The 72,089-nt window shown below is 34.0% G+C and overlaps 3 protein-coding genes across 3 annotated transcripts in view; 1 reads left to right on the top strand and 2 right to left on the bottom strand.

Annotated features, from left to right (window-relative positions):
• Positions 1-3,593, bottom strand: part of LOC123527144 (dermatopontin-like) — a 3,728-nt gene extending 135 nt beyond the window's left edge. Inside the window, exons 1-4 of the mRNA XM_045306431.2 lie at positions 3,486-3,593; positions 2,709-2,934; positions 2,117-2,248; positions 543-666 (exon numbers count right to left, since the gene is read on the bottom strand). Of these exons, the coding sequence (XP_045162366.2) occupies positions 543-666; positions 2,117-2,248; positions 2,709-2,934; positions 3,486-3,500 (497 nt within the window). The 5' untranslated portion in view covers positions 3,501-3,593. The remainder of the gene's footprint in view (positions 1-542; positions 667-2,116; positions 2,249-2,708; positions 2,935-3,485) is intronic.
• A 6,570-nt stretch (positions 3,594-10,163) lies between these two features.
• Positions 10,164-12,331, bottom strand: LOC123527146 (hemagglutinin/amebocyte aggregation factor-like; the record flags this gene model as incomplete). The annotated part of the gene is made up of 4 exons (XM_045306432.2): positions 10,164-10,323; positions 11,142-11,265; positions 11,536-11,667; positions 12,172-12,331. Coding segments are annotated over 4 exons (483 nt in total), but the record flags the coding sequence as incomplete, so codon positions are not given.
• Positions 12,332-30,801: 18,470 nt separating this feature from the next.
• Positions 30,802-40,949, top strand: LOC123527143 (uncharacterized). Its single transcript, XM_045306430.2, has 3 exons — positions 30,802-31,254; positions 32,977-33,976; positions 40,253-40,949. Exons 1-3 carry the CDS (start codon positions 31,185-31,187, stop codon positions 40,476-40,478), a joined length of 1,296 nt encoding a protein of 431 aa, XP_045162365.2. The 5' UTR covers positions 30,802-31,184; the 3' UTR covers positions 40,479-40,949.
• Positions 40,950-72,089: the final 31,140 nt, after the last annotated feature.

The following is a 72,089-nucleotide window of genomic DNA, read 5'->3' as shown; positions in this document are numbered from 1 at the left end:
AAACCATCAACTGATCTATTTTAAAATGCAATATTCTCTCTGGTTCTAAACCTTTTATGATACCATCAACTAATCTATTTTAAAATGCAATATTGTCTCTGGTTCTATAATCACCAATTTGAAAATCCTTTAACAACAAGCATTTGTTACAAGTACATTTTCAAAATAAAATCTTAATAACTTACGATTATATTTCGAGAATTAATACGTGTACGCCTATGGGCAAGTAAATGACATAACTTAAATGTACATGTACGTAAAGAACATATAAAATATTCTAATATTTCAAAATGCGTTTGTCTGCATTTATATGTGTGCACAATTTTATAAAACATTTTCAAATTATAATTTGCCAGTAAATAGTTTACACATTGTTTCAGAGAGTAGTTCAATTAAATTGATCGAACATGTTAAGCAAAAGGATTTGAACAAATATCAGGAATTCCATCACATACGTGAAAATGTACAATTTAAAAAATCTTTACATTACTTGTAAAAACACATAAACCAATGGGAAGTGTATATTTATATCATAATCTTACTCATAGCTGTTATCATGGATGGAAAATACGCCCCTCATCACATATCCTGCAGGCAGAGAATAATCCTGATGGTGATCCCAGTCATTCGTCCAGTCGGTTAACTTACAGTCAAATAAATGAATACCTTCAAAATACAATAAAATGTGACATATTAAATATCGCTTCTGCCTGTATGATACGTGTAAACGTAGGGAAGTAACAATTATATCGCATTGCTATGACGTAAAGACAGAACTATTTCTTGTTCAAACTTAATACAGGATACAGGTTAACACATGTTTTATAACGGATCGTAAATACACCACTCATCACCTACTCAGCAGATGGGGAATAATTCTGATAAAAATCCCAGTCAGATAAATGAATTCCTTCAAGATACAATGTGACGTGTAAAATATTGCTGCTGCTTAATATTATGGGCTCGTTGCATGTGTTTGAGCACATAGAAATCACAATATTGCTACTGTTCTAGAACAGATCGAACTGTTACTGTTGTAAAATTAATCTTCGGTTTCTCAAACCGAAAAACATAAGCCATAGTTTACCTTAAGGTATTTACTTCAAATGTAGAATATCCTCATCATATGTATTTAACTTTACTATAGTCAGTTGAAACTCGATACCTCGATATCGCTTATCTCCAACTTTCAGCTATCTCGAAGACATTTTTTAAGTCCCCGTCCCGACAACACGTGCACAAAATATCATTTCAAGTCAAATTTCGGTTATCTCGAAGTAAAACACTTGATCCCTTGGAATTCAAGATACCAAGTTTATATAAGTTTATTGTTTATGTAGAGCTACATAATTTTTTAATGTCTTGCAACGAATGTTAAATAAACTTCCGGTTTTAGCGGCTGTGCACATTTATACTGTGTTTAGCTATTATACACATGTACATGTATACAGTGTGTACTATCTTGAGTCTAATGCATAGTATTGTTGATAAACATACACTTTTATTTTGTGTTTACATAATATATATGTTGTAACTGTTAATGTTTCCAGATACGAAATTTGGATCTAATATACCTTAAAATCTGTCTGGCTTGTTGAAAGGACCACATCTATTAACAGACCCTTTGCATTATGAGACCACTATTGCAGGTCCTTTATGTGTTGTACAAGAAACAATTATGCTGTAACATTTGTATTAAAACACCACTTGGCTTTCCCTTCGGTAGTCTCTTTATACAAGTTATAATGTATGTTGAAATTGTATACTGAGAAACAAATACAGTGTCAAGTATGTCTGCCAATGACTATTAATGCATAAATGACCGTTTTAAGATTTTAGGAACACGGACCACGTGTGAGTGGTTTATACCACTGTCCTTTCTGCTTTTCCTGCAAACAAGTGGAAACAATGAAATGTATTGATCAAAACTTTGTCCTGTCTCCGGATCCTTTTCTGCTAATATGACTTTAAAGTTATTTTGTTGGAAACGTTACTATACCTAGTGTACTTGCAATTGACAGCAGTTTGGCGCGAATGGTTCGAAATACTCTAAAAGGAGCTTTTATAACGGTCTAATCTGTGTTTACTGAAATAAAGTGAAATAGAGTAGACGTACCTGCTAATTCACAACAGTGGAAACCCCATCTCCTATCCTCGGCGTTGTTGTCATGGAAACTCTTCATTCCGTTGATATACCCATTGTTAGCACATTCGAATGCCAGAAGGCTGTCAAAGTCATTCTGCCAGTCTAGAATCAGTTTGATAACAAGATTTAGTTTACAGGACCGTGTAGTAAATTGTTAATATATGAAACATACACATTTTATACAGATAAATAAAAAATATCAAAATATAATTACTGTCGGTACTGAAAAAAAAAATGAAATGACCAAACTTTAAAAGAATAAAAGGACTAAACTTTAAAAGAGTTAAAGGATCAAGCTTTAAAAGAGTGAAAGGATCAAGCTTTAAAAGAATATCCACGTTTACTCATGGTATTAATATATTCCTTTAATATGCTCATTTAACAGCATTTAAATCTGTTTACACACTGATTATTTATTGACAAAGTTTCTAGTCAAAACATACCAAATAGAGAAGAATATCAATAAATCACCTTATCCTTCAATTACTTAAAAATAAAGCGATAAAACATAAAATTCTGAAGACATGCCCCATTAAGAAGTAATTCAAGAGTATTTGCTTACCTGTCCAGGCGCATGTAACGGAGAGGTTTTCTACCCCTTTATCAACGTCCGTGCAGTTCATATCAAATGTTCTATCTTCTGCTGCGTTGTCATGGTCACTCTTCACTCGACTCACGTGTTGATACTCATTCGGACATTTGAAATTTAAAGGACGGTCTAGTTGATTCAAACTTCCTTTTATGACGGGAATAAATATCCCGAACAATGGAAGTATCTTTAATACGACCTAAAATGTGAGACTGGGTGTCAAATAACTTTGTGCACTCGCAAATAAAGAATACTCTCTCGTAATAGTTTATTTTTACCTTTAGTTTTAGCTTCTGGCGGCAAGTGATTTTGCCTTTGTGACTTGTGCAGACCAAGATCAATCTGAACGTCCATGCAGGCCTGCACTGTTCGTTATTGTCAGTAAATTTTCAAAGAAACAACCCTTTAAATAATAAGTGGCACTGCCTAAACTGACTGACGGACCAGGCCATTTTAGAAATTTAGCAGGGTAAAGGTTAACATAGTTTTTCTATAATTTGACATGAATTAAGTTGATGCATGTAGATACTTGTGACAGGAATACAAGAAATAAGTTTGTCTTTACAGTAATAAATAGTTGTTTTACGAATGAATTGATTGTGAAACCTTATTTAGATGTTGAATTTACTTTATAGATAAAGGCTGGGATATTTTAAAGTTCTAAATTATTTTTAAAAGAAATAGAAGAAGAACGGAATATTTTCATTTTCCTTACAAATAGAAAATATTGTAATACAGAACAATACTTACCAATCGCAACATCATCTTATTCTCAACAATATCATATTTAATTGTTGTACGAGGTTAGGAAGTAGGATATGCGTTTGAGACATTTGCAAACAGCTGCTCTTTCACACGAACGATAAATCAGCAAGATATTTATCTGCGATCCATGTCAATTTATGTCATTGGAAATCTTTCTAATAGTTTGACACCGCTTAGCTTTTAAAACGTTACTTTATGAAGTAAGGCTTACTTACTGTCCAGCTAATTTTGGAACTAGAGAGTTGATGGTTTGTACGCAATGAATTGGTGGTGTTTTCGCCACTAACTGATCGAAGATTATGCCTGACTGCGTTTCTATATATGTAGGACTGGTGCTTTCCTCGTTTGCCTTACTTTATCTGTATATTCTTTATTACAGCGTTTGAGTTCATGCACATATGATTTTGAACATGGCTGTTTCTTTTGAACTTTTGTTCATTTTTTGGTATAAACTAATATTTATAGCATAGATCTAGGATTAACAAAACTTAAGCGTTTTTATTAATACAACAAAATAGAAAGTTTACATAGGAATCCACATTTAGCTATTAACGGACTTGATAGTTTTGTTAATTCTATATGTAACATGAAACAATTATTCTTCCTACTAATCTAGAAGAATATTTTTTGTTTAAATACATTACCTTTGGCCATTTACAAGATTATTTGACAAGTATGGCCAAGACAATCAACATACACTATTACATAAGTTTCAACACATAAAATTCAATTATTTTTATTTATAATTAAGGATAATATCACGAATAATACAAGAATAAACAAATAAAGAAGCAGTTACTTGATCAAGAGAATGTCGCTTCATTCTAAATGCCTCCTTAACATAGTGCGCACTTCACTATATAAGCATAAGTTTTTTGCTACTTGTTGACAATATACTTGCAAATATTATGAATGCCCTTTACATTTATAAATATGTGGATTTTAAAACATGAATATTGATTGCTGGCACTAAATTTATTACATTTTTATATATTTTAGCATTTTAAAATAATATTAAAACATTTCATATATTTGACATAGTATGTGTTGTACAACAATTTGCATAACCCATTAATTTGGACAGGTAACGTATTTATCCAAGTAGAGAACCTACATTTCCCATACCACGTTTCATACCAATGAGCCGTGCCATGAGAAAACCAACATAGTGGGTTTGCGACCAGCATGGATCCAGACCAGCCTGCGCATCGGCGCAGTCTGGTCAGGATCCATGCTGTTTCGCTAACGGTTTCTTTCATTGCAGTAGGCTTTAAAAACGAACAGCATGGATCCTGACCAGACTGCGCGGATGCGCAGGCTGGTCTGGATCCATGCTGGTCGCAAACCCACTATGTTGGTTTTCTCATGGCACGGCTCCCATATAGGATTTAAAGACACGGTTAGTACATGATAGAATCGGAAACAAAGAACTTATTTTTGTTATGTTTTAGGCTCATCATAGGACTCGACCGAATATCCATACTGTTTATGCATGTAGAAACCCTGTCAAATAATAAAACCATTACAGCAGTGAGAAGACAAAATCACACATATATTTATTCATAAGTTTTGGAGTAATACTTAAGCATATCTGCCTGCAAACAAGTTCAATGGAATTTCGAATTTTTTTAATCCATTTGGAGTGAGAAAATTATTCTTGTATCCTTTACTATAATTGTTGAACCCTCAGCCAAAGTTTAAAGTAATACATGATGAGATAGCGATGCATCATGCGGGTCGGGGACGATGTGCTGCTTCTCGGGATAAAGTCCTTGTCCTACTTTTAGGGTATGTACCACAAAAAACGAATGATTTGTGCATTACGTTTTAATAATGCTATTGGAATCGCAAATGCAAAGAATGTACTGCACTGACAACCCTATCTTTGCCTACATGCAATATCAATACTATAAAATATACATACAAATGTATATGGAATGGTGTAAAGCACCACCAAGGGCACGTGAATATTAAGCACAGCACATTCTGTTAGATACAGTAATGATACCGCCAGCTGTGCATATTAGCATAGTTTAATTACTGAGCCCGCCCGCTTAGCTCAGTAGGTAAGAGCGTTGGTCTACGGATCGCGGGGTCGTGAGTTCGATCCTCGGGCGGGACGTATGTTCTCCGTGACTATTTGTTTAACGACATTGTGTCTGAAATCGTTAGTCCTCCACCTCTGATTCATGTGGGGAAGTTGGCAGTTACTTGCGGAGAACAGGTTTGTACTGGTACAGAATCCAGGAAAAGTGGTTAGGTTAACTGACCGCCGTTACATGACTGAAATACTGTTGAAAAATGGCGTTAAACCCAAAACAAACAAACAAACAAATCATCTCTAGACCTTTTTATAGACAATGTCTCATCATTAAAATTGTTCATTAACTGAATTATTTATAACATTTAAGAGGTGTACAAAAAGCTTGATTCATATAACGTACATATCGTCCATTGCACAACAACAATAGACCATTCTCCTATCTCAGGTGGCATTTGCATGATTACTGCCTTTGCCACGGATGAAACTGTAGTCTTTATATTAAAAAGCAAGCAATGTATCTAGATCATTTTGCCGTCTGAAAGAAATATTAATTATACAATTTTATTTCCGTTGTCTATTCAACATGTTTTTATATTTTGAGCACTATAACCTAATGATTCTACTCTACTATTTAAACATATAAATATGGTTAAAACCAGTATCTTGTATACACTCGAACAATTGTTTCATTATTCGTTTAATTGGCCGTAGTGCCGTACAGCTATGTACCGGCAGGTAGATAGACTAGCCAATGTTCCTGGATTCTGTATCCGTACTAACTGGTTCTCCACAAGTAGCTGCCGACAACCCCTAATGCATCGAAGATGGAAGACGAATGAGGTCTGATAAAATGTCTTTTACCCTGTAATGCATAAAAAGCTTACCGAAAACAGTATACCAAATATTATGTCGGGCTTGGAAAAAAACCTTTCTGGAAAATTACACAAACGTATGTATTGATCTACGTGCCTATACACATGCTTGACATCTATGTATGCTTACGTCACTGTTTAGTAGCCTGGTTGTAAAACTATTAACAACACGCCTCTCACATTGTTGACATGGCAGTATTGTTCTAAAATAACATCTTATGTGTTTTATCTTACTTAAATGCAGCAACAACAACAAAAACAACAACAGTTCTTTTCAATAAACTACTATTTAACATGCTAAATTCGTTCTTATGTATCAATATTTAACTCTTTAACATTTCTTTTACATAAATTTTCAACGTCAATTGCCCATGTTCTAAACTAACTTTAATCAAGCTCGCGAGTATCAAAAAAATCTTATGACCGAAAGGAATGTAAGAATGATACTAGCATTCATGCCAAAAAAAACTCTAGTATAGAAAAGAAATACTTCGTGAGCTTACTCATGTTTTTGATTGACAAGTTGCTGACACGGCGTGATCTACATACTGCGTGTTTTTACTTTTCATGTCATTAAATAATCTAGTCAAATGTCAAAAACAGTTATCAATTTTGAAACACACATGGCTGAATGTCCATTATGGAAGAATGTAACCTGTCAGTTTTGTACATAACTATTTTCTAGACCGAAAAAACTAAGTGTAAAAGGAATGCAAAATATTGTTTTAGTATATGACTTATCCTTGACCGCAGAAAAATAGACAATATGAAAAGAATGCCTAAAACCTACTTGGTTAAATGGATACTTTTGATCCATTATAACACACTTGCAATAAGGATAAGTAATATTATTTCACAATAAACACAATAAATACTAGGAATTCATACATACTGGCACTGAAGTTGTATATTTGTAAAACTTGTATTTGAAACGACTGAAAGAAGATTTCCTGAACCGAAAGTAATAGAACTTTTTCGATATTGAATATAAAACCACAAGCTTTACTTTTGAAAGTATTGCAATAACATTAACCGCGAGCAAGAAAAATCATCAAACATACATGCCTGATAAAGGCAGGTGTCTTCTCGACATTTGGGACAACGTGGATAAAAGACGTCGATAGCGCTCGGTTTTCTATTCTATGCTGTCGCTCGGGTTTTGGAAAAACTTCTCTTATGCAGTCATTTATGATCGATATAAGCATCATCAGAACTATCAAAGTTTTCCCATGTCCTATAAAAGCTCCAGCAACTTGCCCTTTGTTGATTTTGTGCTAATGTTTTGAATGAAATGTGATTTACTTGTGTGTATATCTATTCATGATGTTAAATATAATATTCATAGCTGACTGTACATTCCACTCATACCATATATGACTCATACTTCTCTATGATGTGTGTATGTACCGCCACATTGTAATTAGCGATGAACATGTATATGTTTTGGCCGAATAAACTTTGACTTGACTTGTTGATTTGTGCAGAATTTAGCCGAAGAACCATTTGTTTGTTACAGATTTGCTTCCCCAATTGAATAGAAATATTATTTGGCTGAAATCAATCTTTATGTTTATCAACTGACTTTTGGAAGAAAAAAAAATCAAAGGACTTAGTAACAGTAGGTGTTAACGTATCTCGTCTTTTTGGGGGACTTTTCCTGAATTCCACTGAATAATTATAGCTAGTTCTATTGCATTATAACCAAAATACTTTGACGAATATTTGGTTTTCAGAAATGTTATATCCAAGTTCATTTACCACATTTTGTAAAATTATTGTCACTAATTAGTCACCCATTTTCGCGGGAAAAAGTAGGACTTTTTCGAAACAAAGTACGTGAGTTTTGTAATGCTGAAACAGTACCATGCACAGCATTATTTTATTATCATATATTATCTTTGTTTCCACTGAGTCATCGAATCTTTTCATTCTAAGCTGTAACAGACACAGTTAAGTAGACCGACATTATCTACACATTTTTCTGCTGAAGCCTCGAATCTTTCCATTCTTTAGCTATTATAGACAAAGTCAATTCGACCAACTTCTTCTATACCTGCAAGGACCCCAACATTTAAAGTGTAATATCAAGAATGTGATATGGCGTTAATTAATTCTCCCGTCGTCAAACATGTTATAATTCTGACCTAAAGACTAAACCCGTGTATCATACATAACCTCCGCCCTGAGTTCAATGAATATCTCTTTATAAACATTTAGTTAATGGATTGCAACTTTAGAGTCTGTTTCGTTATATGCCACAATATAAAGCTATTTCAATAGTACCGTTTGTGTTGAATTTTGTACTTTTAATTTCATTATCAAAGCGTTGGAAATTGTTCACATTGCGATCAGTTTTATCAAATATAATTTCTTCTTGCATATCTATTAGATGCATGTCCATTTACCATACGACAGTATCGCAACTTTTTCCACAGTCACCACGAACCTTAAATAGTTTCATACACAAAATGTTGACAGTTATTCAAGATAAATTTTAATGTAAGAAGACAAAGTACTAATTTAAGTACACGAGGTATTGGTATTTACTAAAAAATATCTAAAATCATGCATTCTTCATCGAATAGCATATCCTCTAAAACATTGCAATGGACACTCCCAACATGATTTTAAACTTGTATCCTCAAGAGCATGGGGACATGAACGATCAAGCCATCTCGAGCAAGGGTGTTACTCCATGACCCAAAACCTGTCATATATCTATCATTTACATGTAGATAATGGTGAGTTACGAAGACACTATGATACTGTTAATATTTATGTTAATTTTACGTTCAACTTGATACTACAAAATTTTTAACATGATAACAAACAGTGTCTGTTCGAAAAATAATATTTGTTACTTACTATACTACCGAACAATCTAAAATAAGGAACTGGCGAAGAGTTTAACTATATTTATTCTTTTCCACCATAGGTTCCTGTCATTCAAGTAAGTGACAAAAAACCGGTGAAATCTACATTATTAACACGTTAAGTATAAACGTCGTATGTTTGAAAGAACATTTTTTATCTCTTGTCAAATTGAAATGGTGGTGAAAGGTACATTGCGGACAAGCACTTAACATGCCAATGAAGTATATAAAAACATGAGAAGCTATTCACTATGAAAGTCATCCCTTAAGAAGTTGTGAAAGAATGTAAGTTTTCAGCACAAAGTACAACCATAATTTTATGTGAACCTTTACCCTGCTAAATTTCTAAAATCGACTGTTCTATCATTCAATATTGGTGGTACCATTTGTTAATCAAAGGGGTGTTCATAATCAAAGGGGAGTTCACTGAAAATTTACTGACTGAATAGCGAACAGTGCAGGCTGCAAAGGCAGAAGTATTTGCCGCCAGCAGGCTAAAGGTTAAAGTTTACTCTGATAACAGGTCTGGTGATTAAGGAAGTTTGTATAAACAATACAATGAACAGTTTCAAAACTAGGGTAAAACTATCAATTTCCACTAATATTCAAAAATCTCGAATGATCTTTCCCTTACAAAAATGATTTTACTAGCCGAATGATGCACTGGCTCTTTGTTTGTAATACACTAGTTTTGAAATAAACTAACTTTCCTAAAGTACAGGTCCTTTTTTCGCAAATAACATTTAAATGTAAATGTAATCCATGATACGTTGACATACTAATCTCGTTATTAGTTTCTGTTAGATACAAATCACCACTAATCAAAATCTGCTTCAATCAGTTTTGCTGATCGGTCGCAAAAAGAAAGGCAGTGAACAAATAACAAAATTTTGTTCTGCACATACTTTATTTAATGATATAAAACAGTAGCAAAATAAATTAGCATAATAAATCAGTCAACAACGATCTACCCAAAAAGCGATCCTATGTTACCCCATGCTACTTGGCATATTTCGTATTTGTACCTACGGTCTCTGAAATAAAAAAAAAATGATGTAGGATAGAAGAATAGAAGAAACAATTTTATTGCCCCGATAGTCAACATAAAACAGTAAGTGAAGACGCCTGATTTAACGGTTCCCTGGCGTCAAGGCAAATGCCTCCCTGACATATTGACGGAGGACTGTTGTTTAAAATCATTTGCACCCCCACCCATCTCTAATTCAAGTGGAGAAGTTACCACTAGCGGAAAACAAGTTATTACATATAATGTAACAAAGAATACAGGTTATGTAATTTTAAACTTACCGCCGTGTCACACCGAAATATACAAAGAAATAAGACAACGTTTAATCATTTTGTACACGAAAGGCAAACAATTTTTCATTAACATCTAAATAGATGTATACATTGATATCATTATTTATTTTATTTATATGAATGGATAAGTTTTATGGTAACAAAGGTATCTTCAGCCTTTTTAATACAGGGACAGCGCAGATCTACGGATCGCAGGGTTGTGAGTTCGATCCCCGGGCGGGGCGTATGTTCTCCGTGACGATTTGATAAAAGACATTGTGTCTGATGTCATTGGACCTCCACCTCTGATTCAAGTGAGGAAGTTGTCAGTTACATGCGGAGAACAAGTTTGTACAGGTTCAGAATCCATGAATACTGCCCGCCGTTACATATCTGAAATACGTTTAAAAAACGGCGTTAAACCCAAACCAAACAAACAAACAAATAGTTTGATGTCTGTTTCACAGATGTTTTAACAAAATCAGATATCTAACTTGAAAACAATCACTGCCTTTAAGGACGCAGTAATAGAAACTGTAATAGTATATCTTACTCCGCATTATTGTCATGTATAGATACAACGCCTTTCATGACTCGTTGTGAAGGCAGTCTATAATCCTGAACACCATCCAAGATATTTGTCCAGTCGGTTATTTTACAGTTAAACAAATGAACCTCTGTCAGAAAAAACGACCATCAGTCGATAATAAGTTAGTTACTGTTAACGAGGTTTCCACATGATAAGATAAAAATATTTATATTCACAAAAACATCGGTGTATTGTAAGATTAACAGAATAAACAAAGACACAAACTATTTAGATTATTTTTCAATGCATTTTAATTGTATAAAAACACTACTTAAATTGTTTATTTTTCAAAGAATTTTCGTTTTAAATACACAAAGCACTACTCAGATTACTCTAGTTATAGATATAAAATACTTACCTTTTATTTCACAGCAATGAAACGCCCATTTTCTGTCCTCAGCAATGTTGTCGTGATAGCTCTTCATACCGTTAATATATCCATTGTTGTCACATTCAAAAGCAAGTAGCCCGTCAAAGTCGTTTTGCCAATCTGCAAACATATCAGAAAACCCTTTACATTGAAGCATTGCGTACATCATGCCTTTACTACAAGTAATTGCATGCTAAATGAGGACGGACATCCGCATTCATATTACTATTGAACTGAATTAGATTTTAATTAATCTTGCATAGAGAGCTGGGCAAAACATCTCGCTGATGTATCACAAAGTGGACAAAACCCTTCCCGTACATTTAACCGAACTATCAAAATTTACCAAAGGATTTATAAAACTGTTATATTTCAGCATCAGCAATTACTTTTTATTATTTTATTATTTCAATTGATAAGTTTCGTTATTGTCATTGAGAATATTTTGAAATAAACAGTAAAGAAATTTCATGGGAGGATTTTCTGGCTACCTTTTCAGAAGTAAGATGATGGGGGTTTTCTGACAGAGGCTTTGTACTATATTCTATTGAAGGCTTTCATTTCTAAATTGTATTACAGAAACTGCTTTAATATATTAATAAAATATACAATGTACATACTCACCTGTCCAAATACAGGACGTGTTGAGGTTTTCCACGTTCACATCAACATTTGAGCATTCAAGATCGAAAGTTCTGTCTTCTGCTGCATTGCTGTGTACGCTTTGTACTCGACTTATGAACTGATATTCGTGCGGACATTTAAATTTCAAAGCCCCGTCTAATTAATTTAAACTTCCGCACACAGAAAGTAAATACAACATGAATAAATGAAGCACCTGCAATATGTAATGGGAATGCAAATTTTTGTTGTTTTTTTTTCTTGGTGTGTGAAAAGTTCATCTACCTAAAATAAATTTTCAACTGTAATATGACATTCTTCTTACTAGAGAAGATTTCATGCGCGGATCCAGAGGGGTGTGTGTCCGGGGGTCCGGACCTTAACTGGAAAATCCTAAAAAAAAGGAAAGAAGAGAAGAAGGAAAGAAAATGTTTTTTTTCCGAAAAGACAACATTAGGACCGCATTCAAAGTGTATGTGGCTGCTGCTACATACGACCCCGACGTAATTCATGTCTATGATAATTATCTCAAAGAAACAAAAACATACCTTTAAGAAAACGTAATTGTATTATTTTTCCCAAACAAAAACTTATTGACAACCCGTACTTGTAAACGGCTAACATTCACACAAAAAAAAACACATCAAAATATATACATGTTGGTCATAATAAGGGTTCGGTTGGACCCGCCGCCCCCCCCCCCCCTCCCCCCCCCCCACCCCCTGAGAAAATTGGCTGGATCCACGCATGGATTTAATGTATATGATTGATTTAAATAGGAATAACGTAAGTAATGCATCACGATGCTGCATGCGTCGGTCCAAAAACGTCCAAAAACGCAAAAACGTATCGATGTAATTTCCATTTCTAAAGAGATTCCATTTCCAGAATAAAATCTGTGAAAAGATCCGGTAGAAGCATAGACCGCAACATAAGAGCAGACTCAGTTTAACTGAGTCTGTTCTAACTGAGTCTGTTCATGAGAGATAATGCCCCTCACGTCCCCTAGCACCAGCTGAAGCGGAATGTTGTCAAAAATGTAAACATTTGTATACCCAAAGAACAAGAAAATAGAACAACACTTAGTCCAAGTACGGAGAGACATTTTACAGCCGCCAAACGGCGCCTGAAGACTGATGTTGTGATAATTAAATCTGTGAGAAAATCCTTTGAAAGCATAGAACTCAGCCAAGTAACATAATAGCAGACTGGGTTGAATGTAGTTTAATTAAATGTGCAACACCCACCACCTCACCGAAGCTCTTCTTCCAATCCAGCAATTGAAATGGACATAATGATTTCAAAACGACAGGTTTTCCAAATGACACAATAGGCCAACAGCTAACTGATCATCAATCAAACAGTTCATTAATAAACTTAACCTCTCTAATTTGTTTCCATTTTAGGTTTCGTGTTAACCAGTAAAACATTTAATGATGTGCAGCGTGTTTAATCTGATATCTGCCTATTTTTTGATAAATCTTCCACATATATCATTAAGAAGATACATGGTTTCAAGTTTCACTTATCGTATATCCTTTATACACAAATAAAACTCGGTATAAACGAAATACATAATTGTGCGCAAAAGTAAATTCAAATAAGTTAAACATGAAAGTGTCCTATGATTAGATATAATCTGCAAGGGTATTGTAAACATACGAAAATGGATGACAATTATAAATATAAAATATTATTTACACTTACATATAGTAAAATCATTTTGTAGTTAGTATTTAACGAAGTCCTAGTAAAGTTTAAAAACTAGCATAAATTGTTAATAAGACACATAAAGGTCAGTCTGATTATGAATGTCTGATAAAAGATTTCTACAATTGTTAACATAATTATGATCAGTGGAATGTTTGAAGCTAGTACAAATACCTCTAGAGCGTGTGCCTTGATAAGGCCAGGTCTAGCGTCTTACAGAGGGGTGGCTTGACAAGAGCCTTATTGAGGAGAAGTTTAAAAAGCAGGTCTGATAAAATGTGCGCCTAAACAAAATTAGCTTCAGTGTCAGGTAGAGGAGCGGCTTGACAGTGCCAGGTCTAGTGCAACATAGAGAGTGCGATATGATTAAGTCAGGTCTAAAATCAAACTGATAAAGGAGCGGCTTGACAAAACATGATCTAGTCCTGATTGGTTAAAAGTATCATCTTCCAGTTTACATTGTTGATGTCTCATACACTATATCAGGGTCTTGACCTGGCTTTGTCAAGGCGCGCACTCTATTAGGCACTAAACCTTTCTTTTGCATTCTCAAATAAGGTATTTTCAAAAGGAAATGTGTGAAGTATAGGCAAATATAATATATATATCTTAAAACAGCAACAACAAAACATAGTTTTCCCGTAGAAAAGTACAATTACCGTCATTCCTTTTTCGAGTGTCATTCCTAAAGTATTATTAGTGTTTACATTTTTATAATAGTAAAGCTTTTTACTCACTCGTGATACAATTTACACAAGGTAACAGTGTGCAACTAATGTAAAAGGCTGTTTATTGCCTGAACGTTGAAATTACTCCCAAAGTGTGTGTCTTGAACTGAAGGCTGGATTTGAATCAACAGAAAATATATAGATTGTCCGAAACACTTTAGTTTGACGTGATTAGTATGTTTTCAGTCTACATAAACGCTGAATTAAATCAGTAATGTTTAAGAATATGGTATATCACAGTAGTACATAATAAACATATTAATTAACGTTCTACTGCGATATCTGTATATTTATAAGTACGAAATGATTACAAATATTTTTTTTTTTTAAAAGTGAAAGAAACAAGAATTTTCCTGTAATCATGCATTTTTATTTCATTTAAGATTTTTTTTTTCAAATTAATGTTCATAATGAAATGAAATGAATCTAAGCCTTTGTCGAAGAAATCACGTGTTTATATCAGCATATGTATGGTTATGTCGACATGTTAATTTAAGCACTAATGTATGTTAAACAAGAATTAAATATTCAAAATTTAAAGATAAATGCAATCTCAAATAAAATATCAGGAACAAACGGAAGTGTCAAAAATATATTTCCATTCGATGAGGATTTCTTCTATTATCTTGTTCTATTTTCCCTCTCTCCATTTTCCTCTTTGTCAATCTGGTAACATTTATTCCACTTGCACCTTTTGTCCGTGCATCTTGACATGTTCTGAAACATTTTTGAGACACTTAATGATAACTATGAATCATATTACATGTAGAAATTAACACAGTGGACCTGTAATGACACGTGGCAATTACCAGGTGATTGGGCAAAATACGGACTCAAATGTAGCTTCAAGTGAACATGGTTGTCCGTAAAATCCTGAGAATGACAAATTAGCACACGGATAACATGCATTTGCCGGCTGTTAAACGGCTTCACTAACTTAGAATTGTAATTTGCAGTAGTTTATTCGGATGTCAGAGACTCCTCAAAACATATTTGTACAAATATATTATCTTGGAAGCTTGGAAGCATTTCTTAATGTCTTAAATGAGAAACAGTTATCTATCAAACTTACCTCATCGTAACAGTAGCAAACATTACATCCGTCAAAATAGTATTCCCATGCTGACACAGCGTTACCTTGGCAATCAACACAAGGTCCTTGAAAATGAAATCCAAAATGTAATATTACACAAATGAATACATACATTGCATAAAAATTGAACATGAAACTAGATGTCGTTGTAAAATATTCTTTTAGTGGTAGCAGTCTCATTATACTGGAGTTGAGTTACTCCTACTTTTTGTAAGATATTTTGTTGTTAGATTGCATTCTGTTTCGATTCTTTGTAGAACGAAAAGAAATATAAAGAATTTTCTACTTACGTGGACTATACAGGATACCTGAAACACATAAACGCATAATTAGTCTACTTGAAATAAAAAATGCAAAATCTATACATGATACCAAAGAAGTTAACTTAAAGAATGAAAATGTATTGAAGTGATGTAAGAAACATTTCGTAACTAAAAACTAAGAAGAAGAAATAGAACACTTACGATCTTCTGCAAATGTAGAAGCATACATCGCAAAACCTACAAATGAAGCAGCAAGGAGAGATACGAAACCGTTCCTCATGGTGTTCTAAGGGTTCTGGCCGAGCGAAATTTAAATTTGTACTGAATTGTAGCCTTCTGCTAGATGTCATTATATTTGACTTGACAGGGGACTTCTAATAGTATACAATTAAAAAGATATAAATGCCTAATTGATTATCAATTTATTGCTCATTATTAGACGTGATGTGAATGAGTGACATTACTCCTGCTGATTAATGTGTCTGTACCTAACCAATGCACAAAACTTCACAGCTTAAAGCTGTGTTTCTTTTTCTAGTGAAGTCAACACCTAGTCAGAAGGGCTGCTGCGGCACTGACTTATTACGGCTTAAGTAATGATATTCTTGCATGCGGTATGCATACCAGACATATAAAGATGAATCATAGATAGAAATAGCTTTAGATATACTACAGTAGTAGTAGTAGTAGTAGTAGTAGTTTTATTTGACACAAGTGTATATAACAATTGCAATTTAAAACAAATGACATATAACATTGTCGAACTTCATCAGACTAGAAATATGGCATGACATAGTTAACTTGTATGAAATAAAAGCCATGTAATGCTCACCAATACCAGGGATAAACCAAAATTAGAGGAAAGGATTCCTCTCATTTCCATTTTTGTCCCTGATACTGGAGGTATGACACAGAAAGTCATGTTATAATTAAATATTCAGTATGAGTATTGCACAAATTTACATAATTCAGAGATGCATTTGAGATTACATATATTACAATCAAAGTTGTCACATTATTGAAACATGAAATAGTGCATTACAGAATTCGTCATCAAAACTTTAAAAACTCATTGATATCATTATAGTGGAGGTATTGGTAATGTAAAAGTGAATGAATTGATATTATTATTAAAATGAAATCAGTACTGCAGTAGAGTAAAAAAAATGATACATTACTTTGAGAAAAATATCTTTAATCTAAGATTCTCATAATCAAACATACTGAAGGATTCAAATACTAATTGAGAGTGACTAAAATGAAATTAACTGGCCATTAAGTGAGCTTTGATGGCATGCTTTAACGTGTTGGAAGATTCAATACCCCTAAGATGTTGAGGGAGACTGTTCCACAGAACAGTACCATTAAAAGCAAAATATTTTCTATTAAGGCTTCCTATCTTTGGTAAAGAAAATCGCCCTGTATCACTAAAAGTATAGCTAGCATCTATTGAATCGGAAGAAGGAACTGCAGACAATCCGGATCTGGTACAACGGTCATGGACATGAGTAAGGGGTACAAAATACTCCTAAAAGTATTCTGGTGCTATGTCTGACTTTATTTTATGCACATGACAGAGAGTTATCTGATCTACTCTCTTTGAGACAGGTAACCAAAAATCTGAAAAATAGATCTCTCGGAAGCACCGAAGGCAAACAATGAAAATTGCATACTCGGTTTGATTCTGAGTCTGTTCAGGAGCAGTAATAGAAAATGCAACACTGCCCACGTTCACTAGCACCGGCTTAAGCAGTGTTAATCTTCAAATCTAAATGAGTTGAAATCAATTATCCCGAAGGACAAGAGAATATACATTGTAACAACACAGAGATGAAGTCGGGGCGACTTTTTACGGCCGCCACACAGCACTTAACACACGTTGTTGTGAAGTAAGTAAAATCTGAAAAGTAGATCCCTCGGAAGCACCGAGAACAAGACAAACAGTGTAAATTCGGTTTTATTGAGTATGTTCATGAGCAGTAATGGAAAAAGCATTTGCCTACAGCCCTAGCAAGAGACTTGAATTGATCTAAACCAACATGAGACCTACTATCCATATTCATGACAAAGCGGTCAAACTTTGGTACCAAAATTAATATAAATAGTCAAAGTGACATTGTACTAAGACCACGTCGCCGTTGCATGACTGAAATACTGTAAAGAAACGGCGTTAAACCCAAAACAAAACAAAAAAAGTATTAAGACCACGACTAAATTTTTGTCTAGTATGAAGATAAAATAACTGACTATTTCAACATGACATTTGACTTTGTAACCACTGACCATGCACTTTCATTACCGGAAAGATCCAAAGTAGCATTAAAATACTTAACTGAACTGGTGGCCTAAATACTTGTACCATTACACGAAATATTTTAACCTAACACAGTTCTACAAAATGTTTCAATGCTATCCCACCGGTATCCAGCAAGTTGCTTTAAATCCTGCAGTATTTACTAAGATTGTATCACGCTACATATTTAGGTCACATAGTAACCCTAACGGTTAAAGAAGGCACCAGCATTAATTAAGGCACAGACAGGCTTATAGCCTGAACCACAAACTTTGTGTGCAGAAAGCTACTAGAATTGAATGGTTTCCTATATATGACGACCCTTGCAAGACTTGTACTTTCGGAGATAAGCAGCATGTAGTTTGAAGCAAGCAATTTGAACGACTACACCACAGGGCAACCTTTTATCATTATAGCAATTGACACAACAAAGCAGCAAGAGAACGTTGTTGTCTCACAAGATGAAACAGAAATCAATCACAAATCATACGCCAAAGACAGTGATTCATCATACGAGCATGCTAACTTGACTTTAATTGTAAAGGCATATTTCCATGTATCCACAATTTTGTCCCTACCGGAATACAAATTGCGAAAGGTCAATCACATGGAAGTTAAAACGTAATAAATAAACCAATTAGCTAAATATAGCCAATGTACGTGAGGAGTAATACATATTTATTTTGACATGGTATTTAGAAATTATAAAATTGTATCTATGTATAAGATTGTTTTTGTTGCACCTGTAAAAAATTCTCAATTTATTACATACGGTATATACTATGATACAAATGTTGCCGGGGTCATGTAAAAGGAAATATAGCCTCAGGAGTTCTATTGTACTTTATTACATCATGGTGGTACGTACGGTAAAATATTACCGTAAGAGCCTGTAACAATAATAAAAATATAGACACAATACTCATATAAAATTCTAAATGCATACAATCGATTATCATTACAGGAAATCGAAATGAATACAATTGATACGAGAATAAGATATAACAATAAGTACCAGAATCCTGTATCAAAATAGACACTTTATTATTGACTAAATAAGTTATAAAACCTATAGAAATAAAGATTTTATTTACTCGTCTGTCCGTTCACTTAGAATTTAGTATGGCGGGAATGAGATATTTCGTGGGGTTAGCAAGGTCATGTGGGGTCAGGCACTTGAAATGTAATGAACTCTCACTCACAATTCCTTTCTTTCATACCGCGCTCCAACCCTGATAATAATAACTAAGTTAGGCAAATACAACAATTAGGCAGACAAATATATCAATAACAAGGACAACACAATATTTACTGGAACGGATATAGGATGGTGCGTTGCACTGCATGTATCTAAAAGAATATAATGTTTGATCTACTATTAAAAACAAAGTGCTATTGTAACATAACCAGGGCTACACAAAATAAGGGTTATCTTCTAACTTTAAGTAGCAGAGAGCGATTTGTTGTGAAATATCAGTATTGATTCAGTGAAACAAAGAAGGCGTTAAACTGTTTCTTTTTGTTCAGTGGACAAATCTCACTTTTTCAGAAAACGACAATTCAACTCGACATCGTCAAAACTGGATTTGAGTCGAAGACAAAAATGTAAACAAACTGCAGTTGCAACGAAAAAAGATATATATGACATGGCAAAACACTATAAAATCATTTAACTGGCATGAAGAAGAGAACGTTACTCTTGCATGACAAAAAGATAAATGGACATTTTAGTCACTGAGAAAAACACCCTGAAAACCTGACATTTGTAAATGGAAGAAATTAGCTTAGCACAAACAACCTTAAGCAATCAAAATAAAGGAAATGATACTTATATGACAAATTAAATTGTTTTATCCTACCTTCATGCAAAATAAAGGCAAAAATCAAGGGGTCAGATAAATTTTGCTTTATTTGGTCAGTGACTAAATAAAGCTTGGCGGACTACTTTTTGGATTTTTTTTTTAAAACGACGCCATCTTGTTTTTGAGCATAACTGCTAAAAGACATAGATTTTCTATTTATGCAATTATTTTCATAAACGCGCTTTTATTAGGTATGTGAGACCATCACAAATGTATAGTGTATGCATACCGTACTTGCAATTACTACAAAAAGTTTTTATAACGGAAACGCTCGGAGAAACGGAAAGTGACTCATGTATAGCGTTTGTTCAGAATTTTAGCTTTCTTCTCGTCAATCTAGGAATATATTGCATCTGTAATGGAGTGTTATTGAATAAAATCATCGAGGAAACGGTTTGCCTATTCGTTTTGTCAAGCGGCGATATGGCGTGTATATAAGTCTCGTCAATCGTTTGCTTGGTGAGGATGGGCAATCCGACATTCAACTGAACTTCGGACAAAACCTCACTTGGCAGCAAATTAAAATTATTCTTTAATGTTCAGCAGAACAGAGAAGTCAGACACAAAGCAGAACAAGGTTAGCCTTTGTTTTTCGGCTCTAATTTTATAATATTTTTATTTTAAAGACCTGTTTGTGTAATGGTTGGGCGTATTAATTTCTGTGCAAGACAGACTCGGATCTAGTTGGTGGTAAATTTTGAATTTTAATTAAAGAATGATTTTAGATCAGAAGGTAGGATAAATAGAACATTAGGTTACTGTCTTATAAATTTAAATTTATTAAGTTCGTCTACGAAAAAATAAAAGTCTCGGCAAAGCCTCGACTTTTATATTTTCTCCGACTCACTTAATAAATTTAAATTTATAAGACAGTAACCTAATATTCTCTATATATACATGTAGGCCCTATTTATTTGACATAGCAATTGCAATGAAAACAAAAATAGAGAACAAGGTTTTTATGGATTCTATAACTATTTTTTTTCATATTTGTTATGAAGTCATGAAAACAATGTTTTGGTTAAGTCACACACTGTTACGTCATACGTCAGAATATAATTTCAGGAACAGACAGGCAGGAGGATAGAACCACCGATACTCTGTAAACCGCTTACACCTAAAGCGAAAATATGAAGACGAAAGGAATTTATTTGAAACAGATATTAGACGCAGTCAATGCGATGAAAATGAAGGACAGTAGACCTGACATAGAACCGCGTTTTACAGATATAGTGTTGAAGAGTGTTCTACAGATATAGAGTTGAAGAGCGTTCTACAGGTATAGAGTTGAAAGCGTTCAACAGATACAGAGTTGAAGGCGTTCTACAGATACAGAGTTGAGGAGGGTTCTACAGATACAGAGTTGAAGGCGTTCTACAGATATAGAGCTGAGGAGCGTTAGCGTTCTACAGATATAGAGTTGAAGGCGTTCTACAGATATAGAGCTGAAGAGCGTTAGCGTTCTACAGATATAGAGTTGAAGGCGTTCTACAGACATAGAGCTGAAGAGCGTTAGCGTTCTACAGATATAGAGTTGAAGGCCATTCTACAGGTATAGAGTTGAAGGCGTTCTACAGATACAGAGTTGAAGAGCGTTAGCGTTCTACAGATATAGAGCTGTAGAGCGTTAGCGTTCTACAGATATAGAGTTGAAGACCATTCTACAGATATAGAGTTGAAGAGCGTTAGCGTTCTACAGATATAGAGCTGAAGAGCGTTAGCGTTCTACAGATATAGAGTTGAAGACCATTCTACAGATATAGAGTTGAAGGCGTTCTACAGATACAGAGTTGAAGGCGTTCTATAGATATAGAGTTGATAACCGTTCTACAGATGTAGAGTTGAAAAGCGTTCTACAGATATAGAGTTGAAGAGCGTTCTACAGATAAAGAGCTGAATTTTGTACAATTTGAAGGCGTTCGACAGATATAGAGTTGAAGAGGGTTCTACAGATATAGAGTTGAAGAGGGTTCTACAGATATAGAGTTTAAGGCGTTCTACAAATAAAGAGTTGAAGAGCGTTAGCGTTCTACAGATACAGAGTTGAAGGCGTTCTACAGGTATAGAGCTGAAGAGCGTTAGCGTTCTACAGATATAGAGTTGAAGACCATTCTACAGATATAGAGCTGATAACCGTTCTACAGATATAGAGTTGAAAAGCGTTCTAGAGATATAGAGTTGAAGAGCGTTCTACAGATATAGAGCTGAATTTTGTACAATTTGAAGGCGTTCGACAGATATAGAGTTGAAGAGGGTTCTACAGATATAGAGTTGAAGAGGGTTCTACAGATATAGAGTTGAAGGCGTTCTACAGATAAAGAGTTGAAGAGCGTTAGCGTTCTACAGATACAGAGTTGAAGGCGTTCTACAGGTATAGAGCTGAAGAGCGTTAGCGTTCTACAGATATAGAGTTGAAGACCATTCTACAGGTATAGAGTTGATGACCGCTCTAGATATAGAGTTGAAAAGCGTTGTAGAGATATAGAGTTGAAAAGCGTTCTACAGATATAGAGCTGAATTTTGTACAATTTGAAGGCGTTCGACAGATATAGAGTTGAAGGCGTTCTACAGATATAGAGCTGAAGAGCGTTAGCGTTCTACAGATATAGAGTTGAAGACCATTCTACAGATATAGAGTTGAAAAGCGTTCTAGAGATATAGAGTTGAAGACCATTCTACAGATATAGTGTTGAAGACCGTTCTATAGATATAGAGTTGAAGAGCGTTAGCGTTCTACAGGTATAGAGTTGATGACCGTTCTACAGATATAGAGTTGAAAAGCGTTCTAGAGATATAGAGTTGACGAGCGTTCTACAGATATAGAGCTGAATTTTGTACAATTGAATCAAAGAGATGCAACGTGATTATCATCTCAAAAGCCATATCACCAGTAATTTTATATGAAAAAGTTAATTGATACTTTCTCACACTATCGATTAATTAGGTCACAACCAAAAGGTTATTGGACCATCACATAAAACTATTATAACAAATTGTGTGTGCAATACACTTATTATTATGCTATGCTTTACTTTTGTTTTGAGGAATAACGGAAATACCGTATCTGCGACGCCTGTTTTATAAAACCCTGACCAAAAGACACGTTTGAACTTGAATTTAGAGATAAGACATTTTATGTGAGCTAAAAAAGAGACTTTAACAACAAGTCACAGATCGTATATTAATAATCGTATTGCTGCCTTCTTCTTTTGATCTTCTCTTGTATGTACAAAGTTTTATGCCTTTACGTGTATAAACATTCAAACCTAAACATGGGTAATTACTGTAACATTGTGTCGGCTGTGGATACCAAGGAATACTCTCCCTTGTATAACATAACTTATTCATACGATGTGAAATTCATTAAAGGAAATGCGGACATGGCGTGCATAGAAATCAACATTCATTAATTAAACTTTAATCAGAGGTTGACGAACAATTAACTTTTTAGCATACCACCAAAAGTGATGTTGGCCAGTTTCATTAATTTTTTGTTGGAATTGAAATTTTACTAATGTGATATTCTAGTCTGATATGACTTTAGGAGTTTTCATGGCTTAGTTTTTTTATCTGTCCTCATTTTACCGTTGATAGGAATAAGTATTTAAGCCAGAATTATTTCAGAAATCCTAATGCCTGCCATAAAGTTTTCACAATTGATGAACAGTGAAGATGGAAATACTTTGTTAAAGCTAGCAAAGGAAAGTCGTGTCACTTTGTACTTAAACAGAAAATCTTTTTTACTTCTCAGTCTCCATCATATGAGAATTTTGCTCATTTTCTGTGTTCATATTTTACTGTCGAGTGCTGTGCGTTTGCTGGGGTTCTGTTTTCCCTGGTGCTCTTGTGCCTCTCTGGACGGCTGTACGAAGGAATTTAGCTTTAGTCATGGGGGGGGGGGGGGGGGGGGGGGGGGACCCTCGCGGATGCTCAGTGATTTAATTGCTGTATACTTGCAACATCACTTTGTACTTTGTTGTCTTATAATGTATTGTCTTATTTGTAATTGTTAATGTCTTATGTCCTTAAAGGGCCATGACTTAAAAAAAACCCAACTCAAATTCCTTGTCTTCCATTTGCTTTTTGACCGCAGGAGAACCTCGTGGCATTGTTTCTTGGTTCGACGCCAATGCAAATAGATTTTGAGATACATGCAATAAAACGTTTTTACTATTTTAAATCATTGGCCATAACTATGGTCTGACCAGCAGAAATCCCGAACAAACCCTAGTTGCACAACTTCACATGCTGAATGATATTCCGATAATATTCTATGTCGTTAAGTCAAATACTTTTTCAAAGTTTGTCTAACACAAACTTTAACGTTCTTTTATACATATTTTACTTAGTCAAGGGCGATTACTCTGGTCTGGCTGAGTGAAATCTCGAGCAAAACAACAGAGACGTGTCAGAGACATGGGAACGCTTGTCGATAGGCTTCATTCGGGTAGACCGCGTGTAACGTCAGTACGGCAGGATAATTACATACGTCAACGCCATTTGCGTGACATATTTGTGACGGCTAAATCTACGTTACGTTTAGTGACAGCTAACCGTGGATGACCTATAAGTCAACATACAACGAGCACTCGGCATGGAGAACGGGAAAGTATCTGCCGCAGGCGCTACCGTGGTCTAGTTCTTGCTACGTCACCGTCACCAACGTCTAATTAGGACAAGAAACCATCAAGGTCAGCGTTGGTTGAACGTAGTGTCTAGGATGAGTCACGTTTCAATCTATGAAACGCCGTCAGACGTATCCGTGTCTTACAATTGCGTTCTGCAGCACAATGTCTTGGCAGTCATCAACCATAGGTTTAAATCCCAACTCGTCGTGTGCCAAGGTAATCTCGCAGCCAGGCGTTACATCGACCAGATATTACGTCCTGTGGTTGTCCCTATATTCCGTCAACGTCAAGGCTTGGTCTTTCAGCATGGCAACGTGCGATCTCAAATTGCACGTGTCATCAGGTTTTTTTTTCAGACGAGCAACATTGATGTTTTGCTTTGGTCAGCGTACTCAACGGACTTTAATCCGATTGAACATGCCTGGGATTACCTTGGACGGCGGTTACGTCAACGAAATCCGCAGCCTGCCAACGTCAGTGATTCACCAAGAGTGGGCAAGAATCCCACGGTATCTGCTACGTACCTTGTGCGGGTCAATGGGACAACGTCTTGCTGCTGTGGCTGCCAGTAGAGATGGCCACACGCGCTACTGATTGTGTCAGTGAAATTCCTCTCACAAGTCTATTGAAATGAAAGATATGAAGCATAATACGATCATGAAATGCTGTCTAATTAACCATAAAAATTTCATTTAAATAATCACATTTGCAAATGAAATTGTTCTTTTCTAATTTTGAATCACTGTTATCAAAATATTGTAAAATGTGTTTTAATGAGACCTTTTTTTCTCGTCAGTGCAGTTATTTTATTCTGTTTACTAATAAATATGAAAACCACCTGCTTAACTCAAAATAGAGAGAGCGCAGTTCTACGGATCGCGGGGTCGTGAGTTCAATCCTTCGTCGATACGTTTGTTCTCAGAAACAGTTTGATAAGAGAGATTGTATCAGGAGTCATTTCATTTTACACCTCTAATTGATGTGGGAATGTTGGCAATGACTTACCAGAACAGGTACTGATACAGAATCCAGGAACATTGATTAGGTTAACTGCTTACAGTTATATAAGTTATAATACTGTTGAAAACGGCCCTAAACCCGCGTCAGCCAACAAACAAACAAACAAACAATAAAAAATGAACAAAACATAAAGCAAAATGTGAAACAAAATGTGAAATGTCATGTTTATATGTTTTATTCAGGTTATGTAATAGCTTTTTATTTTTAGCAGATAGAATCTGCTTTTACCCATTTCTTGAGTCTACTCCCGCCTATAGTTTACTAAATCAACTACAACGATATATATGTCGTACTTCGTATTGTTATGACAAACTGATTCAATTGCGCATTGTGCAGTTGTGTGTCATTCATTGCTTGTAATTTCCTTAAGCGTAAGTCGACAGTGTCTATGTTTTTTCTCATTACGTTTCATTCGCAAAGCATGAGAGACAACAATGTTTGGGGGTGAAACTTAGTCACGAAATTGTTCAACAGACACGTTATTTTATGTTGATGTTGAACACCAGTTAATGTTTGCATCGCAATTAATTACATTTGTATTTAGATAATAGTTCATGCGGTAGACGTTTAGGCACTTATTAGGCATTGAGAAGAACCCCAGCTAATTCGTTCTGTAACGTACTGTGACATTTAATTCAAGTTTAAAATATCAACATGCAGTGTGATACTTCGCTTTAGTATATACTTACGAACTTTCTGTCTGATATACAACATGTTTTCCGCTAACAAATACAAAACTTCATCCTGATACTGAAGAGTATTCAATGATGGGACTAGATGCGTCAGTTTGACGTCAAATATGACGTTAGAAGTAAAGTAATCATGGCGTCTCAGTGAATGCGTCAAACATTCACCCTTTCAAACCAATCTTCAGTCTTTTTCAGACTCAGTGTTGTTGTATTTTCTGGTCCTTTCGTGTCATGGAGTACGTTCATTTTTACAATAATAGAATTCCGCTCAAGCCGGTGCTAGGGGGCGTGCATATTTCATTATCTCTCATGAACAGACTCAATCAAACCGAGTCTGCTATTATGTTACTTGGTTGCGTTCTATGCTTCCAAGGGATATTTTCACAGATTTTATTATTTACCTGGCACAATTCTCTCGAACCGAATACAATATTGCAGACCAATGAACTGTTAAAATAACCATACTTTGTCTTCGAACTGTTCAATGTTGACTTTTGTAAATGTACTCACAAACATATCTGCACAACTGATGCAAATATTAGTGTTGATAAGATACATAAATACATTCTATTCAAGGTTAGATAAATCTTTTTCGGTACTAGTGACCTATGACGTTTATTGCATATCTTTGTTTCTTAGATGAGTGTCCTTCAATATTCAAAGTTTGAAGAAATTTTATTATTGGGGAAAATTTCGCCTATTTCATATACAGAGCGTACGCCTTTAAAGTGTTTATAAAAATATAATACCGACACAATTTTCTCACTTTTTGAATTAATCATTAATTATTAATACGTACAATATCAATACGTGCCTGAGGCAGAAGTTGTCTTTCTTTGTAATCTCAGTAACAGTAGCTTCTTTTGTATTAACAGTCATTTGCTCATGTAATTGAAATTTACTCAAAGTATCATTTAGTAAACTTGTTTGTTGAATGACTCCATCAGCCTTTGGAGTTTTTAGATTTGAAAATTTAAAATGTATGTATACATTTATAGTCCAATTAGAAATGAGAATGTTTATTTTTGAATCAATGGAAACATATATATATATTTTCTGTAAAAAAATGTAAAATACTTTAAGTACCTTTTCTGTCGACAAAAATTAAATATACGAAAAACATGTTTAATTGCCCTCGGGGAAAAAAGACCAAACCAGCTTCAGCTGCATGATTTTCTTTTTCAAGTTCAAAATTTGAAAATGCACTTCTTTTTAACCCAGTCAGTATAAGAACTACTTGTATTGTAGCATTAGTATATATATATTACGGCTAGAAGGCAAATGTTAGAATACATTTGAAAGGCGAACTCAGTTTTTCAATGCTTTCTTCACGATACTAACGCTACTCTACATGTTTATCTTGTATCAAGAGTGGTGGGAGTGGAGTGGACGTGGCTCCAAACATATCTACGTGCACTTTATGGTATTTGATTTTTATTCCGCAAAAATCTTCTTTAAAAATAGTACGTAAATGTTTTAGTCTGATACAGCTTGGAATGCCGGTTATGAATTAGGGCGTAAAATTGCATAAAACAATAGAATAAAACCGCTAATTCTCTATCAAGTCACTGTAAAAGATGACATTGTTATAATCTGTTTACGTTATTAGTGTAAATATGTCACGAAATATTGTTGACTGTGTCTTCTATATAATTGTAAGACTATCACGTGTCAATTGTATTTCTATATGAACATGTTTTACGTTTATACAATAACATAGTATTTATTTATACAATTGGACAGTGCTAAAGAATTTGACATCTGTTAAATAATGTCGCCTGAATAAAATTAGTTTCTTTTCAATTAGATCTTAGTCGGACAATCGTCGAATTTCCACAAATAACTGCATCCGATGATAGGTCCCGATGACTGTAGGTAGGTCTTACCATGCTTTTTTGTTTCCATTACGTGTGTTAGAGATTCACCTGGAGGGGATTACTTTTATTTACACTGTCCCGTGTCTTTGGAACCAGTGGTGTTTTTGCGACTGACCGTTCCAAGGCGGTGCCCCACTGTGTTCCTTTGTTTGTTCGTTTTGTCCTAATGTGTTGGCTTTGTATGTGCGCGTGTATGTGTGTGTGTGTTTGTGGTGTATTGGATGTGTGTGTGAGTGTGTGTGTGTGTGCGGGTGGTGTGCACGTCTGCGTGCTGTAGGTTTCGTTTTGGGGAGGCTGCGTTTTTGGTGCGTGGCATTCCCTGTTTGATATCTGTCTTTGTTTTTGTTTTTTTACAACGTTTGTCAAAATGTCTTAGCGTTAATGGACACTGGGGAACTTGTTTAAACAAGTTTACTCAAATAGATAAGTTAAAAGCTTTCAGCTATATACATGCTATTATTTCTGTTATTCCAGACATAACTGATCATTTTTGAATTATAAATCAAAGTTCATTGAGGATGAAATGAATGGCAGATCTGTATAGATAGTAATTCATTAAAACACATTCGTTTTTTTTTTTTTGACAAATTGGAACATAGATATTAAATGAAATACTTGTAGCGCTATAAATGTCTAAATTATTGACAAACCTAACTCAGTTTGCGCGTTACGCCCACTGTACAATCGCAACAGCATGACAAAGAAAAATTGCTAAACGAACATATTTACGATTTTGTCAATGTATTTATGTACACACTTATGCAAGGATATTTATGCATAATGTGTCGTTGTAGTAAATCTCTCAACAAAAGTATACATAGAAAAAGTCAAGTAAAGACATTCTTCATTTTTGACAAAATATCCAAATATCAAAGACATTCAACACAAAAAAGAAAAAAAGCAATATGTCTAACATCAACGGGATATCTTATTTACACATATTGATTTACAAAATTATGAAAACATGATCTAGTTCGTGAACAAAGTGAATAATGAGTATACGTATAAATTCAAGGGAAAGGGGTTTGCCTTCCTAACACCTCCATCCATTTCTCTACCCCTCGTAAATATTTGTATTTTTGATTACGATTAAAATGTACTTTCTGAAGCAATCCGTCTACTGTATCTTTCCACTACAGTTTCTTTCTGTTTCAGTTCTCTGGCTGTGTTTGGGGTGCTCTGTGCTTCTGTGGAATCTACCCTTACCTTTTTTTAATGTTTATAATAATCAAACTAGATAACATACGTAATTATTCAGCCAATGATATGTCTAAGGATCAAAATGTGTTTGTAAGTGTCTAAATTTGACACATTTATTCAATAAAATACGAAATACCAAAATTAAAGAGGTACTGTAAAAGCAGAAATTTTCGCGAGGGTTTAATTTTCGCTATATTCGCGAGGCCCTACATCCCGCGAAAATTAATCCTCGCGTAAATATTCACCATAAGCATAATTCTAATTCAAGCAGGATACCATTTTTACAATTTCGCGAATATTAAACCTCGCGAACATACTCAAAATTTCAAATTCGTGAAATTTTAACCCCGCGAAAATATGTGCGTTTACAGTATTTGATTTATATATCTCTTTTCTATAACAATGCACAATCCATATCCTAATTCAAAATAAGAGAAACCCATTAGCATTATGCACAAACATAGTGTACATGAGACCAAATATTTCTTTTCGTTTTGTCCGTCAATATGGGTAGTACAAAATGTCAAATTTCTGACTAAAATGTTCACTGATCAACATGAATCTTTTTAATACTTACGTTTGTCTTACACAAGATTGCAATGTTACTGCATTTAAAAGGTTTGCCAATTTCTTTCTTCAAGGCTGAGTGATGCCAAATATCAAACATGCACTGCACCGTTTATACAAAAAGCTTCAAATATATTTGCATACCGTATTTGCTGTTGATATATTGATTGAAATTTCCAATTTATTAACTTGTTCTTCAAGGTAATGATTTTATTTCAATGACACTTATGAGAAAAGTAACAAATGGAGGACGTTCGCTTTGACATATTTTATTAATTAGCCTATTAATCTTTATTGTCTAAGATTTCAAATCTTGAAGTAATTGTGCTGCACCATGAGAAAACCAACATAGTGCATTTGCGCATAGTGCATCCGCGCAGTCTGGTCAGGATCCATGCTGTTCGCTTTCAAAGCCTTTTGCAATTAGAGAAACCGTTAGCGAACAGCATGGATTCTGACCAGAAGCGCAGGCTGGTCTTGATCCATGCTGGTCGCAAATTCACCATGCTGGTTTTCTCATGGTACGGCTCAAATTAATGTGCATAAACCACATGCTTATAAATTAATAAATTCAGTTTCATTCTATTTTTACTGTCGGTTTAACACAGTAATTCGTATTTGTTTACGAAACTGACAGTTATATATCGCAAAACATAAGAAATGATGTGAGGGAAAAAAATGAAGCTTTTAAAGTTCAAGTGCGACATTCATTCACCATTCACAATACCAAGCAATAAAATATAATGAATATTTCCTGTAGGTTCATTCTTAGGTTTTTATTGAAAACGTTAAAACATTGTTTTTAAAAGGACTAGGTTTAATGTAAGACTGGGTTTAATTAACAACGTCTGAAGACAGTACAAATAGTTATTGGAACAGACGATAGCTATTGAATTCGACATAAAGGTTTTGGAGACTTGTACATAAAAAAAGTTAAAACTGTAACAGATATTTAAAAAAGGTGAATTTCAGTTGCAAAATAGTGAACGAAAGCATATATCAGTTTTTGGTTAACTTGTGCTAATTTTAGATGGATTGATTATTTGTGTTTATTAAACCTATACAAAGATATTTTATCTATGCAATATGAGTCGGATAACATTACGAGCTCTCTTTTGTTGTATGCTATTGTCATCAAATATATTAACGGATGCATGTAAGTATTTCATATGCTGAATAATTAACTTTTTGTTTTGTTTGTTTGTTTGTTTTTGAGTTTTACGCCGTGTCCAACAGTACTGGTTCAGTGCCTAAATCCGGACAGTGCTTAATTATTCGGACACCGTTTAAAAATGCTTTACGATGATCATGATTTTTTACTGAAATGAACAGGATCGACGCAAACGAAAGCTTTGATGACCAGCTGTCAACAACAGTGTACGAATGTAAGATTTTCCAGAGAAAACTACCTTCCATTATCCGCACCACATAAAGTAAACATTGTGTGTGTTGGGGGATGACGTCATACAGCGCGCGCCAGTTATTTGAGGTGCGACGAGGTACTGATTAAATAAGAAAATTATTCTGCCTATTGCAGACGACTCTTTTTGTTTGCTGATCGAAATTGATGTAAAAACATGTTTTAGAATTCTGTACTACCCGCAGTATTTATTTAAAAGATTTAACCAATTTCTGTTATATATCAATTAATTCAATAGAGAAAAAAATGCCAGCATTTTGCAGACAAGGGAAGCAATTCATTAGATAAACTCGGCGCAGTGTCATTATAATGATCCCGTAGTTGTGTCAAAATGTATAACGACAGCGACAGAATCTACATGTAAGAAAGAATAATTTTAAACATTAATTTTTGCTCAGATAAATTTTATTATATTTGGCATTATATAAAGTTAGAAACTAGTCCATATGATCACGTGATGAACCGGTAATAAAATTTTATTCGGACGGAGATGTTTGTATATATTTACAGGACTGTATTTGACTGCTTTATTTTAAACGAAGTCGTATTTATTGTTATTTTTGGGTGCACATATTCGTTGCATTTTATACCCAAATAGTGTCCGAATATTTAAGCACTCTGAAGGTCAATTTTGACAGCTCTTACTGGCCCAATTCGGATGACATTTTTATGATGAAATCAGCAATATACGATTTTGTTTTTTTTTTGCAAAGAGATTTAAAAAGAACCTAAAATTATACAGTTAAAATTTTATGTACGTGTTGTTTCATAAGGCAAAGTTACTGTCAAAAACCCACCAAAAGTGTCCGGAATGAGGCACTGGACCAGTATCTCAGTTATGTAACGGCGGGGGCAGTTAATCTGACCAGTGTTCCTGGATTCTATACAAGTACATACCTCTTTTACGCAAGTAACTGAAACGTCCGCACATGGAAAATCATAGGTGAAGGACACAATGTTCTTTTTAACGAATTTCGTCACGGAGAACATACGCCCCGCCCGGGGATCGAATTCACGTCCCCGAGATCCGTATATCGGCTATATTCCTATTTAGATAAGCGGGCGGGCTATAGCTAACTTTTTGTACATGTTGGACAAAATGGTATTGGTCACCAGAAAATATATAAATTATGAAAGTTGTTATCACGAATAAGCAGTTAACTAATAATCTTAATGCTGAACACTAAGCAAGCGAGGAAGCTACCTTTAACATTTTTACGTCTTTGGTGTGACACCGCTAGGAAGCGAACCCATGGCCTCCCGCACTCGAAACGGGCGCTCTAATATAAGGCTACCGAGGCGGTATAATTAAGGCATATTTGATTCATATATGTAGCAAGCACCTAGAGGACCTCTATTTTTTTTAGAATGATAACTAAGTATTTTATAAGAACATTATACCACATATGACCGTATATCCGTGAAATAACACAACTAATGGTGCGATGTTAATTGCAGATGGATTTAGCCAGCAAGGGGGAAAGAAAAGCAATAAGAAAGATGCCACTAGCCAAACATCGTCAGCTAAAAAGCATCTGAAACACGGTACATCTGCTGTGCATGACAATAAAAATGTAAATAATAGAACCGTTTCAAAGACAGAGCCACATGTGAAAGACGCGGCCCATGAAGTCATAAAGGCAGAGAATAAACTCATTCTTGAAATAAATGAACTTAAACGAATGCATCAGCAACTTACTAAAGAGAGGTACAAAGATCCAAACAATGTTAGGAAATTGCAGCTCTTGCATCACATTGAAAAGCAAATACAGATCCGTCAAATGAAACAAAAACAAAGACAAAATAAAAGTGTATCAGGTCAAGACAAACATGTGACAACATCTGGGAAAGTGCAGTTGTTCGATCCAAAGGAAACTTTAACAGCTGCAAGTTTAAAAAACTTAGGTCAGAGAAACGTGACGCAACGCCATGTGCAGCATAGTTCCGTGTCGCAAAATCAAACACCACAACATTATGGAGTGAATAATCAAGAGCAGCATCAAACGAAAACAAATAACATTTTGCCACAACAGTTAGTTCAACAACATAACAACATCGTATCAGAAAATCAAATAGTTTTACCGCATGGTGCAAGACAGGTTGTGTATCCACAAAATATCATACGAAGACCGATTATAGTGAACACACATCAGTCAATGGGATCAGTTGCACATCAAATACCTTCACAGCAAGGTATATTAGTGCCTGTAAGTGCCCTTTCTTCGCAGCACATTCTAAATGGTCCAAGACTAATGCAGGATAAAATAGTCTTGGTTAATCCAATGTTCAGTGACAATACCTTACGTGTTGTTTCAAATGAAGGCATTGCAAAAGCAGCGCCTACAAAACAGTCGCCTAAACCCGTTCCCACTACTACAAAAGCAACGGCACCTACATCGACAACAACAACAGTTGTACCATCTACAACCGTTTCGACGCCATCTCCTACCTCAACTAGGTAAGTTATTTGTATTACATTTCGGAAAACAGGTGTTGAAAACTGTCCGTTCTAAAAGTCATCATTGCTGTTCGTTTACGTTTAAATAAATGTATGTAAAACGCTTGACGTTGTGGAAGCGAAATAAAGCCATGTCATAGGTTTGGTATTACTCTAGCGTAGTTTCAAGAAACAAAAATCATTGGATGATGATAATCTCTTGTTATAGTGCAAAATAGCTAATGAACTTTCATTATTGAATGAACAGCAAATGTAAATAGTTCATGTATGCCAAGCTATTTAAAACAGCGAAAATTATAGATTTAACCTTTTGTTTTATATTTCAATAAACAGATGACATAAAACATTACCGTTTCTTAACAGCCGTCATTACAATTCATCAGTTTTTTCTTTTATTGCTTACATAATGTTGCGTTTCCTTCTCTTGCCTTTAATATCTGTCCTTTTCCTAAATTGGGAACATGAAACGAAGCAGACAGTTTTGAATGTCTTTTTTATTGAATAATGTAATACGTGAACTAACTACAGAAGGAAGTATTCAACAAAACCAAAGAAATCACGATCTCAAACCGCAAATTTAGATATTAGTCTGTCCCTTGGTTTCCATTACATCATACATACATGTACATCACTGCATTGTGGTCTGATTGGAATAAATCCCAACTTTTTTGCCTATAAGAAACAATCAAAATTATATATTTACTTCAAAGAATGACTAATGTGCCAGCTTCAATGTCTTGACGTTGCTCGAAATTTTTCACGTAAAATGAGGAAGTCAAAGAAATGAATATCAGACCGCAAGAAGCACCCTCGTACGTACAAAACATGAACATTTCTTAACCAAGAAATATTCGCTCTTGTGTCGTTTCAAACGGCTCAGTTATCAATACCAACCATGCCAGAAACTGCATCGGCGAGACAAGCAAACAACAATCCTATGTTAGATGTTCTGATAAATGATCTTGAAAGAAATTCTAGGGTTGAAAGTAAACGCGATCTGTCTGTCTCAAAATGCAAGTAGGTATAGGAAGTCTATTGTGAGGCATTCCTGTTCCAGCATGGTTACTTACTCTGATTCTATACCGCAACGGAAACTGCCGTCTGTATGAATGTAAGTGATATTGTTTGGGTTTAACCAGTTTAATCTTGTCTCACGTGTCACGTGATGCGATACCGACCCAGACAAGATATTGACAGAAACAATGTTTTATCAGCCCATCATGGCATAACAAGTATGCATACATATATGACGAGCAGTGAAAACGTATATAATTATATATGCAAAGTTAAATTTGGAGAAGGCCAAACAAACAATTTTACGACAATTAAATAATCTCACAATGTTTCTGTTAATTACATCAAACTACATATAATACAGATATGGTAGACGCGTTCGTCATGAAAAGAATGTCAATTGATTTTAGGTAATAACTATTATACACCTTTACCCAGATACTCTGCATTTCTCGATGAAGAAATTGCGAGTGAAAGTGTGCAACTGCGTTACATTTATGTCGTAAAACGGTCGGGATTAAAATGATATAGTCAAATGGTAAAGAAATAAACATAAATATACATAGCAAGCAAACACTACAGCTACTTATCTTACCGAAACGAAACGTAAGAAAGGCTATTTATTTCAACACCGATATACTATATCCCGATACTTTTCAATTTTATCGAAACAAGAATGCAAGACGGACAGCATTGATAAATTTCTTCTAAACGCATTTTCATCCTATACTAAATAACTATCGACGGTGAAAAGATATTTTTCCAAGCTCACCATATATTTTTTCAAAATCATTTTGAGTTGTTTTAACACCTTAGACATTTTGCTAATATTGCATATGTACACGTTCGAAGGTCTGACTAGAACTTTCACAATTCAATATTCAATTTGGTGCAATTAATGTATCAAATAAATCCAGCTAATGTCTAGGTTTAACATACGTAAATTTATATAAATACTTATTCAAACTAAAAATGACTCTCTGAGCTTGTCCTGCTAACTTTGTTTGCGCAGTAGTAAAAGAGCCACTATCTGTAAAAACAATTCCTAGATTTGTAAATCTAGTCATAATTTCCATTTGGTTTCCATTATAATAAAATGCAAAGTCCCTGGCCAATCTACCAGCCGTTTTGATTAACATCACTTTCGTTTGAATACATTTACTTTTAATTTCCAGGTATTATTATAATCATTTAACAATTATATACATTGTTGCATGTCTTCAACAGAATTTTCGAAAATGATCATGTCATCAGCGTACAAAAACAGAAAATGCTTCAACATATGGATATCAAGACCCTCAGTATCACTATTTATAATTTTTTCTTCCAGATATTTTACATTTGATTGATAACAATCATAGATCGATTGAGTTATATTCAAACTGTTTCCACGTACTAAGCCTAATCTTTCTCTGACAGTATAATCAAATGCTTTACCGTAGTCAACAGATAGACAGAAGAGTTGCTTCCCTTTATTGAAAAAATGGTTATTTAACCGTTTAATACAAAAAAAAAATATTTATAGAACTGTTATTTGATCTTAAACCAGCCTGTGCCTCAACATATACATTATCAGACTCAGCCCAATCTTTTAATTAAGAAATAATAAATCTGTTCCTATATTTTATCAGTTAATAAAATACGGGCAGGAGTTTGGATGCGTGATAATTAAATCACGAGTGCGTAGCACGAGTGGTTTAATTATTCGCATCCGAACGACTGCTCACTTTTTATTGACTGATAAAATTATTGGAACATATTTATTATTTCGATTCTAACAACGCAAATAATTCGTATTTTACAGTACTATATTTTCAGCGTAATACGTCATTCGGATCATATGCAGTTACAATTTATCCCCATGGTTAGAAAGTGTTGCATAGCCAATACAACGTATAGATAATTGTTCCTTTGTTATTAGAATTTTTAGAAGTATTAATAAACTAGTTATCTAACAGCTCGCAAATTACTTATGAACAGAATAATCAAATTAGGTAAGTTGACCCTGTGTTACGAGTTACAAGCATAACTTTTATATGACGTCACATCATTATGACGTCATACTTTATGTCATACATTTATGATGTCACCGCTGAATCATAATTGAGCTAATTGAATACGCTCGTAGAGATCAAAACGTGTTTTACGGTCCTACATGTAAGTGTGTATGACTTTTTATCATAATTATGTTTTTGAAATGTTGTTTTCAACGGTTTGGCCCTGAAATAATTCGTATGTAATGGAACAGAAGTAGAATTTCTTATGTCACAATCATAGGGTGTGAAATGTAACAGCCAACCATATTTTATAGTAGATTCATGTATAGGCGATTTCGCTATATGTTTACATAGCAATTGCTGCGGATCGTGTTAGAATCTAGTATTTATGACACTTATTAATAATTTAACTAGTCTACTCAATAATGTAATATCTCTAATGTTCATCAACATGAATACAGTAAAACGTGCGGTCTCTAAATACAACTGGTCTCTTAATACAATATAATTTGTTCTTTATAACACAAATGGGAACCGAAAAAGTGGAATCTTTATGCAAGCGGTCTCTTTGAATTCGAACATGTATATAAGACACATCTTTAGATTATAAGTGCATAAAGATTGTAATACACCTCTGAAAAGAAAATCAAATCAAATTTTAATCTTGAAGTCAGTCGTCTATAGAGTAACCTAAAAAGTTTTTGACTAAGTCTCCGCCTATCAAGATATTAGTCTGTTCCAAATTTTATCATAAAAATGTCACTGTCTTGTGATCTAATCGAAACAAAAAAGTAAAACTCCCCTTCTCTTTTTTTGTTTAGAAATTTATATTACTTTATTATGACATTAATTACGGTTTATTCACACCACACAATTGAGAGTTTATGTTTACTTTGACAAAATGACTCACGGTTCTTCATAAATGTCATAAAGTTCTTCGTGACAAAAAATAGGGAAGATTTTACAGTACTCGCACATACTTGCGTACAATGGTTCACAATTACTAAACCAGACATTCTCTATTTGACCTTTTTACAAGGTATAATAAATAACGACCACACAATGGAACATAGTGCCTCAAGAGGTGCCAACAAATAAAATTTGTTCAGAGATCTATTTAGAAATATATGTAGCTGTTGCTTTCACGTACTGACACATGGGTAGCTTTATGTACGGCTTAGCTTCGGATAAAGAAATATTGAAACGAGCAGAACTTATTCCTGTAAAGAAGGCAGCTTTTCAAATGAAAATTGAACAGAAAAAAACATGTTCGTAATACTACTAAATAATTGTTATGTTATGGACATTTGCTTTAGAATCCAGAAAAGGGCTGTAGAAAGAAACATTTTGGTAATTTGAAGTTAAAAATATGAGACTCTAGACTAATTTCCCTACCATGAAATAATGGAATGTCATCATATGATATGCAATTTTATCGGTATGACGATGCACTTAAACCCTGTACTAACTTTTGTTTTATCAGTTACGTTTTTTTTTTATTATCCCAGTGATATCAGAATTTATGTCTTCTTTATTGTCAAAAATGTCATCTGAAATCTAAAGCTATTTTGAATGAGTAGTAGAAGCAGTATCAAACGGCAGTATCCAAACGAAGTAAGGTTTGACACACGTGACGTTCATATTTGACATAAAGTGTTTTGGACCTGTGTGTGACAGATGTAAAAAAGAAAAAAAATGTAATCATTATTAAATTATGTCGTAATCGAGTTTAATGAATAATAATTTTGATATATATTCATTGTGATTTGTAGTGTAAAAATTATTATAGAATTTATTTAGGGTACTTAATGGTAATAGATGGTTAACGAGGAAAGGCAGACAGTTCAATTTGATACCATTCCTTGATTCCTTACCGAAATTCATGAGATTTTCGCAAGTAATTGACAACAACCCAAATTTTCAATGAGACTTACAACAATCCCAAAATTTCAATGAAAATATAACCATTGGAAAAGATGCTTAAAAGATTGCCTGCGAATGAAGCATGTATGTATATCAGCAGACTCCAGAAAATTAATTCTGCTTTTATTTTGATATTCTTTAAAGCCTTTATTCTTTATGTGCTATGTAAAAGAGCTGGTCTTACTAAATATGAATGAAACCGAGTCTGTTATTATTATGCTAGTTGCCTCATATGCTTCCAAATGATCTTTGAACGGATTAATTAAACATTTCAAGCAGCATTATTTTCGTGCGATGTGATACCGACATCAATTGCCAAACATGTTTGTTATTTTTCTTCACCTTTGGAATCATGTTCAGTTAATATTTGTTCATATAAGACTCTCTACGAACTACTAATACTTTACTCATTGTCTCTTTTTATATTTTCCAACGGAAGATGCACGTTAAATATCAAAGTCTGTGAAATAAAAAAAATGATGCATTTCGAAAGAAAATATCTTACAGTAAAGGATCGGTGGTTTGCACGTTTGGAAAAAAAATGAAATGTAAAATTTGCGAAAACTCTAATTTTTCAAAGCTTCAGGGAATATACTGAGAAAATTCGGCAAATAAATTGATAGGGTCATGTGCTTGACCCTTTTGCTTGACTGAAATGCGGTCCGCACACAAGTTTTCATAATGTTAGTCTATGGGAAAATAACAATTTTGATATCATTTTCATGAATATCATTTTTATACAATGTAGATTTTAATTAAACTTCTCACAGTCTAGACAAACATATTTCCTTCGAAATGGTGAATTGTATACATTCGTATGCTTGTTGTTTTGTTTAGAAATTTGCCCAGGATTAAAGATATCTGTACATTTCAAATCGATTCTAAGATATCATTTTGTATGGTTTTAACGTGTCAAACGATTTGATTTCATATCTTATTTTTAGAAGACAATATTGTTGTCGTTTTATATTTACTCATTGGTCGCCATTATTTGATTTCCGTATTTTATTTTACGTTATCCATTAAAATGACGTTACGACATTACTTCCGGTTTTTCAAACGTTCAGAACTACCTTAACTGTTGTATGCTTCCGAAATAAAATGAACTTTCATTAATTACGAATAAAATCGCTCGCATATATCAGTTATTTTTCTCAGTGCCATATTTAGACATTATGATACAAGCATTTCAAAGGAGAAATTATCATAAGCAATAAAATCATTTCGTGCCACATAGTTATCGTTTCCTTTTTACGTGTTTCTTAAACTCCTATCGAAATTTTGTGTTTACATTACCGTCACATTTGTTTGGGCTAACACACTAAATATTCTTTAATTCCAGTGTCCCAGAAGCGACAACGCCATTAGACATGGAAACATTAAAACAGGATTTACTACAAAGAACTATGAAAAAGCAGGAGTTGGAGATTAGAAAACTACAACTGGAAATTCGAGCTCTCCAACGTGAAGAGAGAAACAGTTTTCCTGAAATGGAAAATGAAGACGGTCCTCAGCGGAGGCGTGGGCAATTTGGGCAAATACCACAGATGCCTCCTTTTATCCGGTGACTAGGCCCGGGGTATTCTAATCGAATGAGCAAAAGAGGACACATAGGTCATCGCAGTAATAATTTAACTCCTAATCAAAACGTTGTTAATATAGTACCTTTAAAATTTAATGAGAAATCTAAGAAATTGACTTTCAAGTTCCAGTTCAAGTACAAATGATTTAATTAGAAAAAACTTTATACATACACTCTTTTTGTAGCATCACTGTTAGATTATATCATTAGAATAAAGTTTGATTGCCCGCAAAACAATTAAGCCATCATTTAGTTTAGTATTATTTCTACAGCATATGCTACATTTTTTTGCTTAGGCCACACCAAATTAAAAAGTTGTTCATAAGATTTGCCGCTCGTATATTTTCAGAAACGCACAAAAAATTGAAAAGATTCAAGGCAAAACTTTTTTGTGCGCTACTTTTTACGGACGTAACAGTGTACAAATGCTTATAATTCCAGTCCCAGATTGTTCTAAAATGTAAAGATTTAATACATTTCGTCTATAATATATGTAGTTGTGTAAAAGTTATTTCCTCCTATGCAGTTACGCCATTTTCTTCCAATGTTTAACAAATTGATTTGCTACTAAAATCGGACTTATTTCATTAAAATGTGATGAAAACACACACTAATTTATTTGATAACATCAATCTACATTATTTTGGTAAGGGTAAATACATGTTGATGCATTTCTGTTTTCTGTTTTTCATGTCAAAATGAGTAGTATTTTTATACGAATGTGGGTGGGGTAAGGAATTTACATCATGAGTTGTGTTCAGACCAATTTAGAGCTTCAGTTTTTTTTCAGTTCACCACCATTTCAGACCTAAATTGAGACTTTGTTTCAACAAATTTAATCTGTTAAGAAAGATTAAAGTGAGAACAAGAGGGAGCTGTCTGTAAGACAGCATGCTCGACTTTTTTCAGTGATTGACTCTCAATTAGAGATTTGCCAGTAAAAGGGGCATAATAGTCATAGCTTTGAATTTAACAGAGAAATTGGACATTATATAAAACTTTAACCAAAAAATGTAAGGAAAAATGTGGCATAACTCTGTCAAAATTCAAATCAAGAGTTATGGGGATTGTGTCTTCTGGTGTAGACTTATGCATTGTTGTATAAGACATATTTTCTAACAGCATTTACAAACGCATACATTATTTGATTACACTGAACTGTATGCCAATGTTATTACCTTCCCATGAGTTTGCTTTGTTGTGCGTCTGCAGGTCAAAATGTACCCAAACAAAATGTACCCATGTTTTCTCCATTCTTGGTAAATTATTTCTAATATAAAAGGGCTATACATTCTATTTTAAGGTTTTTATTAGTTAATCGAGAGCCGAAACAAGACAAATATATTTATCCTGTCACTTGCAGTATTTTCGACCCGATATCAGGGTGCCGTATATCTTTCTTGATATACCGTCAGTTGATCATGTGACCAGTGATATACGGTCAGTTGATCATGTGACCTTATGATCGATATTGTTGCAACGAAACCATTATCATTGTGTTGGAAATGTCCGAACTAAGAAAATGATTGGTCAAATAATGAGTTTTTGTTCAAAAACGAAGAAGTTATTGCGATTTTGCCGGTAATCACGTCATTATATAAGTGACGTCATTACGAATATGACGTCATTAAAGCGGTTGTCGCACATTTATTTTTGTAAAATAAATTGCCAAATATCGGAAAATGAAGTAATGACAAGATAAATAGAATAAGATGGAGAAAGTTTATCTGGCTCGGCTCCGGACGTTATCAGGTTCGCCGTCGGCTCACCCGATAACCTCCTCCACCTCGCTAGATAAACTTTCTCATCTACGGCACTAACCTATTATTCTCTATTTCTTCACTCTTCGCTCGCTCCTGATTTTCTCGAAAACAAAAACGAATATTTAAATTATTTTTTCGCTCGCCGCCTCAATTTTTTCAGAAAAAAATCTGATGAACAACTTTTCAGTTTGGTGTGGCCTTATTTGATAAATATATATTTTATTGAATTTCAGTACAAGTCCTTTAATATCATGCAGGCTATAATGTAGAGTGTGAATTGTGAACAAAACAAATCAAAACAATTAATTTCTTTTCATTGTTTTAGTTAATTTTTCCAATAATTTAATGAAACAATATTTTGTTCCTGTTTAAGATTTGTGGAAATCAGGATAGTAATATGTTTGCCAATTTTCAAACTGATTATATTGTATTTGTTCTAAAGATAACTTCGGAAACGTGTAATTTACCCATTTTGATAATAATCTTATTCTATTTAGGCATTAAAATGTGTTCGTGGATATGAACAAATGTGTATAACACACAAATGTTTTACTTTAAAGGCCAATATTTCTAGACAACTTGTACATTATCTAGCTTACAAATAACCGGGTTGAGAATTCTTACGGGTTAAATATCAATAAGACTGGCAAAGATATGATATGTTAGAGTATAGACATAGAAAAATAATTATGCCCTTTCTAAATAGTGTGTCCATAGCTAAGGATCTAATACGGAAACTGTAGGCCAAACTGGCCTGTTATCGAAATTGAATGATATCTGAAAAGTAAATACAAAGTCTTCTCTTATATTTTAGGGTCAATTAAGAAGTGAAGGTGCTGAATAGGTATTTACGGTAAATAAAGGGTAATATCTCTCGACTAACTGCTTTAAACAAACGCGAACGAAATCTGAAGGTTATACTTACGCTGTCTAAACATGAACAGAATTAGTACGTAAAAAGGTATAAATATGGCTGTACATGGCAATTTAGGTAAATCAAAATCCAATACCCTTAAACTAAAACATATTTACCCATAGTCAGAATGATGTAATATTCATTTTGTCAAAGTTTGTTTCAGATTGTATCAGATATATGGATGCTATGGAGTTAATAAACCCGTTTATATTTGCCGGGGTCATTCTTGAATGACTTTTAAAGGAAATGGGAAATGTTCAAGCCCAGTATAAAGTGCCTTTACATAATATATGATCCGGTAGACAGTCTTGTATGTTATAGCCCGTTTGAGACAGAATCGTCAATAATTGACCATAATGCTCCCCGATTTATTATTAAAAATGACAGGTTCTGTCTAGATACATATACAGAACTTGCAGTTGGGTACAGAGGATTACAGATATAAAAAGAATAGAGGTCTACTAGAATATGCAACATTGCTCATAAATCTACCATCTTCTTTAACAAATAGAAAGATAAAAGAACATCAGAGACATCTGGGTGACAAAGACCATAATTTGAATGATTATCCACTCCAGGAGAAATAACGTTTCAAATCGTCTTGTAATATCTTGTCATCGTTTATATATTTTTGTTTTAACACTTTTGGTTGTCAGAAAATGCACACATTTGTTTAATGTTCTCATGCATCTCTATGTCGTGCCATTGCGTTTCAGGACGGATTTACCTGTCCCCATGATTTGTTGTTTATGTTCATTTAAATATTAATGTTGTTTTTTGTTCAATATCTGTCTAAATAAATACACTTTAATATAACCTAAGAATTGTTATAAATAAATTTTATGCTTATATGAAAATCGCTTTTTTTATCGCTTTATCGACCAAGCAGTAAATTGGTACCAGCACATTTCTTGGGGTTAGGTATGATTGGTTGTTAATTGTTCTTAAAATAGGCATGCGCAAAAGCTCTACAGAGCATAAATGTTCATTGTTTCACAAAGCTACGGTAAATATAAAATTTACCTTTACATTTTGTGTTACCATATTCTATCTACCGTTCCACGAAAAAGACGTTTCAGAATCGAACTCAAATAACAGAGCGGTATGTTAAATAATTCATTTATAGAGTGCACTAAATAATTCGCTAGACGTCTACGCACTCTAAAATTATTCCGCGGGACGTGTAACCTATTTGCAGTGTTTAAATTATATAAAACATGGTCACGTTGACTTCACGTCGACCTACTAGTTGGCGCCATGCAGGTGCCAATAAATGGTACCTCTCTATTTCCATTTTATATGAAAGAAATTATAGGAACAAAATAATACATTTTCTAACACGATCCGATTCATTTTCCTATAAACAAAGAAAGCTGGAAACAGTGAATTATTTTACAACAATTCACTGTTCTGACGTAACAATTATTACGACATAGCGTCAAAAGGCATAGCGGCGCGCTGGAAAAGAAACCGATTGAAAACGGGCAAATATTTAATGAATGCCGTCAAGGATGTTCTTTAAAGTCCTTGATAACGTGTTAGAATCGAAATAATATATCTCATATAGTGATTTGCTCTTGAAAAAATCATTGTTTGTCGTTCAGGTGCGCCCTCGTGATTTAATTCCTTCGCATCTGAACTCCAAACAATGATTTATTCAGCGATAAATTACTAAATGAGATATATTATTTCTTAAGCATAACTATGTTTCAATTATATTTAAACACAACAAATCGGTTATACGCTACATGCAAATATTATTCAATAGGCGTATAACATCTCCGCCGTGGTTATATTCATCAAAACATGGTTCTTCTATATATTTTTTTAAAAAGTACAGACCTAACTACCGTTTTACGGATGCTGGCCGCAAGCAAGTGACTACCTCAGTCTGCTTTTTAAATGATAAGCGACAAACCAATGTCAATGTCAAAATGCGATCTTAAAGGTAAACTAAATTCTACTTTATTTTAGTCTGCCAATATATTGAGAAAATGTGACTTCTGATGGCATTTTTTGTTAATGCTCGGATATTAGTATAAAAGTGTCCTTAGGATCGAACATGAAATTTAAAAGGGGCTGTCGCCTTCTAGGGGTTCCTAATTTCAGTACAATGGGGTCAAAGGTCAAATAAGTGCATTTACAAATAAACTATGCCGCTATGTATTCGTTTTATTTTCATATACCATCTAAAGTGGTTTAAATATTGTGTCTCAACGCCTTTTAGTATTTTGTAAATAAAACTGATGAAAATATATAAAATATATATATAATATATATATAATACTATATAGAATAATATATATCTGGGAAAAGTGGCATACGATTGCAAAGTGTGTTTTACTTGACATATTTGCTAATCTTTATATGTTGATGAACTAGAGAAATATTTTTGGAACTGTCGTATCCATGGGTTATTTCAATGTAATTTCAAGGTCACAGACATGTCAAGGTCAAAACTGAACTTTTAAAAATGACTTCTATGTTATTAAAGGTAGTAAAATAGTGCGTATATTAATAATATACTCAACAACTTTTCACTTGTTTTATTCCCTTCGTCGCCAAATTTTGACAGATTTGAATGAATGTTTTACACAATGTTAAATGACTATTTTATCATAATATAACATAAAACTGACCATCACCTGATGTAAATTCATTTAACTGTAAGGGTAACAATAAGGTAACCCTTAAATTAAAAGTCACGTAATTAGGAAATTCCAATTACAGTAGTACACTGTGATCCTATTAATTCAATAAAATTCAAATTATTGTATTCTGAATGTTCAACTCTGTTTAGTTCTAATGGAACATCCGTCTATATTTTCAATATGAACATGTTAATTTTTAACAGGTTTGTGACGTCATTAATGACATTACATTAATGACAAAATTGATTAATCCCGTAGATGGCAGTACTTACCGCATACAGACCAGCACCAAGTTGCATTCATTCTGTGACATTTATTTGGAAGAGGTGGGGGTGGGTACCTTATTTGAACGAATGTACGCACAATTGATATCGCCTATTTAATTGAACTGGTCATTAAACAATGTGTCCAATTTTCATTCAAATCTGTCAAAATTTGGCAGAGATAAAAACAAAAGTCAGGTGTTGAGTTAGAAAAATTGTTGAGCAAATGATTATAAAATGACACTGCAAATGCATTTCTTGCATTTCAGGCAGTAATAAAATTTGAATTTAAGCTTTCAACTGACTATAAAAAGAATATTTACATATTGTACACCTTTTGAGAAACGTGTTCGAAAGAGAAAATATGATAAGTTTTGAGGAAGAAGAAGACTACAGCGAAAAATGAATTTCATATAAATGTATAAAATTCTCATGTAAATAGTTAAAATCACTTTACTGTCATATATACAAACACGTATTTTTAGCTCAATCAGTAGGGCGCAGATCTAAGGATCGCCTTTTGAAGTTATGACATCTATAGAACAAACATAAACAAATAGTTACAAAATTGTAGATATTGGAAACACTTGAAGAGCGGTTATCAGTTCTTATATTAGCCTAATGTTAATGTGCAAAGAATTTTTTTTTACCTGATTCAAAAATATGAAAAGTACCATTTTCATGCTAATGGTTAAAAAAATTATATAAAAAATTAAACACACAAAAAATATAACATTTGGGGTTATCTAATATTTATATTTACACTTTGATACATAGGTAGTATTTCTAAATGCCCACACATTCATGAAATTGCAACAGCACAAGCGTAAACCACTGGAATAGAGTTTTGATTGACAGCATAGACCATTTTAGATAATGCTTGCGAGAATTTGCACATCTCACTTAGTTTGCTATTTTTACGTCCTTGAGTTTTATGCTTCCGAAGGAAACTTTAGATCTGTCAACAGTTAGTACAGTCAAAATATGCTTGCTAGAGCTCGACGGGACAAGCAAAATGTGTTCGAGATATCAGTAGTACAAGCAAACGTGAAATATACATTATATAGATCTTACGCTGAGTTCAAACCAAAAGTAGTAATTGGATAATCCGAATTCGAGCAAACGAAGTTTGACTGTTCTAGCTTTTATAAAATACGTGCCAAAGATTTCTTTCTACCTGTACTGTTCATACAGACAATCATACAGGTAACCAACCAGCCTTTATGGAAATTGTTAGCCTGTAAACGGAAGTTTTAGAAACAGGAGAAAGATAACTTCCATAAATGAACAAAATATCAGAACGTACGAAAAGTTAAGCTTATTCTATAGAAATACCCTTCGTCGTTTTGAATTTTGCCAGTCTCAAATGCAATAAATCTATTTGAAGTTATTCATTTTACTTCTCAGATTCATAATTATCACCAAAAATTACAAGTTTGTATTAGAATGTAGCAAGAACGGCGAAAATCTGAAGTTTATAACAAAAATGCACTTTTTGACCTTTGACCTTGTGCTGTGACCTTACTATGGCCCTTAGAAAGCGACAGCCCCCCTGAAAAGTTTTCAATTTTTATAAAGTTAACAATGAATATGGCTGTCGGGCATTAACAAAAAATGCCATCAAAGGCAATTTCTAGGCCTCTTTTTTGAATATATAGGCAGACTATTTTACTTTGTTTGTCACAAGAATAATTTTGCCTTGATTTAAAGAACTTTAGATGTCACATGGACAAAATCCTCCAACCATTTTGAGCTATAAACTGGTTTTCCAATGTATAACAATAAATAACGAAAATTCATTTTCATCAAGAATAAATCTGCGAAAATGCATGTATTTCAAAAATCAAGGCAGAACTGAAAATTCAAACTTGCGTTTGTTGCAAAAAAAATGCGTAACTTTCTTTTGATAATAATTTGTTGATTATGTTAGACCGTTTGCTGAAATAAACACAATTCATATAGTAAAATCGAACCGTGTCAATAAAACAGATTTTGAAAAAATGGTAAGTAAATACACATTTCTCCATCTCCCACACACAAGCAGGCCTATTTAAGAAATCACAGCAGGCGAAGAGACGATTTAACCATTTCTATGTTATATGTTTCGCTGGCCATTCTAAACATAATGGCAATCGTGCTGGAATATGGTGAACAGTCTTCAAATTTAGTTTAATTCTTCTTCAAACTTCCGTTGTCTAGAAATCAAAGAGGTGAACGCTGTAGAGAAACCTCCCCTAGGTATGATTTTAAGTAACTGGAACATACCTCACTCAAGTGCTTCATTCGATAAATATTTTGCACTTTCGTGAGCCGCATCGTTGTCATGGATCAACTGGAGACTGCGAAGGCTTAATAGGCTCATCGTTTTTTTTTGTTGTTTTTTTAACAGCTTTCAGTACTTTGATTTTATAAAACTTCAAGTGACTGGCTTTCCTGACGGTGTAGGAATTTGTACAACAGTATCCCCTGAGTTAAAGAAGATGGAATACAAAACCTTTTTACTTTTTTTTACAATTATTGGTCTACGGATACCTTTTCGCAACCACTGTATGTTGTCAACGCGATGCTCTGGTTCATAAAAGTATATCCAGATTTCAGCGTTTCTTTAGCACATTTGACCCTACTGGCCTTTAGCTCCTTGGTTAATATGTGAGGCACCCATTGGGTACAAACACTGATTCCAAATGCGCGACACTTAAAACCTGTTGTTGAAATAGTTAATAAAATCTGTGAAAACATCATTTCGAATCACAGAACACAACCAAGCAGCATATAAGCAGACTTGGTTTTATAGAGGCTATTCCTGAGAGGTTATAAAATGTACAACATCCCTCACGCCTCCTAGCACTGGCGTAAGCAGAATTCTATTACAGAACTTGGAATATTCTCAATGATCCCAAAGGACAAGAAAAGAAAACACTGAGTCCAAGTATGGAGAGACTTTTTATAGCCACCACAGGGCACTTAAAGACTCCTGTTGTAATAGTTTATAAAATCTGTGAAAACATCCTTTGGAAGCATAGAAAGCAGAATTCTGTGTTACCGTAAAGTTGAATGTTCTTAATAATCCTAAAGGACCAGGAAATTTAAAAACACGGAGTGCCAGTAGCCTTATTTGTATGCGTTGATCATGACTTTAAAGACATAATGAACAGTTTTCTATATGTATATAGGCAAAAATATTCCTATGGGCAGAATTTCTCTAAACCTTGTGTATTGACTGGGAATCAAGTTTAAAACGGAAATATATATTACAAATGATAGGAACCCAGGCTTGATCTTGAATTATCTGCCCTTGAAAACAGATTTTTTCAGTATTTTCCGACTTTCAAGGGCAGATAATTCATGACCAAGACTGGGTACCTATGATTTGTTTTATTTCATATTTCTGATTTTAATTTGATTCTCTGTCAGTAAACACAGTTTAAAGAAGAAATTCTGTCCGTAAGAAAATTTTGCCTCATGTCAGTATAGACACTGTGGCAAATGTCCTTAACTATAAACATGACAAAATGATACAGTAAAGTCCTGGTCTTTCCCATGGACCGGCTTTCTTTAAACTTCTTATACTGACTGCAAATGAAGTCTGAAACAGAAATATTAATTAAAACGCACAGTTTCCTAGCCTTGATATTGAATTACCTGCCCTTGAAAATTGGAATTATTTTAGTATTTTCTGATTTTCAAGGGCAGATAATTCAAGATAAAGCCCGGATACATATGAATTTTTATACATATTTCCGTTTTAAACTTGACCCTCAGTCAGTACAAGAAATACTGTCCGTTGGAAAATGTTTGCCTATATACACACAGAAAACTGTCCGATATGTCTTTAACTAAACAAATTTATAAATAAAAGTTAATTAAAGACTTAACTTATGACAAATTGTATATTCATTTTAATTATAATTATCCTTCTTTTTATCAATTTAAACATTAAATTAAATGCCATTGGTGCATTCTACTATCTATTTCATGAATAATTAGAGAGATACACACAATACTTTTGCAGTTATCACATTTTGCATAGTTTATTCAATGCGGAAAGTACTATAATATCGTTTATCTTTATAACTTTCGTGAAAATGATTCGTGATATTGTTTTGTATTTGGAAAAAAGTCAAAAGACAAAAAAAAAAAAAAAAAACAAAAACATTTTATCGAAATTAAGCTACTTTTACAAACATAGTTACCGGCAATCTGTAGCAGTCAGTAAGTTTAATATCTGAACATTAGTTCCTCATTAAAAAGTAGAGAAAATTCAAAACAGTAATGGTATTCTGACATGTTACATGATAAAGCGCTTTTCAGTTGATATCTTTTTCCGACAGGTCAAATGAGAAAAAGTCATAGAAAGTTCGCACAGAAAAACACTAAACATATGATTTCTACAAAAAAAATGAAAGATACTTCGGCAAACTCACTTTCATTTTCACTTTGATCTTCAGACAAAGATTACAACAATGCGATATCACCGTATGTGTGGAAACTATGCTGCTCTTAGTGACTAAGATGATTTTTAATACATTTGAGTAATCGTCTCCGAGCCGGTTATTTTATAAATTAGGCATATAGTCTTTTCAATATGATCTGTACATATATATCTTAGTTTGTTTAATAAATTTCTTGTTGAATCATTGTTTGAAATTCACAATTTGTTACAATCGGATCAGCTGCAAACGATACCAGTGAAACATATGCTTTATTTACTGACCTGTTTATTCGTATTGTCTATGTTTTTAGAATGTGCGATAAGTGTCGCATGTAAATTTAATAATGTGTTCTTTATTCTGTGCAAGGCAGCACATTCGTCACAAAAATGACAGTTATATACTGCAAAAAATAAGATATATTGTGCGGAAAAAATTAAATGTTATGAAAGTTCAAGTCAAACAGTCATTTAGAATTTACGAAATTTAGTAATAAAATACGACTGCTGTTTCCTGTAATTAGAGTTATGTTTTTATTTGAAACACTATTTTGATACTGACGTAATCTGATTTAATTCAAATATGTTTAGTTTATACTTATTTATTTTAGCTCGATTGTGATGAAAGCTTCAAGCTTATTTGAACCACTCTCGAGTCCGCTTCCTGGAAAAACCAGTACTGGTGTCATACGAGAAGGCGTGGTACCAGTATAAACCTGCCCTCCGCAAGTAACTCCAACTTCCCCACAAGAATCAGAAGCGAAGGACGAATGATTTCAGACACAGTGTCTTTAACCAAATCGTCACGGGGAACAAGATCGAACTCACGATCCCAGAATCGGTAGATCTACACTCTCCCTGTTGAGTTAAGCGGGCGGGATAACAGTATTATTATTATCATTATTATACCAGATTTATATAGCGCCATTTTCATGATAAACACGTTCAAAGGCGCTTTACATACAGCAAACGCATCCACACAGGGCGCGAAATTAATACTCTACTAGTACAGACACAGAGCGATCTGACCAGAGGGACAGAGTGAGATAAAGCCCCAGGAACAGATAGAGAGAAATCATTTAGATACAGGCCTGTCCTATGGTGGCATATTTCTGCCAACCACATATCCACTTATTTATGTAGACAGTTTTCTCTAAAAATGTCACATATTCAGTTATTATTCTATATCTTTTTTATCTATCCAATCGCAAACGTTCATTTGCAACACGTGACCGTACAATATATTACGGTATTTGGATGCACGTGCGTACAAAAGTCCTGTATTTTCTGTATTTGGACGCACGCGCGTACAAAAAGTCCTGTATTTTCTGTATTTGGACGGTTCAATAGTCCCATGTTAAATATACGATAAAGCCCGAAACGAATGAAAATGTTCCGAATGTAAATCGGATGAGGTAGGCGCTCTATGTACAGAGTTTTATTATGCGTCTTGAAATCTGGATTTAATTTGAGTTTTTTTGTTTACAACACACAAAAACGATTCAAGGGATAACAATGCTATCTGATTTAGATATTAAAACGTTCGTTAATAATCAAAAACTTAAAAATACAGTAAAAAGGATAATCAGATGTTGGAATATTTGAAAAGTCGCTAAAAGAAGCCGTTCCGGACGAAACCTAGAAATTGGTATCAGCCCTGACTGTCTGAATAGCTACCTCGGTCAGCAGTTTTTATTTAACGGTTAAGAAACAAAATGGAGAAGATTATGAATGGCAGCGGACGGGCGGTCAGCATCCAAAACATGTCTGCTCTACAATTCAGTTTTCGTCGGATCTTCACCAAACTTGCTGACAATGTTGTGGGCATTACATCTCGGCCAAGTTCGATAACCAGCCAAATTGTACCAGGCACTCTTTGATTATAGTCCTTGAATTACTCAAAAAAAACGGGGAATTTAGCCTTGTCCGCTCTTTTAAGTCGAAAATTTTTCATCCGATCTTCACCAAACTTGCTGACAATGTTTGTGGGCATAACATCTCAGCCAAGTATTATTATCACCCAAATCGCCAAATGACTGTTGTAGGGAGGTTGCACCATATTCTTTTTTAATGATGATACGCAGAAAAAAAAAACAACATTAAATGAATTACGTATATTTTGTATGAAGTGAAATAAATATAGAATAAAAAAGGTTATTTAAGGTCTAACATTGTTCTGTATAATATATATTTGCATTCATGCCAAGCTTGGAAAAACTAGAAAAGGCAGGAATATAATATTCAGTGAAACAGTTTTAATTTAAACTATTATTATAGTAAGATAAAATAGATATAGAATAAAAAGGTTATTTAACATTGCACTGTACAATACGAGATATATTTGGACTCGTACCCAGATGAGAAAACCATATTGAACTCGCCTAGCGGCTCGTCCAATATGGTTTTCTCAGCTGGGTACTCGTCCAAATATATCTCCGTATTGTACAGTACAATGTTAAATAACCTAATATTATCTGGCAAGTGGCAAAATTGCGTGTTATCCAGATAATTATGTTAACAGGACAAAACTGCCTGTTAGTGCCCACTTCTGCCATCCACATATTTTATGTAATAAGTGGTTATTGTGAAAGTTTTTGATATCCAGTTAATATTCGTACCCAAATAATTGGCGATTAACGGTTAGACTTTTCGTCCCCTAAACGGAATTGTCACGGTATAGAACCTGAATATTGAAACGGGGAGAAAATGTATAGGCGGCCGCGTAGCTCAGTCGGTACAGCATTGGAACGGTATTCCGAGGCCTAGGGTTCGAGTCCCGGTCTGGCTGCACATTTTTCTCATCCTGTGACATTTGGCGCCCAGCGTGGGGCCTTGACGGCATTACACTGGTTAGTCTCCAAAGCATGTAATAGCTTGATTTATAAAGTACTCGCTGAAATTCGAGGAAGAATTTCAAAATGGTGGGGAAATATGTCACGGTATAGAACTTGAATATTGAAACGGGGAGAAAATGTGTAGGCGGTCGGGTAGCTCAGTCCGTAGATTATCGGAACGGTATTCCGAGGTCCCGGGTTCGAGTCTCTGTCTGGCTTCACATTTTTCTCAGCCTGTGACAGAATGAATGAGTGTATATCCACCTCATCCCCTACCACCACCCTAATGGTTTGTGCCTATAAATAGGATTTGGAATGATAAATTTGCATATTGTTATGCCCCTTTATGTATTTTCATTTATTCCATAATGATAGGGGACGATTACGAGATATTGCCAATCATAACTGATTGACTGGCAAAAATCAAGATACCTAGTTAACGTAAGTGAATTATGTGGATGGCAGTACGTAGTGGGCACTAACAGGCAGTTTTGTCCTGTTAAGATACTTAAGTGGATAACAAGCAGTTTTGTCACTTGCCAGATAATAACTGAATAAGTGACATTTTTACGAAACTTTTCGAGATAAATAAATGGATAATTATGTGGTTGGCAGAAATATGCCACCAAACTGTCTGGCTAACTTAGGCTAGCTTTTAGCGAACAGACATACTGGTTCTTTAACGTACCTGGTGTATAGCACCGGTACACGCGAAGCCTTCATTCCTGGGAAGAACCAGTACAGGCCTCTTAGTTAGGTGGGAGACACTCTAGAGCAACTCAGAAATTTCCAGTGCCTTGACCGGGATTCGAACCCCGGACCTCTGGATTGACAGTCAAGTCTGTTACTACTAGACCACCGGCACACCTATATTTTGAGAGTTTTATTTCAATTCGTTGGTTTTCATTGCTGTTATAACATAGCTGAAACACATGGACCATATCGGAGTGTGTGTAGATGGTAATGTGACATGTTCGATTGTCAACAGTATTAAACAGGAATGTATTATGGAATATTCTACGGGCGCCTAACTACTTCATCATCTCCATTCCACTTCATAAATACCAACATCCATCAATATTGACACAGATATTGTAATACCACTTTCCAAACAGTACTAAGTGATTTTATGTGACATTTTATTCAGATAAATTAAGCAAGCAAGGGGGAAATGTAAGCAATAACAAAGACGCAATTCATGCTTGGCTTGCTAAAAATCATATCAAACAAAGTACATCTGTTGTGCAAAAATTGTGAAATAATAAAGCGTAGATCATTCAATCAAGACTTGAATAAAGCCAAAGAAAAGACCAAATATACAAAGGAATCTGAACTCTGTCAGCACTTTGAAAAGTATATACAGATCAGTCAAATGAAACAGGAGCAAAGACAAAGACAAAATCAAAATATTTCCAGTCAAAGCAAACATATTAAAGTGCTTAAATTGTATAATCCAAGAGAATCCAAGACAATTTTTGAAGCTGAAAATTCGACCCCAAATACATGAATACCTGCTCAGCAAACTGGTAGTTTAGTTCTATCAAGTGCCTTTTAATTGCATTCTTAACGGTTGATGATTACTGCATGATAAAATAGTTTATCCCCTTAATAAATAGTGATAAATCTTTAACTACATGTATAGTCTTAAATGAAAGCGTATCAAGAGCAGCGCCTTCAACATAACCGCAGCGCCTTCAACATAACCGCCTTTGTCACTAGCCACAACAACAAAGGCAATGACACCATCTTTAACAACGATAAAAATACCATCTTAAATCATTTCGACGACATCTCCTGCCGTTATTAGTACAAGGTAAGCTTTCTGTATATTGTTAACATATTACAAATGCAAAGATGATCATTCGTGGAAGAGGTCCTCAGTCGCTATGTTGCGCCTAATAAGAATATATCAGAAACGATTTTAGTAAGTCAGTTCCTGACATGTGATAAAGAGCCCGCCGACCTTAAAACTTTTAACTTGTTTAGAACCAATGCACGTAAACAGCCCGGTTAACATGTTAAAACCATAAATCTGCAAATATTGCACGCTTGGAGCAGATGTTTAAAACAGAGCAATTTTCAAATATAATCAACCATTATATTTTGATAAACAAGTGAAAAAAAAAGAAAGATTAAACTGTAGTATTAGTTGTCTTACTATTATCTATATATTAATGTTTCGTTTCCGTATATTGCATTTAAAATCTGTTTTATTTTTCTAAATCATGTAAAAACGAAACAAGACAGTGTTCTTTGAATTCCTTTTCGTTAAAAAAAAAGTAAAAACGAAATATAAATTTAAAGGAAGTATTTAACAATATTAAAATCAATCACAATTTCAAACCGCGAATCGAGATGTGCCTGATCCGCGATTTCCACCGTGCATACGTCACAGTATTTGGACTAATCCAGACATAGGATTTACGGATTCTCCGTGATTCACCTTTATTGTTTATAGAATCCTTTTTCTTCATTGAATTTCCTTCATTTTATCATTTACTGTACCTTTGATTCATTAAGACACAATTTCAGTTGTATGTATACTGCGGTAAAATTACCCATGTGTCAGTTTAAATGTCTTGATGATACGCAATAAAAAATAGGGAAGTAAAGAAATGAATATCAGACCGCAAAATATGCACTTAAGTGCACGCGTATACACACGAATAATGATGTACCTTTCTAAACCACAATTTATTTCATCATTGCCTTGGTTAATCTCGTTCAGATAAAATTATTAGATAATTATGCAGCTAACTGTGGAAAATTTCAGAGACTGATAAAGTTGTAGGGAATGGTTGATTGAATCGGGAAAGTGTAAATGTAAATTATACCCTATTCAGCTTACAGTTTAAATATGTTGTAAAACGAATTCATTTTTTAATCCAGTTTTCGTCCGCACACAGTGTGTATCAGAATGTGTATTATTTGAAGGTCAAGTGTATTAAAAAATAATGTAACATTTATAATACTACCTCCAGAGGTAGTTTTAATGTTACATTAAAATTTAATCTACATTTATTTCACTAGTTTGAACACAGATGAATACTACGGTTTTAAATTCTATTTATGACGTCCCCACCAAATCTGACATTTTGGCGGGAGAATATCGCATGGTTATTTATAAACAATGCATGCAAAGACTGTGAATTCTACATCACCTTCGTATATCTGCACGCCCCTTTGTTTGTTATCTTTTACGTTTATTACAAATCGTTCCCTTAAACAACCATGTTTCTACATCGATGTTTACATCCCATAATGCAACAATGCATGTCATGATATACCTAAATTCACATTCCATGCAAACTAGATTATAATTTACTGGCTTTTTTAAACTTAACCACCAATTAGAGCCGGTGTGACATGAAAAACGTAAGACCCATGAAATACATAAGACTATCTGTTCTGCGCATGCACACAGGATGTTTTCATCAATGTCAGACTGAGCAGATCACTGCAGATATTTCTGATTTTGTCTTCCTTTTACGTAGGGACAGGTTTAGTTTCTACATGAAACAAAAGTGGAGAAACTTCTATGAATACAGGTATACTGAGTAGTTAATTGGTTACTATTTATTTTAATTTTGGGAATCTGACGACTGTCGGTAATCACATTCGAAACTCAGACACTACTCAAGTTGGTTTTAGTTATTATGTAGGCCTAGATCTACATCAGTTGATAAATTGATAGTAAAGTCAGATAATATATTTCAAATTATAAATGAGAACAATTATATAATTCCCGGCACTACAATAATACGGATGTACAGTCTGAACACGGTATTATCCTGCTGTATTCTTATGGGGAAAAACTGAAACGAACATACTAAAACTTTTATTTCAGATTAAAAGGGCTAAAACTTATAAAGTCAATATTATACAATAAAAACATTTACGTAAGACATACGAAAACAATATATCATTATAACAGACGTGTTTAAACAATGCTTTTGGTGGGCTTTTTTTGCAAAATTAGTGTTTATAAACGTATCAAGAAAATGCCCTTGAGAAAATAGATAGTATGACATTTACCATAATATAAACAAACATGTCATATCTTCTTAAAACATTTAAACCGACAAGCATTAACAAAACAGAAAATTGTCACACAGAAAGAGGAATAATTTCTGTGCATAAACAACAGTTATGTCAAAGAAACATATATCTCAACCCATCAAAATTCATATAAAAATTATTAGAAACGTTCTGCAGCATGACTGTGTTAACTTCCGTTTAACTTTTACGGCAAACATATTTTCTTCTGACAAGTGACAAAGCTTAATGAAGGTAGGGCTATGCCTTTATTTACAATTATTTGACATCGTGACTGTTCATCACGTAATATCATTTGATTTAGTGAATAAAGGAAAAACTTAAACTGCAGTTTTACCGTACCTTGTATGGCATTCTTTGTTTTTAATGTTAAAAACACTTCAGTTTCATTTTTTATTTACTTTCTAAATGTCTTGTCATTTTTTTTAGTAAACTCGTTTGCAGTATTCAGATGAAATATTGATTTAAAGGATGTTGCATATTGTGTGTGTGTGTTTTTTTCTTTCAAAAATTCTTTTGTCATTAGTGTGACAAATGTAAAAAGACAACTAGAAACTGATTTAATGTCTTCATATTTCGTTTTGTAGAATAATATTTGTATATTTCAATTACGATTTGCGTTGTTTAAAATAAGATATTTGACAAAAAAGGTTTTTTGGTACAGGTTTGATATCACGATGCGATTTACGCCTATTATTTCCCATTATCTGTCAGGTACATTTTGTAACTTACCAACCAACAAGTGAATTATAGCAATTTTCTATACCGGTTAAATACATGATGGTTTTGAATTAAAGGCATGCTTTCATAATATTTCAGTCAGTTTTTATATTGATAAGCAAAAAATGATTTTGGTATACACTGAAACCATGTCACTTTAAAAAAACGAAGCAGTTTGAATAATATGATATATATATATATACATTGTTCAACATAATATCAAGAAACTCAAAGCATAATACTTTAATTCCAGTGCCCAAGACTCCACAACGGATTTAGCCATAGAAACCTTAAAAAACACATTTTCAGCCAAGGACAGTACAAAAGCAAGAATTTGAGAAAACTGCAACTGGAAATTCGTGCTCTTCAACGTGAATAGAAAAACAATTAACTGGACATCGAGAATGACGATGTTGTCAATATAGAACCTGTTACATTTAATGAGAAATTGAAAACAAATGACATTCAAATTCTAGTACTACTTCCGAAGATTGAATAATAAAAAATTATAAATTAAAACAGACACATGCTTAATTCTGTTACGTACAATTACATTTTAAGCTTTAGTAATTTGTCAATAACAAATCGGATGTATGATGTCATTTTGACGTTAGTTTAATATGTTTTATTACATTAGAAACTTTTATTTATTTTATCTTTTCTAAGTGTAAATGAGCATGTTATTAAATATTTTTAAGCCTAAAGTCGTAAAAAAGACAAAGACAAATATCAAACAGGGAATGCCACGTACCAAAATCGCAGCCTCCCCAAAAAGAAACCTACAGCACGCAGACGTGCACACCACAAACACACACACGCATACACGTACACACACACAGAGCCAACACACGAGGACAAAACGAACAAACAAAGGAACACAGTGGGGCACCGCCTTGGAACGGTCAGTGGCAAAAACACCACTGGGGAGCTTAAACCGGTTTATGGTGCGCACCCAACCTCACTCTTACCCCCACCATGTTCCAAAGACACGGGACAGTGTAAATGAAAGTAATCCCCTCCAGGTGAATCTCTAACACACGTAATGGAAACAAAAAGGCATGGCATGTAAAACACAAAAATGCTCGTGTATAAAAATATAAAAAGCAAACCTTTAGAACCAAAAACGTATGTACTGTACTCAATGCCTTTTCAGAAGACAGAGCAACAAGAGAAACACCCTAAAGGGCCCGACGAAACAGGCCAGAAGACAGATATCAAAACAGTTCAGTCCTGGTAGGATTTAAAAACTGCTTATCATAGAGTCCTCCCCCTCTTCCGTCAGACACAATCAAAGAGGGAAGCGTAGTGTCCAACTGTAAACGGGTTGAACACTAAACATGCGGTATGTCTCAAAACAGTTGGGTCGTAACCTCTTTTAATAAAACGTTTTATAATTTTACCAAATACATTTGGAAAATTACCATGACCCAAGATCTTACGAAGTTTGTAAACCACATCCCCATAAAAAACGGGTTTAGAAATACCTTCTCGCAGAAGTGTCTATAAATTACTATTGAATTTTAAAACTAAATCAGAATTACGATAGTAAAATTTAGCAAAATATTTACGCAATTTGTAATAACGGTAGCCTTGCTGAAGAAGTTTACTTGTAATATATAGATTACGTTCATTGAAATGCTTGACATGACTACACGCTCTGGCAAACCGAATTAATTGAGAAATATATACCCCATAAGATGTAGCCTGAGGTACACCCCCATCCAAATGGGGAAAATTTACAATACTAAAGTTAAAATCATCCCTCTTGTCATAAATTTTGGTATGTATAATATTGTCATAAATAGAGAGATGTAAATCTAAAAACGAAGCATCAGTATCCGAATTGTTAGTTTTAATTAACTGAAGCTCCCTAGGATAGTACCCACCATTGACCAAAAAACGGATTATCCATATTAAGAATATCATCCAGATAGCGTGATGTATTATTAAATGTAGTTATAATATCTGCCTGCGTATCTGGAGAAAGGCTCAACATAAAGTCTCTTTCATAACAATATAAAAACAAATCTGCGACAAGGGGTGCACAATTTGTTCCCATGGGAATACCAACTACTTGTCTAAAAACTGCATTCCCAAACCTGATGTAAATGTTGTTCAATAAAAAGGAAAGGGCTTTACAAACTTCGTCACAGGTCCACATTGTATAATGTTTAATAATATTGCTAGTAAAAAAAGCTTTATCAAAACTGCAAGCGAGAAATGTAGCATTCTCTCTGGCAAAAGTCTTTTGAATTAGGGCAGTTAGTTTGTCATATATTATAATAAGTAGTCGCGCGATATCTCGGATACAGAATACTTCATTTTCAGTTTTGACCCCTCTGATTAGCTAAGGCCACAGGTGCTTGTCCAGATTAAGTGCCCATATTGCACCCCGCCCCCCTCCCCTCCATCCCATTAAATAAAAAACAATCACTGTTTTTAATCCTTAACGGAAAATAGAATGAAAAAAAATCCTATACACTGATACATTGAAAAACTGTAACGCTATGGAGATTTCCTAGCATACGCTGTGGAACAACCAAAATGTCCAGTTCAGTAACAATGCAGACTATCTTGCTGCTATTTACACATCGGGCATTTAGAAAGTTGTAAACAATCTTATTCTGCCTAGTCTACAGCCTTAAATAACTTTTAAACTCAAAGACACCAAGTACGGCATAGGTTTTCTACTTTCGCTTTTTAACAAAATGGCCGATCGTCACCGTTATTGTGCAAGTATCTAGAACAAGTTGGCGTCTTTGAGTTTAAGGATTACTAAATGATAAAAATGTTAATCCCTATTCAGTAATAAAATCTTAACTACATTTTCAAACGAATTTGTATCAAAAATAGCACGAACAAAACAATGCTATAGCCACTACCCACTACTACAAAGGGAACGACACAATCTAAACCATTTTGAGTACCATTATCAGTACCAGGTAATCCTTTGTATATTGTTCACATATTACAAATGCCGAGAAGAGAAGCCCTCATTCGTTATTCGTTTAATATTTAGTTGCACTTCATAAATATATATCAGACACGATTTTTGTGAGACTGTTTATGACATGTCACAACGAGGGCCACATCCCACAAGCTCGCTTGGCTGAAAACTTTCTAAGCTGTTCAGCACCAGAACTAGTAAACAACTCGGTAAACATGTTAAAACCGAAAGTATGCAAATTATTCACTCTTGGGGCAGCTGTTTAAAACAGAGCAATTTTCAAATATAATCAACCATTATATTTTGGTAAACAAGTGAACAAAAAGAAATAAAACTTTAATTTTAGTTGTCTTATTATTCCCTGTATATTAATTTTTCGTTTCCGTCTACTGCATTTAAAATCTGTTTTATTTTTCTAAATCATGTAAAACGAAACAAGGAAGAGTTCTTTGAATTTCTATTCGTTGAAAACAAAGTAAAAATAAAAAAAAAATAAAGCCAGAGGAAGTATTTAACAAAATAAAAATCAATCACAATTTCAAACTGCGAATCGAGATGTGTCTGATCCGCGATTTCCACCATACATACGTCACTGCATTGGGACTAATCCAGACATACGATATAAAGATTCACAATGATTCACTATTATTTTTTAAAGAAAAGAAAATTAAATTTCCTTAACTTTATCCTGAAACAAAAACTGTACCTTTGCTCCATTAAGACACAATTTTCAATTGTATGTATACTACGGTAAAATTACCCATGTGTCAGTTTAAACGCAATAAAAAAAATAAGGAAGTAAAAGAAATGAATATCAGACCGCAAAAATGTGCACTTAAAGTGCACGCGTATACAAACGGACAACGGTGTACATTTCTAAACCACATTTCATCGTTGAAATGAACTCGGAGCCTTGGATGAACTCATTCAGATAAAATTCCCAGATGATTATGCAGGAAACAGCGGCAAAATCAGAGACTGATAAATTTGTAGCGAATGTTTGACTGGACCGGGAAAGTACACAAACGCAAGTACCCTGCTGTAATCTTTTAGAGAAACTGTAAGGAACATAACAAAACTTTAATTACAGATTAAAATGGCTAAATCTTATAAAGCCATTGTTATGAAATAAAAACATTTTAATAAGGCCTACGAAAACAATATATCATTATCGTAGACAGGTTAAAACAATGACTTTAATGGGCGTTTTGCAAAAATAATGTTTATAAACATATCAAGAAAATGCTTTGAAAAAAATATGACATTAACCGTACTGTAAACAAACATTTCAGGTCTTATAATGTTAAAACTCACAAGTATAAACAAGGACAGAAAATTGTCATAATGAAAACGGAATAACTTCTCTGCATAAACAACACTTATGTCAAAGAAACAAATCGTACAAATATCTGAAACCATCAAAATTTCAAAGAAAATAATTGAGCCGCGCCATGAGAAAATCAACATAGTGCGTTTGTGACCAGCATGGATCCCGATCAGCCTGCACATCCGCGCAGTCTGGTCAGGATCAATGCTGTTCGCTAACGGTTTGTCTAATTGAAATAGACTTTGAAAACAAACAGCACGGATCCTGACCAGACTGAGCGGATGCGCAGGCTGGTCTGGATCCATGCTGGTCGCAAACGCACTATGTTGGTTTTCTCATGGCGCGGCTCGGTTAGAAACATTCTGCAGCATGGCCGTGTTTACTTTTGTTTAACTATTACGGCAACTTAACATATTTCCTTCTGATAAAACGTAGGTGGCAATGCTATAGAATAGTAAAAACACTGATAACTTTCTTGATGAAAGTAGGACTATGTCTCTATTTAAAATCATATAACATCGTGACTGTTCATCACGTAATACAATTTGGTTTACTGAATTAAGGAAAAAATCTTAAACTGCAGTTTTACCTTGTATAACATTCTTTGTTTTTGATGTTAAATACACTTCACTTTCATCTTTTCTTTTCTTTTTTTTTGTCAAAATATCTTGTCATTTTCAACCGTAGTTCAGGTTAGTAAACTCGTTTGTACTCAGATGAAATATTACATTTTGTAATTTAGAGGATGTTGCATATTGCGTACTTTTCAAAAGTACTTTTGTCATGTGTGTGACAAATGTAAAAAGACAACAAGAGAATGATTTAATAACCTCATATTCCGTTTTGTAGAATAATATTCGTATATTTCAATTACGATTTGCGGAGTTTAAAATGAGATTTTGACAATAGTGGTTTTTGGCACAGGTTTGGTATTATTATGCGATTTACGCCGATTATTTCCTAAATACGCCTAAAACAGTTCACTTATCAACCAACAAGTGAATTAGCGCAATTTTCTTCACCGATTAAATACATGATTTAAATTAGAAAAAGGTGTTGAATTCAGGCATGCTATCATACTGTTTTCATTTTTAGATTATATTGAATAGCAAAAGAAAGATTTAATGTACATGTACACTGAAACCATGTCACTTTTAAAAAAACGAAGCAGTTTGAATAATATGATACATATATATTGTTCAATAAAATTTCAAGAAACTCAAAAGATAATCCCCAAGACTCTACAACAAATTTAGACATAGAAACATTATAACAACATTTTCCGCAAAGGAAAGTAAAAAAGCAAAAATTGGAGATTAGAAAACTGCAACTAGAAATTCGTGCTCTTCAACGTGAAGAGAAAAACAGTTTACTGGACGTCGAGAATGACGATGTTGTCAATATAGTACCTGTTACATTTACTGGGAAATTGAAAAAAAAAGATTGAATAATAAATATTTATAAATTAAAACAGGCACATGCTTAATTCTGTTATGTACAATTACACTTTAAGCGTTAGTAATTTGTCAATAACATGTCTGATTCATGACGTCTTTTTTGACGTTATTTTAATATGTGTTATTATGTTAGACACTTTTATTTATGTTTATCATTTCTAAATGTAAATGAGCACAAAGCAAAGTCATTAAGTCTCGCGATACCTCGGCTGCAGAATACTTTATTTTCAGTTTTGACCCCTCTGATTAGCTAAGGCTCCAAGCCATTGTATTAGTTTCGATTGTTTTTCGTCCGCCAATTTATTTCTGTGTAATGGGAGAAGCCGGGAAACAGAATCCGAACGAGTCGGAAAATATTAAGAGTCCATCGGTTGGTCAACGATACCTGTTTAGTCCAACGGATGGTTCGCTTTCAACCAGGCATTATATTTGGTTTTAAATTGTGAAATATAAGGTTTTAAATTAGCACAGTGGGTTTCCTAAATAAAGAAATCTGCTCAGTTCCCATCATAAATGTGCGTCATATTAGTTAAACGAAAAGGATTATTTCACAAGAGATGAAAGTCAGGAATTGCTGATAAAAACATGTTATACATTAATTTGTTATTTTTACATAGAAAATAATAGCGAAGGCATTCAATACCTTCTAACCTATAACCATGAGTCCTTATTAACTCAAAGAAAACCAGCAGCTATGTTTTTGCTATACGCTTTTATATTTTTCGACAGCTTATTTCCAGTTGAATTCACTATGTAATAGGTTTAGTGCTTCAAGAAAATTTTCGCTGATTTGGGTTATTAAAACAGACAACAGTAACAAAAGAAATTGAGATTGGCCTCTTTATTAAAGGTAGAGACATAAAAGGGAGGCTGTTGATACAAAAAAGCAAATAGATCTACTAATGACTGTTTCCTGAAGAAATTGAGATTGGCCTCTTTATTAAAGGTAGAGGAATGAAAGGGAGGCTTTTGATACGAAAAAGCAATTAGATCTATTAATGACCAGATGCTTTATAAGAATGTTAAGTTTTTAGATTATAAGTGTTTTGTCTGCCAATAATGTTTTCTGCAAAAAATGGTATCTAGGAGGAAATTTTGCCGCAAACTCCTGTGCTTTATGTTGTGGTCAATCATTAGTAGTGTCAATTACCGAACAAAAATCTTTGTATAGCTTGAGCAAATAGGTTATGAAAAAAACTGTATTTTCAGGTTATCGTGTATATATACTACATTTTCCAAGGACTGGATACTATTTTGATTGAAACAACTGTTTTCTCTGTACTTTATTTCATCAACTAGCCAAGACAATCTTTTTGAGATTTTGTTTATTTTTGTTATCATTCATGCAAGACACAGGGTTAATACTAATATTTACTCATACACTTATTTTTTAAACAATACTGTGCATTCGTCGTAAACAGGACAAAGAATTTATTTTACACCTTAATCTGTCGTAAATGTCAAACCTTATCAATTCAGAGCTATTAGATGCTCTTAACAAATAGCCCCCGCCCCCCCCCCCCCCCGCCCCACCCCATCCCCAATTACTCATGTGTACACAAAAATTGTAGCTTTCTAGAAAATTAGCAGAAATAGCCGAAAAACATTGTGCACATGTTCAGCCTCTTCTATTCCGGTATAAAGTAAAAGGTATGTTACAATTATACTATTGTTTATAATAGAAAATGAAATAAAAATTACGACAGATAGGGTGTAAAATCTTTGTTGGCTATTTTGTGTTGAAATTCATCAAACTTGGAGTAATTTTGGAATACCATTTAGGAATTAAAAGGCACTGACCTCTAGAATTTGTCTAAAAATGATCTTTCCTTAAAATTGATGTTTGGTAATATTATGAACATTAGTATATGAGTTTTCGTTTGTAAACTATTTTAAAATGCCAAATTAATAAAAAATAATGCCTACGTCGGGAATCGAACCCGGGCTAACGCGGCAATAAAAACCATTGCACCAATGCCGCCAGGAAGGACTATATGCGTTAAATATTAATTCAGGTAGTTTACCTCCAGTAAAACGTTACCAAAAACGCTTTTCGATTTTCAGCGAAAAATTTAGTAAAAACAACTAGTTCTCATTTATTCCCATAACATATAGTCTGTCAGTAATTAAATTTTAAAGCTTTCTTACGAAATATAGCATTAATTTCCTTATACCTTAAGTTTTTTCTCTTTTTTTTAGTTGTCTAGCGATCTGGAGGCCAGCGTCTTTAAAAGCTCTGGATATATTAATTATGTTATTTACGGGTAATTTAGGATTACATTCCATATCTGCCTTTTATCTGGAATTTCCGTTGTTTTGCATTTAGTAGGTCCAGCTCACACTTAACTCCATTTGCACAGTATCAAAGATAAAATGTAAGGGTAGATTTCCCGGAAGCACAATGCTCCCCAAACACAGCCATAGAGCCATGTATCGCAAAGTAAGGCCACAACAAAAAGAAGCTGTAACGGAAAAATATTGTAGACGGGTTAGTTATATATTTACTCCAACATAAACACCTTTATTATTTAAGTTGTCGCTATTACAGTATTTAAAAAGTGCACCAAGGTAAATTGGGTTGCCCAAACAAATCTATAAATATGTAATTCTATATTAATGATATTCTAAGGCGTATGCGCCTCCGTAGGTCATATATGATAACAGTTTGTACTTCAATTGATCGTTTCATACCCCATGAATTACTCGTAGTACTATATTTTTAATATTAAATTGCATTATTCATAAACGTGTAACAATAAAAAAAATAATTAACTTCATAATATTTAATGACCGATATACATTCAATTTCTTTACTGGTGGTCTGCTTTTGTCTTTTTACATGTTGCACTAAAACTGATGAATTTCAAACAGGACTGTCGAGGACATAACAAGTTCATATAAATAAAACGTCAAAATAAATAAACTTCTTACTTCAAGAGAAACATTTTAATGCTTAATTCGATGTATTTCTAATGTGTGAAAGGTCAGTCCATGTTTTCCAGGGTACATTAAACTAAATGCTCTAACTGAGATGCAATTGTCCTGTAGTATAGATGTAGTTCTTTGAGGACATGTAAGATTTATGTTTTAAGAAATGATAGTTCTAACGCTCTCAGGGCTTACACATTATGCATCTTGTAGTTTAATAACCGGACCATAATGAATAAACAGGGAAGATGCACTTATTATTTTGTTTCTAACATACTTAAATAGTGATTTGAAACTCTGACAGAGTGCAGTTCTACGGTCTGAAACAAGTGCGGATCTACAGTCTGAATACAACGTGAATCTAAAGTCTGAACGTAAAGCGATCCTACAGTATGAAAGCAGTGTGGTTTTACAATCTGATACAAGTGAGGTTTTACAGTCTGAAATCAGTGTGGTTATACAGTCTGAAACCAGTGAGATACAAAAGTCAAAACCCAGTAAGGTTCTTTAGTCAGAACACAGTGAGGTTCTACAGTGTGAATACAGTACGGTTATACAGTCAGAAACCAGTCAGGTTCTACAGTCTAAACACAGTGCAATTCTACAGTCTGAACACAGTGCGGGTTCTACAGTCTGAACAAGTGAGGTTCTACAGTCAGAAACCAGTGAAGTTTTACAGTCTGAAATCAGTGCAATAATACAATTTGAAACTACTGCGGCTGTACAGGCTGAACATAGTGATTTTCTACAGTCTGAACACAGTGTGGTTCATCAGTCTGAACACAGTGGGGTTTTATAGCCTGAACATAGTGCGGTTCTACAGTCATAACACAGTCCGGTTTTACAGTCTGAAAACAGTGAAGTTCTACAGCCTGGACACGTTGAGGTTTTTACAAACCAGTGGGTTCCTACAATCTGGACACAATGAGGTTCTGTAGCCTGAACATAGTGGGGTTCTACAGTCTAAAAAACCAGAACTTTAAGTGTTAACAGCGGTCATTGATTTAAAACATCTAAATACCAGATTTTTCTCTTGATCAAAAGAAAAACAATAAAGATTAGAAAACTTATAATTCAAAGATCTCAGTTTCACTATTGGGAATCACGTGATCAAAACAGTCTCTAAACCAAAGCCAATAACTTAATCATATGTGATAGTATTGAAGCAAGCTTGGCTGTAAATCTAAAATAAATCCGGTCTTATGGCAGCATATTTGTATTCTAAAAGTCACAATCGCCTTCTTACTATTTGGAACACTTTATGGAACTGTCACCTCTTATTTAAATGTTCGCAATCATCTTTAATAGAAATCATCTTCTGGTCTGTTTCGTCCAGTCCTATATGGTATATCTTGTTGATCTGCTTCCTGTTCTGTAAAGGCACTACATAAACATAAGTTTATGGTTCTTTAGATTATATTTTTTTTCACATTTTTACATAATTGTTTTTGTTTTTCATGTACTGGGGATAACTTGTAAATAAACTGTTTTGTAATTTTTGAAAATGGTAGCAATTTAGAATGACGGATTGTGCGCAACTGACCGTTTCAGTAATGTTTTTGCCACTGACCGTTCCCAGGCGGTCACCCACTGTGCTCTTTTTTTAAGTGTTTGTTTCGCCTTTTTGTTCATTTGTGTTGCTTTGTGTATATATTTATTGTCTGTCCATTCAAACAGAAAATGCTGTAGGGCCTGATTAGGGAGTTCCTGTTCTTTGAACCTTAGAATATGACAATTCCTGGTGTATTTCATTTTAACTTTAAAAATTGATAATTATATCTTCGAAATTAAATTTTGTTAATACGTTCTTCAGAGTTGTTCCCCCTGATATATATTAGAGATATAGCGATAATATGTATATAGTTTAAGTGCAGATATATACTACCTGTAGCTTTTTCTCGATTATATCATAAGCGTAGAGGCAGGGGGCACCCCAATTTTTAGAGTGTGGGGCCAGCATATGGTTTGCCCGCCTCCCCCACCCCACAAACCCCAACCTTTGACCCAAAAACACGCCAGTTTGGGAGAGCATTTAGATGTACTGATATGGATTTGATGTGATGTCTATTGTCACTAAGGGTTTTTATTTTATTTTATTTTTTTGTTTTTTGGTTATCCGAAAATGTTTAGGGGAAATCTGGGTAGGTCTAGCTGGCCGGCCCTCTATCCCCTCCCCCCTCTTTCCCCCGTCCCCAACTTTGATGTCGCTCCTATGTCACTTGATATGTGTATATAGTTCAAGTGCAAATAATTATTCTAGATGATATATGTATATAATTTTAGTGAAGATAAATATCACCTATAGCTTTCTCTCAGTCATATGCTATTTTACCACAAGACACTTTATACATTTTTATATGACTATTCTATCATCAAGACTTTCTCCCTGGTTTAAGTCAAAACAAGGGAAAACACTGTAAAGCAATCTTTCTAATGTTATAAAATACGTTTTGAATAGCTTGCCATCCAGTAGTTAAATCTGATTGCGCTCTGCCAGTCAGATTTCGTTGAAAAGTTTTGAATATTGGCCGCCACGCCTTTTAATAAATGAGTGTATACGTGCTTAATCAAGTTTTTAAACAATTATACCGTCAACAAATTCAAGAAAAATCATAAGAGCTAAATTTACTGTCATATTGTATTGTCATTGTGTTGTCATATTGTGTCACATTGTATTGTTATATAGTGTCACATTGTATTGTCGTAGTGTATTGTCATTTTCCTTCACTTCGTCTTTTTCCCATGTTTACGATGCCATTTACACTAAACAAAGCGTTTGATATAGGTATAACTCTATCACTGTTCCCATTTACTTTTCTTGTCATATATGATATACATCTGTTTCGTTAATCGTTATATTTCACCTATGCATTATTTCCGCTCTGTTGTCTCCAAAATTTTGCCAAAATAGTCCTTTTCAAATGACATCGAGCGACCTGTATTTCATATACTTCCTGATTGATTTTCAAATACATCATAGTCATAAAATAGTATTTGATAGATATTTACAAGATATTTATATTTATCATGGACTTTTAATGCCAGTAAATCATAAATATGATATTTACAAGGGGTTACTTATCATGTCGACATGACAGGTTTAGTACCACCATTCTCTTAAAAGGAAATAAAATATTTGTAAATGAATAATTGACAGATTAGTTATCAGTATGTACATAGTCATTTAGACATTTTCTAAAGTAATTGCTGAATCGATTAATACCTTGAGCATCTTTCATCTGCTTCCTGTATTTAATGTTTCCAATATGGTAATATTATCAAATGATATTTGATAAGTTTCAAACTGAATAAATAAGATGTACAAATAGAAAACTTTTCAATATTTTGGGGATATTTGAAATTTGATTTTTGTTATATTTTTACGTATCCACGAGTGAGTGAATGACATATGAGCCGTGCCATGAGAAAACCAACATAGTGGGTTTGCGACCAGCATGGATCCAGACCAGCCTGCGCATCCGCGCAGTCTGGTCAGGATCCATGCTGTTCGCTTTTAAAGCCTACTGCATTTAGAGAAACCGTTAGCGAAAAACATGGATCTGACCAGACTGCGCGGATGCGCAGGCTGGTCTGGATCCATGCTGGTCGCAAAGCCACTTTGTTGGTTTTCCCATGGCACGGCTCATATTGATTTTTCATATTTTTTTTCGTTTCTTTTCAGTAGATTTTAGATAGTCTTTTCCCATAAAATGTTGTTCAGTACCAAATATGTTTGATGCATTTAACAGTGAAATAACCTGACAAAATTCACTCTGGTGTTTCACCATTTCACTGAAAACAAGAAATAATTACAATAAGAGATGGTAGCTCAAAGCACTTATGGTGTCTGCAATATTGCTGCTAATCAATTTGTAAAATACTGGAAATAAAATTTAGGTAAAGAATGGAAAGAGCAGAAAACTTTTCAAAAAAAGCTTCATCGTTCCAATATTTCCACTAACTAAGAAGGTAATGGTGGTAGGAAATTTAGGCTGAAGAAAATTGACAAATTCATATTCTAAAAAGATAATCCAGAAACTGATAGAATTAAAAAAAAGCAGTGTTGTGTAATCACTTACACCACTGTCAAGAATTTATATATGTATTACATTTTTTTTCTTCTTTTTGTTAAAGCTTAATTGTTTATCGGCAATTTGGGGACGATTTTTTTTTCTTTATCAAAAGAAAAACAATAAAATAACTTTAATCGAAGAAAACAAAACAGTTGCAGTTACTTTGACAGTAAGCAACAAGTGTTTGGCTTCAGTTTTGTAAATAGAGGTACATATCTAACATTAATCAAATATTTGGATTAATTTTAGGACGACACAGGTTTTGAGAGTTTGAGTAGCAAGAGTACTGAAAACTCTTAAAAGTTTATCAAATTGGTTATTCGATCTACCAAAACATCTAGTTCAAGACTTATAATAACTGCACTTCTTTAAAATAGTTAACCCTTATCATGCTAGACACGATTGATTCTGTCTTTGCGATCAGTGTAGATCAAGTTCAGCCTGCACATTCGTCTGATCTGCACTGTTCGCCAATTAGTCAATATCGTTTTGGTAAGCACCCCTTTTAACAGTTAATGGTACTGTCCAAATTGAGAGATTTCATGAAAGACATTTAGCAGGATAAGGGTTAATAACATGTAGTTATCATAATGCCATCTAATTGATTCAGTCATATCAAATAAGTTTGCTTATATTGACCTGTTCAACTGACAGGTTAAGTGATCAATACCTCTGCAATTAAAAAGCATATTTAATTAGACGCAAGAACAATATCATATGCCCTAAGAATCTAGAATTTATTTTATTAATCTTACTTTGACGGTATTTATGCACATTCTCCATGCTTTTGTTTACCTGACCTATGTATGTAAGGTTTTGACAACTAAAATTTGCAATAACATGTAACAATCACCTCTCTTTTTTATTTTACTAATTTTTACTACATTCAAGGTAAGATCATTTGAAATTGAATTTCAGATTCTTGACTGGCTGATTTGTCATATGTTTTCGCGACGTCCCATGTAGCCATATATGCCACCACCAAAGCAATTTTACTTCGACAAAACAACCTCTTTCTGTTTTCTTTAATTCACTTAGTGAAAGAGAAAAAAAACATGGATCTATTTCTAGAAAAAAACACACCCCTTTAACAGTACTAAATAACAAACACCAACACAATATACAAACAATCTTTTCGAAGCTTTGGTCTTTTTTTGCCAAGATAAACAGGTAAAATTAATTTTTTACTTTTATACACTAAATTAATCACCTTCACCTGTACGTTTATTGTTT

The sequence above is a fragment of the Mercenaria mercenaria genome, chromosome 14 (genome assembly GCF_021730395.1).
Source record: "Mercenaria mercenaria strain notata chromosome 14, MADL_Memer_1, whole genome shotgun sequence".
NCBI classification, from domain to species: domain Eukaryota; kingdom Metazoa; phylum Mollusca; class Bivalvia; order Venerida; family Veneridae; genus Mercenaria; species Mercenaria mercenaria.
This window is presented reverse-complemented; position numbering and strand designations above follow the sequence as displayed.

Bases quoted from the DNA above. Each gene is read 5' to 3' on its own strand.
- LOC123527143 (XM_045306430.2), top strand. From the start codon at position 31,185: ATGAGTCGGATAACATTACGAGCTCTCTTTTGTTGTATGCTATTGTCA. The intron at 31,255-32,976 runs GTAAGTATTTCA...TGTTAATTGCAG, and splicing joins AAATATATTAACGGATGCAT to ATGGATTTAGCCAGCAAGGG. The intron at 33,977-40,252 runs GTAAGTTATTTG...CTTTAATTCCAG, and splicing joins CCATCTCCTACCTCAACTAG to TGTCCCAGAAGCGACAACGC.